Source organism: Cinclus cinclus, chromosome 1, assembly GCF_963662255.1.
Source record: "Cinclus cinclus chromosome 1, bCinCin1.1, whole genome shotgun sequence".
Classification (NCBI taxonomy): Eukaryota; Metazoa; Chordata; class Aves; order Passeriformes; family Cinclidae; genus Cinclus; species Cinclus cinclus.
In genome coordinates, this window is record NC_085046.1 from 93055928 (window position 1) to 93128016 (window position 72089).

Consider the following 72089-nt stretch of genomic DNA (forward strand, 5'->3'; position numbering starts at 1 on the left):
AATACAAAACAATAACAAAATAAAAACCTCTGAAGAAATCTACACCAAAATAAGCTTTCAGAATGCAGCAGGCACCTGCTTTTAGTGATTCAACCAAAGCAGATTTGCAAATGCAGTCACAGAGCTCTTAGAGGCAAAACCTTGTAATACAATTAACTTCACAAAAAAAACCTCATTAGAAACATTGAGGGCTAGGCATGACCAAGCACAGTAAACAGACACACAGAGCTACATAATGTTTTAGACACCTAGTCCAGCCTGCCTGCTCCTGCTTTAATGGAACAGAGTATCTCAGAGCTCCTAATGAGATGATAACACTTGCACAAATGAGATGTTCTGGCAGCATCTGTTTGATGTCTCTGTGGAAACTTTATTTGCCTTAGGTTGGTCACTCAAATTTGGGTGAACTGATGGTTCCTCTTGCTTACACAGTGCTAGAGCTCATGACCACTTCAACAGAATTTAAGGGCAGGTGCGAGAAATTGTGGCTATTGCCAATGATGCTACGTGTAAAAGTATACTTCTAACACAAAATAATTAAATTACACCTGTAAATGACTCGTTCTATAGAAATGTGATTTTGATTTTTAAAATAAATTATGATACACACAGGGAAAGAAAAGTAAGTACAAAATACAAAGTAAATATGAAGCAATACTAAGATAACACAGACAAAACAGGAAGACAAGAACATATATCCTCTACTTTCTGCAACTAGACCAAAAAGTCTGATTAATATGTGTTAGCTGGCACTCTAGGGGACTTTTTTATAATTCCTTAACTGAATTGCTTATGCTAACATCCAAGGGTGGGTTTTTTTCAGGAATCATTTTATCTGTTTTTTAAGATTCATTATTATTCTATATGCAGCGTATATTAAACAAGGATAGAGAATGATTATGAATCATCTAGATATTTCTGTATGGTTCCACAAAAAAGTGGCATATAATAAAAGAGATTTTTTTTTTTATTTTTCTTTTTGTAGCAGAAGGGGTTCCACAGAGTTTCCAGGGATGAACTGAAAGCCCTCAATTTTGTATTGCTGAAGAAATAACAAAGTCCCACCCTGACAGACACAGCAGCTTTCCTGACATAAAGGTCAGATTTAATGACATTAAAGGCCAGTCAGGAGATTTTATTCTTCCTTAGAGAATGCTTCATTTTCTGTCTTCACAAGACTGTAGCATGGAGAAAGACTGCAGAAACAGCAATATGAGAATTATTTTGTAGTGGGAGAAAGTAATATCTGATTTCCACCAAAATAATTAGATAGACTCCCTAACTTCCTGGGAAGTTAAATCAGATTAAAAAATAAAAGCAAAATAAATTATAGATCATAACAGAACTATAGCTAGTGAGAGGACTTACTGACCTGCTAAATATGTAGTGATCCATCCCCAAAAATTGCATGCTGGAGAACTTTCCAAATGCCCGGTGGCAGCTGGCATCCCCAATCTCCCAATTATTTCTTTCAAGATCTTTTACTGTTACATATTCATGGTTTTATCTTTTGCTTTGCTTCAGTGAAGTCCAGCTGAATAATTTAGCAGTCACTTTGATTTTGCTCAGGTGGAGTACATGGAGAGTTACAATACAAGGAGAATGATAATAGAATGAACTTTGGGCAATAAGAGCAGTTTTCATTGTTTCACCTAATGGATGCACAAGGGATGTACTTGATTTAATCATCTATATAAATATGGAGCAGTAATATATCAGTTTCACCCTTGCTTGCACTTCCCTGACTTATCCTTTTGCCTCTTAAAATAATGTGTAATACAGTTCTTGGCTTTAGAAATACAGTCTTTCAGATATTCTCCCTCTTCTTTGTCTCTCAAGCACTAATCGTCGGAAGGACAAAAGAAATTTAAAAGCAGTATATTTTTCAGTTACAGTGAGGGGGTTTTACAGATAAGAAATGCAGGACATGAGCAGGCATTCAGTGCCATGAGCTTTAATTTGATTAGTACACACACTTTTTTAGAAATTTGAGTCAACAAGCAGATACTATAATCTGTTTTCATCATTTTAGTTAGACAGCATGAAATAAACCAAATAACACTCATACATAAGAAAAGGATTCCAATTAAAAGGTCTAAGTCAAATTTTATAAGCAAATTAAAGTGCACAACATAGTTCCTTCTATAAGAATTTCTTTTTTATAAGTCATGAAGCAGCCATTTTATTAGCAAGTTCTTTAGCACTGATGGAAGAGACTTCAAATTACAAGAAAATGAGTATTCACCAATGAAAAGTAGAAAAAAAATCTAAAAACAATGTATTTAGGAGCAGGAAATACTACAAGATTCAGAGTAGAAGTATTCCATTTGTACTCAATTTCCATTTGTACTCAACTAAACCATTGATAATACTGCTATCTAATACACACAGGAAGAAACTCTTGCCCTTATAAATTAACTAAATCTACTGAAAAAAGTTAAATATAAGGTGCTAGTCAATTAACATTATAGAAAGCTTCTGGATGTGGCAAAATTAGCAAAGCACCAGAACTCCCACATTTTAATGAGGTGTCTGTGATTAAAAAGATCCTAAATGTTCACCTATTATTTAATCCAAAGCAAAATGATCATGAGCCCTTTTCCTGAACAGTATCTTAAGCCTTATTCATGGTGCAGTTCTGCATTACTTTTACACAAATAAATTTTTCCAGCATGGGATCATAATATAAGTATTCTTTGCAATTATGTTTCACACATGACTATCAGCTGTAACACTGCAGTGAAAATTAAGTCCACATTTGAACATCCTTGCTGTGTCTCATTTTACCCTGAGAACAATTTCAGCTGCCACTAGGTTATTTCTCTGGGTGTTTAGTAGTGATTTATACATAAATTGTGCCTTTTGGCCAGGTGTCCAAAGAACTGGAGGTAAAATAAACTCTTTTATTATCACAGGAGTTAAAAAAAAACATTTAAATCCTCATCCATATGAATGCAAGAAAATCTGAAAACACATCTCAGGATTACACTGTAGAACAACAAAGGGCAACATAATAGAAATATGATCCTATAAGGTTTATTACGGACATGCAAAGATACATACATGAAAAAAAAATTAAATTACTCAAGTCCAGAGGATTCTGTGTTCCTTATAGCAACACAGTGCCTACAAACTACTGAGCATTACCTAGGTAGAGTTTGAAAGTTGGGACCACAAATAATTCCATTCACACACACGACTGTCTTCAACATTTACTCCCTCTCCTCCTACCCTTCCTTCTCCTCCTCTGATGTTAATAATTAGATACCAGTTTTCAATTAGTGCATCAGGCCATACTATCAAGATACCCTTAAGTCCATAGCAATTAATTTTGTCTGCACAGATATAGAACTGTGGAGAAGGAAGCAAAGGTGTTTCCTGTGGCCACTGTGATATTGCACAATCACATATTTCAGGGTTGAAAGTATAGAAGAGGTTTTCTTTCCATTCATGATCCAATTAGGCTTACTTATGAAGGCCAAACAAGCCTCTCTGCTCCTCATTTGTAGCACTGAGGGTAGGAGAACAAAAATCCCCTCAAAATACACCACAGAATAAACTCTGCTCTGTGTAGATTTTAGTAAGGAGAAAACAGAAATCTTGGAAAGAGTCAGGCCCACATTCCCATCAGCCTTCCCACCTACAGCTCTGTTGGAAGCCTTGCATGGCAAGTAGGCAAGCTGGGAAGCAGCTAGAAATGGGATGAGGTGCTGGTCTCACCATGAAGCATCCTCAACAAAAGTTGACTGACTGCTGACAAGACCCCTCCAAAGGGACAGAATGCCATGATCAGAGTGTTGTACAACTATTGCAAGTGGGCAGAATTCATGACAGGAGCAATTCTGTAACTATAAACTCACATAGAACACCCATAATTAGACAGGTTTATCCGTCACGCAACCTGTACAAATCTGCCCAAAATGTTGACTGCTCTATCAGAAACACCATGGCAGAATATGATTGTGCAATAAAGTATTTGCTTTTATAAAGTTTCATATAAGCAAGGGTGAGTGAATTGAAAACTTTGCTGTCAGAGGCTTTAGTTTGTAAAGATTTCCAATATTTTCACAAGAGATTGGTAAAATTGACACCAATTTATGGAGGGAAATGCAGGTGTTTGTAATGGGCTAGCAATCATCAGCTCATAGTTCCCATGGAAACAATGCATTACTATGCATGAGTAATGGAGAGTGATTACATTTAGAGCAATTATGGCAAAAAGTAATTAAGCAAGTTGAGAAGAACATACAGCATCATTTGCCTTCTACCTCTACCATTGGCAATCCACATGTCAGTTTTCAATCAGATTTCTTAACTATCATAAGACCTTTCCAGGCTGTAGCCCACTTGTGGAGTCATTCTTTATACATCTTTAGATGATCGCTAATTGACTGAATAATAGTTGAGTTTTGTAATCTTTTTGCTTTCACATCAGCATAGCTCTAACACTATTAATTACAAAAATATGAGTGCAAACTGACTAAGGCCAAAGGCCACTGTGATCAACAGGTCTACACTCTGTTACATAAGCTCACAGCAGTGCTATCACCTAGTCCATATTTTGAGATTTAAATGCATAAATTCTTTCAAGAAATAGCCAGATGTGATTAGAAGCAACATGAATATCTTACGCTGCTCATTAAGCATTGTAAGGTCATTTGTACCCATGGCTTAGTGTTAACGTTTCCTCTTAGTTAAGATTCAACCATTATAACCTAATTTCACTGTATGTGACCATGTGAACTTATCCACTAGTTTCAGAGATGCAGAGCATCAGGTATTTCTCTGTCTCTATACAGAGCAAGGTGGGCACTTCTTAACAAGAGCCCTCTGCACTGAGTTTACGTTGCTTGGCTTGGTAGAGGGGGGGATACAGGTGTGGCTGCAGGGAGAAGGTGCCAGAAGCTGTGTGACACAGCCAGTGCCAGCCAGCTCCATGGTGCTCCCACTGTTGGCCAAGGCTGAGCACAATAGTGATGGTGGTATTGCCTATGGCACAACACAGCTGAGGGGGCATGGGGTATGGAAACTGTCGTGGGAGAAAGAAGTGAGGACATGTGAGAGAAACAGCCCTGAACACATCACGGTCAGGGGAGAAGGAGGGGCAGGAGGTGGTGCAGGTGCTGGAGCAGAGATTCCCCTGCAGCCCATGGTGTAGACCATGGAAAGGCAGCAGTGCCCCTGCAGTCCATGGTGGAGAGGAGATCTACCTGCAGCCCTGGAGGACCCCAAGCTGCAGCAGCTGGGTGCCTGAAGGAGGATGGGAACCCATGAGAAGCCCGTGCTGGAGCAGGGTCCTGTCAGGGTCTGTGGCCCTGTTGGGAGAGGACCCCACACTGGAGCAGGTTTGCCGGCAGGATTTGTGACCCATGGGAGCACCCGTGCTGGAGCAGCCTGTTCCTGAGGGACTGCACCCCATGGGAGTGACTCACACTGAAGCAGTTTGTGAAGAACTGCAGCCCAGGGGAAGGACTCATATTGGAGAGGTTCATGGAGGACTGTCATTGGTGGGAGAGACTCCACACTGGAATAAGGGAAGAGTGTGAGGAGTCTTCCTGCTGAAGAGGAAGGAGTGGCAGAGACAGAGTGCAGTGAAGTGACTGCAGCCCCCATTCCCTGTGCCCCTGTGCTGGTCAAGGTGCAGAGGTAAAGAAAATAGGAGTTAAGCTGAGCCCAGGAAGAAGGGAAAGGGTGAGGAGAGGGTATTTTTGAAATGTGGGGTTATTTCGCATTATCCTATTCTGATTTGATTGCTAATGAACTAAACTAATTTCCCCAAGCTGATTGTATTTTGCCCATGACAGGAACTGGTGATTGATGTCTCCCTGTCCTTGTCTTGATCAATGAGCCTTTCCTTGTATTTTCTCTACTGTGTCTAGTTAGGACAGTGTGCTGGACTGCTAACGGAGTTCAGCTGGGATATTTTGGTTTTTTAAGAAGTTATATGAAATGTCTTTGTGAAAGCCCCTCCTTTTCAGTGGTGTTTTCTGTGGCTCAACTCCATTACCAATATCCTCCAAATTCAGGATTCCAGGGTCTATGCAGGCCATTTCAGTTACACAGAGTTGAAGGTAATGTTTAGTTCACTAGCAGTTTCAGACTCATCATTTTCCAGTACAATAATGAATTGTTATAGTTTGCTTCACATTCTTCATTCCTAAATTTACAACTTTACATTTTGCTATATTAAAACTACCCATTTTCTTGTGCTAAATTTTGAAATTCAATGTAAAGGAATTGTCACACCATCACCCCTATTGTAAATGTCATAAGTGCAAGGCATTACTGGCCATTTTGTATTTTCTTTCAAAATCTTAATATTAAAAATAATTAAAATTAAAATTTAAAATTTTAAAATTAAAAATATTAAACTTCAACAAGGTGATAAGTTCTTGACAGGTTTTGCTATAAACATCTGTGTAGCTCAGATGATATATTGCTGGAGGAGAGGTTTCATTTTTCTCAGCAAGTTTTAGATGTAGTTAGGTGTTTAGGAATGGAATGACCATGCAATGGAAATTGTATAAAGTTTTCCAAGAAAAGAATGCTTCCATTAGGGAAATACTTCTATAAAATGAGAACTCAGGCTTCATCCAGTAAATGTGTCTGGCCAAGGTGCATCAGCATTTCTACAAATGTCACACTCAAAGGATTTTTGAGTACTGCACAGTAAAATTGATAAAGTGCACATAATTTAAAATCCATGCTGTAGCTATTAATTTTGGTTTAAAAGGTTTTCATTAGGTGTAAAACTGATTATACTTTGGTTTTGTGCTCAACCAGCTATTTTTACTGTATTGAAATAGCTGTTGATCAATGTTAAAACAAATATACACACAAATATGCACCAAGTTGATTGCCTTTTTTCCAAAAGTGGAGCCACATACAGGCTTTCATAAAATAGGTTTGGACTTCACATCACTGAAGGACTCATAGTTTTTTTCTCATATTCAAATATATGAATTTTGCTCTATTTGTCCATCTCTTAAACTATACAAAAATTATAGAGATTTAAACTACACTTGAATAAGGAATATCAATGAATTCCATAAATTTCAATAGACTTCTTACCAACCTGAATGGAGGATCATGCCTCCTGCATGTAGTTACTTGAAAATCAAAATATTTGTTGTATCAATAAAATTTTCTACAGCTAGTGACATCTAGCCAACAAATTCTATTCAATTTTACCTTTACACTATTTCTTCCAGAAGTTTTCCCAAATATGCTCTTTGTTTTTAACAATTATGTAAACATTTTGTAAGGAAAGCAGTTTGTATCTCATATGACAGAGCCAAGAAGAGATGGTTCAGACCTATTGAACTATCCCTTGTAAAATCTTGCAAAGTACAATATATGTCAGAACAACTACACACTATTTTACATGCACTATACATTGAAACAAACACAAATTTTTAATTTTTTTGGTCTTTGACATTTGCCTATGTACTGAATACAGAAAACTAGCATAAGCTCTATAAGGTACAAGCTGTTCTTTTCTCTGCTGTCTTCTTTTCTCAAAATACCACAAATATCATTAGGTTCAATGTGTTACCTCATGCTGTGAAGCAATCATGAAGATAACAATGTCTAAAATAATGTATTCACAAAATTATTTTATGAAGTGATCCCTGTCCTTCCCTAAAATGTGTGATTTAAAGCAAAATTTATCTACCATAACATTAAATATATAAAGGTTAATGTTTATCTCTTGGAGATAGTGACATAATTTTTTGAAAATGGAGATCTAATAAATTACTGAAATAATAAAGTTAAGGTTTGAGGGAAGAGATGCATACACACAAAGTAAAAGGCAATACAAAGCTCAAAGGATTATAACTTATAAATTGTCATTTAAATTCCCTATCTTGCCAAAGATTAAATGTTTTTTTTAAATATATATTTTTTCAATGTTTAAATTTAGAAAAAATATTTCTGGATAATTTTAAAATACTCACAGATCCAGCTAATTTCATCATACAAAATACTGAAAGAATATTAGGATTGCAGATGGAAACACTCAACTACAAAATTTAAGTTTGCTCCTTATACAGTCCCAATGTTTTTACATGTAATTTCAGCCAGTTTGGGCAAATTTTGTTACCAACCTTAGACATATGAAAATTTTGAAGAAATTCTACATTTTTTGATACAAGAATTTTAGGCAATTATGAATGATTACATTACTACATCTGTTTAGTAAAAACTTGTGACTGAGAACAGTGCAGTTAAATGACTCAGAAGCAGCAATTAAGTGTCAGCTCCACTTGCAACTATTAAGATTCCTTTCTTAAAATTAGTTGGGTGGGCAACACAATTACCCATGAAGCAGCAAGGCTAAGCATGAAGTTATACAGGTTCCTTCATTTTTCTGCATGATTGCACACATTCAACAGTATGTTGGCCAAGTGCCATTTAATTGGGGTTTTTTGGCTATGAATCCTAAGTCTGATTTATATACAGCGGTGCACAGTGCACATCTGGGTCCACACATATCTTGGAATTGTATTTTAGTCTATTAGAGGAAGAGGAGCACTGCTGTAATCTTTTGTATTATACCTCAAACAACCTACTCACAATCAGGCAGAGCAAACATGGCACAAAGAACCCTGGTGGAATAATTTTTTATCTCTTTTAATGAGATTTCTGTATCTTTTCTTTATCTTTTTTTCTGTATTTTTTTGTAATGAGATTTTCTGTATCTTTTTTCAAAGCAAAAGTGGTGCAAATAAGAAAATGTTAAGTATAAAATGCAAACTTTGTTAGAAACCTGCTGCAGTGTCTTAGTTAGAGAGGAGTCTGAGTAAACGTTCCTCTTATTTATTTTGTTTTGTACAGCATAACATTTGCAAATGCACATAACAGGATGGAATTCAGTGGGATTATTTCTTCAGGCCTAGCCAGAGAAACACCTGCTTTTTTCTCTTGCCTTTATTTCATGTACACTGAAATCAACTTTTCTGGTTAAAAAATGACATAAAAAAGCATTTTAAGACAGTCAATGAGGTGAAACCTCTGCTTTGCTTTCCACCAGAAACCACAATCCTGGCCAACAAGCTCAGAAGCTGGAAGCAAATACTCAGTTGTAGGGGATCTTAGCACCCATTCCCTGATTTTCTACCCAAATCAGCCATTTCTGTGGCAGGACACCTTCCTGACCAAGTGTGCAGCTGCTCAAGGGCTGGGCACAGTTCACAGCACACATTCTTCTGCTTCTATATTCATAACCTTCGTGTCACAGCTGAGTATGACAAAGTCACACTAGAGGCACAGACCAACAAAGGCATGTTTCAGGCAGGAAACTGAGCCTTAGTGTCAGCTGCTTCTTAAGGTTTCCCTGAAAATTCAGGTGGAAATTTTACTGATATTCACCAGGAACAAGATGGGACCTTTCTAACTAGTTATTGCAGAAGTCCCTACCCTCCCACTCCCTTATCCTAAAACTTTCAGACAGATGCAGCTCCATTACTATCAAGCACCTTGGTTTAAAATTATGTACAATTAAGGAAATTAAACTTCTCTAGATGAGACAATATACTTAGCTTGTTATTAAAATTGTTTTTACGATTATATGATTACATTGCAATTTTTATTCAAAGTCATAAAATAGCAATTTTTATAATAAAAATTGCAACTTTCAAAATCATAGAATTTCCTAAAATGTTGTAAATTCAGCTCAAGTTTGATAATGCTTTAATAATTTGAGTTTTTGAGGTGATTAGTATCTCAAAACTCAAAGGAACTTCTTTCTAGGCTGTTTCTTAACGTAAATCTCAACCCAGGAAATAGTTTCCTGCATAGACAAATCCTTAATTTCCAGTTGTGAGTTTTTAAAAATATATATTTGTAAATATTAATATTTTTTGTTCCTAGAAATATCATCAAACAGTCTCTCCATATGAAAGAATGGACACAAACACCATGCATACCACAGCATGTCTTTGACACTATTTTACTGATTCCAAGAAGACAATACTGACACATAAACATAGATATCTGTATGTGAGCTAGCTCTCAATAGTTGACATTCCACCACTCTGATTTATTTTTTTTTTTTCTAAAGCAAATCTGTGGAGAAAGAGGATCTGGCCAACACCACTTAGCATCTTCAAAGACCAGGAGAGGGCTGCAGGACTCTCTCAGCAATTTTATACACAGTACCAAGTCTGGGGGAGTGGTGGATATTCTTGAGAGCAGGTATGCCTTTCAAAGGGCCCTTGGTAAACTGGAAACATGGAAGTAACAGCTATCAAATGCATGAAGATCAAGAATTCCAAAAGCCAAGTCCTGACACTTGGACTGGGACTCAATGAAAATCTGTAGAAAAGGACTCGAGGGCTTGTAAAGTAGAAATTAGATATAAGTCAGCAGCGTACACTTGCAGCCATAAATTATGATAATATTGGGCTGTATTAGCAAGAACCAGCCAATGGGTCAAGAGAAGCAATTACTCTGGTCAGTGCTTGTGAGGCCACATCTGGAACACACTCCTCAGTTTTGAACCCTTCATTTCATGAGAGCGATGGATTTGCTGGAGGAAGGGCAGTGGAAGGCCACTGACCCAGGCAGGGACCTGAGGAGAGGATGAGAGCAGCACACGGTTTCAGAAGGGAAGGCTGAGGGGAAATTCAATGGCCATCTTAAATTTACAGATTATTCAGTTAGAGAGAAGACTTCAGCACACAGTGAAAAGGCAGAAAGCAATGGTCACAAGATACATTGAGGGAAATCCCAGCTGTGGATAAGGAAAAAATATTTTAGTGAGGGTGATTAGGCACTAGCATAGGTTGCTCCAAAAATATTGTTGAATTGTCTTCCTTAGAAATTTTCAGATTTTTCAATAATATCTTAGACAAAAAAGTCATACAGCTCTGAGGGCATCCCTGCCTTGAGAGGATGTCAGAGGTTCCTTTATTTGCTCTATGACTCTATGGGTCATTAATAAAAAAAGGTAAAATAATGTCTTACTCCAGCTAAAAGAAAGTTTTTAAAGGAGTAACTGTTTTCCCATTATTTCTTTAGTGGTTTACCATCTGAAGACATTTTAAATAAATGTATAAAATTGTGGAAACTACTAATGTTATTTAAGAATTTGAGGAATTGTGCCATTTACCTTATGTACTTTGCATCAATTTAAATGTAACCTTCTTTATATTTCCAGTTTAAAACTACATGATATCAAGCTCCACCCACAGCTTTTAAGGGAGTGCTACTTTTAAATCCTTATGCATTGTCCAGAGCTTATTTATGAAACATAATATTTTAAAACGTGTATACATTGCACGTTTGAAACTGTATCTCCATCTCCAAGCATATGAAATTAAGAAAACATACATACACATGCACATGCAGCACATGAAGAAAAGCTTCCTGCAGTTAGACACAAATCCTCATTTTGGTACAACTACATACAGGCCATAAAAACCCCCCCTATAGACTGCACACAAAAGTTCAGTTTGTACAGCAATGCAGCCATATGAAGTGGAAAACCAATCCATCCTTGAGCAGTAAGACCTATTATAACCAGCTAAACAGACAGAAATAGCATTTCTTCTCTAAAGTAATTCCCTCAAGGTGTACACAATTTATTCCAACTCCAAATCAGAGCCCAAGTTTCCTTTAAAAAGAAAAAAAAAAGAATTGTTAAAATAATCCAAAGAGAGAACAAAAACTTTCCATTTTGAAATCACATTAGTCCAGTATTTATTACCTATAGGACATGACATTTATCCATTTTTCGCTTTCATGGAGTAAGATGTCAGAAAGTTACCTGTCCACATCAACATCTTGTATCTTTGTATGCTTAGTGAGTAAGAACACAGACATATCATCTCAACATTTTTTTTTTTTTCACAAATATCTATGGAAGTCCAAGAGCTTTATTTGACAAAGCTATCTAAGATGCAAAGGGTCAGCCCAGGTTTCTTTCATATGAGTTTCACAAACTTTGGTTACAAGTGCAACTTCAGTACATTAAATACCAATTAGCTTTATCAAGATAAACCCAGGATAAAGCTCATTGTGCTTTTTTTCTTGGTGTTTAGTTTACATAAAGGAAGAGCCAACATACAGGGTTTCTCAACATTCACACGTGGGTACAATTGGTAGAGGGTGGTGTATCTATCCGACTTTTATTTTCCTTAGCATCATTCAGAAGTGTCTCATTACCAATCTGGCATTTGAAGACTTGTTTGTAGGCCTTCCTAAAATTTTCAGATAGAAATGCATATATGATTGGGTTCACAGAAGAATTGCTGTAAGCCAGGCAGTGTGCAGTTACCCTGAAGAGAAAGGAGGCTTGAGTCAACGGGAACACTCCGAATTCAGCCCAGAGATGGATCACATGATGAGGCAGCCAGGAGATGCCAAAAACCACTACCACCACCAACACAGTCTGTGCTGTCTGAGACAAGGAAAGGAAAACACATATGTCTGATGAGCACTCAAAGAATCAGCTTTAAACCTACTTCAAAACTACTGTTTGGGGAGAAAAAAAACCAACAAACCACCCACAACGAAAAGTATACTGAGAGGGAACACACTGCAGTATTTGTAATTTATTTCACCCCATTACCTATATGGCTTTATTTTCCTTAGAAAACTACTGCAAGGAGAACCCCAGCCTTGGAAAATGTCATAGTAAACAACAAATGCACAACTTTCCTCAAATATTAAGAATTATGTTGTTAACTCTCTACACAAAAGCTTAGCCTTTTCTGAAGTGGACCTAAGCCTGTTGTAAAATAATGACAGCAGGGGTCTTTGGGAAATCTCATCCAGATCTAATGATCTATATTTTAGTACAAGACAGAAGAATTTCTGATTAAGATTTCAAGAGGGATCTATTATGCACGAAGGCAGCTGGTGGAAAAGCCTAGAGCTTGCCCAAGTACTTACTAAAGTAAGCTTTTTGGAAGTGTCTCCTTTAAACACAGAATTTCCACAGAGAGAGTCATACAACGACATTCTGGAATACCATTAGTGAAAAAAAAAAAAAACAAGAAAAACAAACCAAAAGTAAGGGCTTGAAATTTCTGTTGATTGCACATTATCAAAACCAATCTGGAAATAAAAGTTCACCACCAAACACTAAAATGAAAAAATTAAACAAAAAATATTTTCAGTGCTGCATCCATACTCCACTTCCCCTATTTATGAGAGGAACATCAATTTCACTAGATCCATTCTAAGCTCCAGAGTCAGTTTGTAGGGACCCTTTAGGTGCTGAAGGTGTTTTGTCAGGGCACGGTGGAATTTGACTGTTAATATTTTCTTTAGCTTTCATCTACTTCAGAAACAGCAGTTAGTGCTTTGCATTGACCTAACCAATTAATGACTATTCCTCTACCAAGTACCTCTTTCAACTAAATAAGTCTCCAAATAAAAGTCTAATAATAATTCCAAAGCATATTATGTTATGAGCCTTATAATTTCTATATTAACACTTTATAACATAATTTTTCAGGTAACCTCTTCATATCCAAAACTAACCCAGTGGCCACAGAGTGATAAATGTTGCACCATAGAAAATATGTAGATTTTTTGCTAGTTTATTGAACTTCATTTATACTTCTTGAACTGATTAGTATTCAGTAACAAATAAACTGACCTCCCTAATCAGAACATGAATTAGATTAGAAAAACTTATGGGAAAAACGTTTTGATTTCTGTGGCTACAGGCCAAAATAACTTATGACAGATGCTGCTGTTGATCAGTATAATCCCACAACAGAAACCAAAGGACATTAAATCTGCAGTTAATATAATTTGTTTAGTCTAAAGAAATCATCTGTTTTCACAAGCCATTCCTCTACTTAGCCCTATGAAGTTTAGTTGCCACTAAAACAGCCACAGAGATATTTTCTTTTACAGGTTTTATCAGGAGAATGTGTTCTAACAAGACCGCATAAATCAAGAGCAGTTTATTCCCTGACAGATGTGTTCAGTGGGTTAATATTACCAGTGAAAACAAATTTTCAGGATACCACATGCAATATTACTTCAAAAGAGTCACATTACTTCAGTTTGTTTAAAATTCTAAGAAAAATTAACCAGGACAATCACTGACTTTCAATAGGCTATCGATGCACCTGAAAGCAGAGGTTGACAATGTGTCTCTTGTAACTTTTACTTAAGGTACTTCATATCTGCAGAAGAAGCAATTTTGTATTAGGAAACCTCACAACATCTGCTTTATCCCATTGTTCCTCCTAAGCCTAACTTTTAATTTTCTTTTCCAAAATCATCACTTTGTCTTGCAAGCAAGGTATCACTAAAGCTCTTTTTTACCTGCTGGGAGCTTGCTTAGGGCATCTTACTGGCAAATAAAACCTGCAGTGAGGTATGTATGTTAATATTGATGCTTTGTGAACAAAAAGCATGAAAGATAGAATTCAGGCAAATTATTATTTTTCATCATTTTTTTTTCCACACATGCAGCAAATTTATTTTATTAAGACAGTAGAAGGAAAAGAAGAAAGATATGGTAACCAGAGAGAGCACAAACACACTAATGAAGAGAGGGTTACTTTGAAAAACATGAGTTAGGCCTTAGGTTTAGAAACTCATTTTCTGAGGCTAAAAAAATTCTGGACTATTTTTTGGCTTTTTTCCTCTTTGCCTACTGAACCCTGATACATTCAAGCAGTCTCAATCATATATGTAATGCTTTATCCTGAAGCTATGAAAATTAATTCCTAGTCAGACCTACAATTTTTGGCTGGATGCAGTGCAGAGATATTTCCAGTTTGAGAATAATTTAGATGAGAGATGGCAATGTACAAAATGTCTTTGAAAACTACACCTTTGGCCTTGACAACATTAAATGTAAAAGTATATTTGTTAAGTATTTTACTGAGTCAGGGCCATAATGCTTTTAATTCTAGGAATTACAATCTGTTGATATTTGTCAAAAAAAAATAAAAAGAGAATGCATAATTGAGAGAGTACTCATTCCCTGTTGAGTCCAGAGACACAAATTTATCATAAATCTCATTTGCATTGCAGGCACTCTCCATGCCCATATGAAAATGCTGATCAGGTCAAATGAAGAGCTATAGCTTAAGGGTTTTTTTTCTCCACATCCATAAAATGAGAAGTTATTCAAATGATCACTGTGGTCAAATCTGCTCAAAAATCACAACCACATTATATTAACTGGCAAATTCTCTGTTTAAATGCATCTTTCAAATAGTGTTCTAAATCATGAAGCTTATATTCTTGTTTAAAGACCTCTCATGATTCTATTTGCATGCAGTATATAACTTATGTCTTGACTGTAGGAGAAGAAAACATTGAGTGGAAAATCAATAGAAGAACTGGAGAATCATTAAAAGTATCTTATTATACACCTACTGGGGATCATGAAACATTTCATTTTGAAGGTTCCTCATACAGCCTAGGAATAATTTGCTGAAACATTAAAAAATCAGCTAGTCAAAAAAAAAAAAAAAAAATCCCATGTTTACAAGTCAGGGAAAAGTACATGTACATGTGAGAAAGTACAAGTGAAAGTGAAAGTACAAGTACATGTGAGAAAAAAAGAAAGAAAAAGATTAACACAAAAGACAGGTTGTCCTCCTGTGCCTAAATTTCAGATGCTCTGAAGCTCCAAGTATGTGGGTCTCAAGTAATGGTTTGATGCAATGTGATGGAAAACTTGGATCAGAAAAGATTCCAATCTGCTAAGTTCGGAGGGACACTGAATATTTCACTAAATACTTAATTTTAATTTCTTCTGCCTGTTACATCTTTAGCAACAAGTACCAAATTAGTTAGCCATAAAACTAAAATACACACAAATGAGTATCAATAATGAATGCAATATACCTTTTTCTTGGATGCTTCTGACTTCTTTGACATGTTTCTCAACTTCTTATGCAGATGATTAAGAACCTGAAAAGATAAATTTACATCTCTTTATCATATTCCCCCATTTTTCTATTCAAACAAAATTCCAACCCATGTATCTTGGAGTACTCTTGTGCTCTCCAGTACTGCATGATTCACTAACAAACATCATTGAACCAGCTTACACATTTCAAACATGCACAGTAGGAAAACCAGTAGAATTACGTATGTGAGTCTGTGTGAACCAACAAATATGAAGCAGACCACAAATGAATTTTTATAAAATATTCAGATGTATTGCATAACAAATACCTATCACAAATTAACAAGAAAACCGTTGAAAACCTATCTTTTACATAGAATTAGCAATCTCTCTTCTTCCAGAAAATGTCAAAGACTGTTGGTCTAGAATGACCTTTAGTGTGTGTAACATAAGAAAAGTGTATATTTTGAGTCAGAGCTTTTCTGAGTCACCTGCATAATTTTCTTCCTTTGGATGGATGCTTGGTTAACATAATCAAGACGTTGGCACTATTTGATCTTTGAAAGAAGCTTAGGCTTTCAAACATAATTTATACTAAAGTGAGACATGACACACAAGGCATGACACCTGAGGCATGACATTTAACAGCAATGGGATGATACTCACTACGTGTCTTTCACGAGCAAATTTTAAAATACATCACAAAATGGCTCATTGTCCAAGAGCAGGGTCCAAATTTTAACATAATCATTAACACATAAGGTTTGGATACAGGATGCATAAAGATCTTGAGGTGGAGAAAAGGGTCCAAATTCAGATTTTTAATATTATTTGGGAACATTATCTCTGTATTCTTTGGGTTGCACGGCTAGCCACTATCAGGAAAGACATCAATCAAGATGATCTAGAGACTTGATCCCAGTCTGGCATTTGAGTTTTATAGACATACATATTGAATTAAAAGGAGTAAGATGGAATTTGTGAGTTTCCAGAGCTCATCAGAGACTTCATTTTATAGGTAACTATTCTTAGCTGCCAAAGAACCAACAACAATAAAAGTAAGAAATTGCTTATAACCACTGATTATTTTAAGTGCAGTTCATTTGTGCTTGTCTGTGTACTACCATGTGACTCAGCCTGCGTGCACTTCCTGTTTGGAAACATTATCCAGACCACTTCCAGGGGCTAACCCAAGCTAAGAAAAAACAGGAGAAAAATAAATGGGCTTTTCCCTGAGAGAGTCTCATTTTGACTTCATTGCTTCCTTCGTCAGTATGAAGCAGACCCAAAGGAAAGGACAGAACCCCAGCAGAAGAACAGGGAGATGACTGCATCTCAGACTTTTTGATCACCTCCCATCACCATATACAGACCAGCTGAATTGCTGAGTCCATCAGTGAAAAACATAAAACTAAAAAAAGGGCATAGGAGGAATGAAATTACGTTCATGTCCCATCACTGCTGCTTCATCTATCAAATCCCCTTCCCATAACTTACAGTGATGAGTTTTCTCTACTGGACCTTTGCAAACCCCATCACGTGCCACCCAGTGACTGCACTGTTCTGTGATTCTCCCTCACAGCCCAAAATTCAAGTCAGATAAACTCCTCCCAGAGATCAAAACTGCAAAATTTTTTTAAATTTACAAACATTTTTTTCTTCCATTCTGAAACTTTTAGCCCAAAGTTGTGCATGGTATCTCTTTCCAGTTCAAAGAAAGATGCAGGAGACAAAACAGGTAAGTTGGGTATTTGAGGGAGTTGGGAGGTGATGTCAATTTAGATTATAACCTTCAAATGAACCTTCTCAGCTTCCCTTCTTTTGGATTACAAACACATTTCATAAAGTACGTATTTGCAGTGAACACATATTGGCTCCTCATAGTATTGTACCAGATGGCATGAAAAGTAGCAGCAAGAGAAATAGGCAATATCGATAGCAGTGGAACAGCTCTCAAAGATCTACACGGAATGCCATGGAGTATTAAAAAGAGCCACGTTTATGCACAACCACTACAAGACAAATCGAAGACACTCTCCCCACTACCCTGTTCAAATTGCCACTTCTCTGGGCCAATTAATTGCTCCTTTAACAGTCTGAATGAACAATTGTTCTACAATGTGCCTCCTAATTTGTCTTGGGGTATTTCTTTTAAGAAATTATTTCAAAGTATCTACTAATACATTTGCATGTGCATTTTTAACCCATGGAATGAAATACTTGGCTTGCTGAAAAATAGGTCCCAACCTGGTCTCATAAGATGGAATGAATTCAACCCCAGCTTTCATGTACCTGCTGTTCACAGACCAGCTTCCCTCTTTTCTGGAGATAAGAGTGGGGTGCTGTGATAAGAAAATTATGTTGTTGTGTAAGAGACTGTAAGGAGACTTGTAGGATCTAGTCTGGTATGGAACACATGACCATGGCTACCACTCATGACCTTTGGTGGGCCCTTGGTTTTGCCTACAGATCTCTTCTCTTCTCTTCTCTTCTCTTCTCTTCTCTTCTCTTCTCTTCTCTTCTCTTCTCTTCTCTTCTCTTCTCTTCTCTTCTCTTCTCTTCTCTTCTCTTCTCTTCTCTTCCTCTCATTCTCTCTCTCTCTTTCTTTCTTTCTCTGTTACCCTTTTTAATTTTTTAAAAAATTATTCTTTTCCTCCACTTGTTTCAGAAACTATATTGAAGATAACTCGAGAGCCATGACTGAGAGAACTTTGACCAAATCAAGTTGAGAAAGAGATTTTTCCAATACAGGAGTGAAGAAAATAACTTCAACTATATATGCCTATTCACATAACTCTACCAAACATTCTGAACGTTTGAAGTCTACCCTGTTAAAAACCATGTTTGCTGTCTGGCATTTCACTGACCATATCCTCATTATCAGCCACTGAAAATCATGCAGAAGGAAAGCCTGCACAAGGTCACTGTCTAGTGAGAATGAACTGCTTGTTTTACGGATAATGCAAGCATTACGTCCTGAACCATCTTTGTAGTAGGGACCTGATTGAAATTCAAGTGCCATCGCCCGCAATCCATGTTTTAAAGTAATGATGCTACTCCTATTGTCACAAGAGATCCTTCACCCTCTTTCAATTAAGAGTGTGTGGCTAATGTGTCATACCTTTTATTTTTCTCTTTCAGTGCAGTTTAATGAAGTTTTCCCCTTGCTGCTCAGTAAAACTTAGGATATAATATCCAAAGCCAGATAAGCTTGTATTTTATGTTGAGGCTGTTACTTTTTATGGCTTAGTTTTAACCAAGTCTGTAAATCATACATGGCATGAATTCAGAATGTTCAGAATGAGAGATAAGAATGGAAACATACTTAAGGCAAGACATATTTGTTTTAAAGAAAGCTTTCAGCATAATACATCTAAAAAAGGAAGTGTTTGCTAATAATTATAGATGTCCAACCTAAAGGTTTCATTAAAAGAGGCCTGACTTTCAAGGAGTGAATCCTTGAAAAATGGAGGTACCCAAAATTAGTGGTAACATTGCACAACCCTGGCAGATGTCAACTGTGAGAAGCTGACTGGGAATCATTTATCACTTTACCCTTTAAGGATATGTTAGTGAACAAATGTTGTAGGACTGTTACAAAACACATACAAATAGTCAGTATTATAAAAATATAGCAAGCAAAATGATAAGCAATAAAAGAGTCAGAACTCAAGGTGTCTGTAATTACGTAGTGCTGAGACTCAGCTGATCACTACATAATCACTTCTCCTCCCTCTGATGTAGTAAGCTTCTTTCAGGAGTAGTTCTGGGAGGCAACAAAACCTGGTTTCCTATGATTTGGGACTTCTTTACTGTGTTCCCAAAAATATGTGTCTTCTCTGTAAGTTGATATCTTCCCTTACACCTTGTCTGGTGATTAACAGTTGAATGCAAACTGACTCTTTAAAAGAGAGAGGATAATGGAGACTCTGCACTTCTTCATTGTCTGCTAATTCTGATATTTTCACTCTATCAAAAATCTGCATTGAAACTGAACCAGTATTACTTGTGGAAGAGAGAAAAGAGGTAGCTGTACACACAAGACAGAGCATTATCTCATAAACCTCTGCCTGAAAAACATATATCACATGAGATATTTTGGGAGGACACTTCTTCCAAGTACGTGGCACTACTTCAGCACTTCTGTACATTGTAACAGCATTGTTAACCATGGGAGAAATGCAAATCTCCGCTAATACAATATAAATTTGAGTAAGAGAGAGAAAGAATTCGGCTCCCTATTAAAGTGCCTAAAAAAATGAGACTTTCAATGCTGAAAGTTCAACTGCAATTTGTTTATGAAAGAAACAGAACTGCCTTAAAGGAGTCTGGAAAAGGCAATATATTCAAATAGAGAAATGAGTCTCCTTTGTCTTAATTTACGGTAGCAGAAGATTGTGTTATCTTGCTGATCCACAGTTCATGAAAACCAGTGAAGTCCATAAGAAACTAATGCAGAGATTAATGTCTCATATGAAGACAGGCTGAGAGAGTTGGGGTTGCTCAGCCTGAGAAGAGAAGGCTCTCCCTGCCCCAAAATACTGCAGTTGGAGGTTTGTCAGTGACTCCTGAAGAGGGTATGAGTGAGTCTTTAGCTGCAGGGTACAAATACCTTTGATAGCTCTGTAAGAGTCAGGGCACTTTTCAGCTTGCATACTGATGGGAACACCAGCTATCTCCTAGTTACCTTCTAAAATCCACCCCTTCAGGTTAGCTCCTCCAGCCTGACAGCATGGCAAGCAGGACCACACATACAGGCTCAAAACACATCACAAAGCCAGGGTGAGACTCTAGCCTGGCAATAGTTTAAGGGCACAATTTCATTGTAGTTTCCAGTGGCCTTGATTTTACTAACTTGTTCTTGGGCATATTTTTCCCATAGGGTTGCTTTTGTTGGCATGGAGGGGTTTTTGTTGCTTTTTTCTTAACTATGTATTAATTCTAATATTAAGAGATTTATTTCTATAGAGGTGCTTTGTAATGACAGAGTGTGTTTTATTTACTATGCATATATTTTGGTTAAGCATTTTTGATTTTTTCATGCCTACACTACACAGGACTATGATAATTTCAAAAGTTTTCTTTTTAATTTTCTCTCATATAATTAGACTTCAAAGGCCAGTACTTCGTGCAGAAACTGAATATGCCTTGGCTTTGAAAAAGGGAAGAATTAGTAGCTGTAATCCCCCGTGCACTCGTTCCGTAATGTTCTCCCTGCAGTGTGTCATACTTTCTTCAAACTGACAATCACTACAGCTCAGTCATATCCACCACAGTAGATGAAATACCAGTGTATTCATTCAGGAAAAGCAGGATTTGGTTTATGTATCAAAACTTGGGTCTCTTCTTCATTTGCCAGGTCGGATTTGTTCCACTATGCACAGCCATTTAGAAATGCTGTTCTGCACGCCTTGGTTTCATTAAAATAGGGTGACATTATAACCTGAATTTGCACATCACAATTAAGTTGATGTAACATACATAAAACTGAGCAGAACATAAAATTACTTGTTCAAATTAAATACTTTAGGTCCATGTCAACATATCTTCAACTTGCCAGGCGAAGAACTGACTTAAGCAGTCTGTATTTGCAAGACCAGTCCTATACTCTCAAATGTCAATCACTGCCTAAGGAGAAATCCTGCAACTGAATCTTTCAGCTGGCACAGAAACAGGAGGATCTCTGCCTATCTCAGCAGGTAGCAACTGGTGCTCCAGATCCTGCTCTGCAGCAAGCAGAGGATCATAAGCAGCCTGCAATTATTACTGCAGAAAAATGTGACACTTTGCTTAAGCAGAAAAGTCATTAAATACCCATATTTAGGCACTTTTAATTGTTGCTTTTTTCCTACCTGTGTTCTCATGCCCTGCGCCTAGAACCACCTGGCTTTGCTGAAGTCAGAGGTAACTCTTTCATCAGCTTCAGCTGGGGGAAGACATGGCACCACAGGGACAAGGCATCATGAGGCACATTTTACTCTTAACACAAAACATATAATTTTTGTCACTTTCAAGTGCACCGCACATTTTAAAGAACCACAGTGTTTCATCTGAAGCCTGAACAACTTGTTGCTTTATTGAACTTTGAGTCAAACTCCTCACACGGCACTGCAAGAAATTAAAGGAGTCATGGTGACAGGGAAGGCAGCAGAGTACTGGGGCTTCTTAGCATTCTGCAACAAGGGAGTCTGACAGAGACACCCCAGTAATTGCCAGAACACCCCCACCACTCACCCCATGCACTCCCTGTTCTGACCCCTCTGTGACATTGAACATATGTTGTCCCCCCTCAGACATCCCTCAGCTATAAAACCTGCCCTCTCTCTTTGTGGCACAAACTCACCGGTGCTCCTTTTTCTCCCAGCAGTGCCAAATCCCTCCACATGCCCAGAAATGGCCCTATGGCTCATGGACACCTTCTCCACCACTGTATTTCCCCCCAACCTTTTACATTTGCCCCACCTTGGCATAGCAGAAGGAGATGAGCAGCAGTGGGAGCAGATATCCGAAGACAAATGTGCATATCACGTAGACCTTCTTGTGGCGTGGGTTGGGCCAGAACTCCCAGCAGAATGTCTGGTTGCTGGTTTCACGGTGGAAGATGCGCTGGTGGTGAGCCACAGGCGAGGCCATGGCAAAGGAGAGTGCCCAGATGAGCCCCACACCCAACATTGCGTTGCGGGGAACTCGCAAGGCTGAGGAGCGTCGGGAGTGCACGATGGCCACGTACCGGTCCACAGACATGGCCGAGAGTGTGAAGATGCTCACCAGCATGGAGATGGTGAAGAAGTAGTGGATGAACTTGCAGATGAAGGCTCCCAGCACCCAGGTGGGGAGCACGTAGACCGTGGACTGGAAGGGGATGCAGAAGAGCAGGTAGGCCAGGTCCGCGATGCTCAGGTTGAGGATGAAGATGTTGGTGGTGCTCCGGCGCTTGCCTGGCTTGCTCCTCGCCAGCACCGTGATCACCAGGGTGTTGCCCAGCACCCCCAGGGTGAAGATTAAACCGAAGACGATCAAGGTGATGAAGTTCTCGATGCCGATGCCGAAGAGGGGCTTCCCCTCGGCCTCCGGCAGCCCGGACAGGTTGAACTCCCCGCGGGGCGTCTCTGCCGCGGCTCGGGACAAGTTGAGGGGCGCCGCCGCGGGCTCTCCGGGCTCCATCCTTCCCCTTTGAGCGCCGGGCAAAGTTTCTGCGGGCGGAGCGCGGAGCCGCAGCTTCCTGGCACCGCGGACCGCGGCGATCCCGGGGGCAGCCGCTCCAGCAGCGCCGGGCGGCGGGGAGGGAAGGGCGGAGCTGCCGGGCGCAGTTTGCGCTGCCGGGAGCGGAGCCGGCGCGGCAGTCCCGCCGCCCCCACAGCAGCAGCAGCAGCACCAACAGCAGAAGCAGGAGCAGCAGCAGCGCTCCGCCCGCTCCGGCCGCGCCCGCCCCGCCCGCACAGCCGCGGAGTCTCCGCGCCCCCCGCGCTGCTTCGGGAGATTGGGCTCCCCGGGAACGTCTCCTCGGAGAAAGGGGAGGTGGGGCTTTCTTGCCCTCTTTCTTTCCCCCCGCCTTTTCTTCCCTCCCTTCGGCTTGCAGGTGCCCCCCTCCTCCCCGCCCTCCCCCCAGGGCGGCAATCCCTGTCGTCTCCCCAGAAAACTCCTCTTCGCTCGGTGAGCCCGCTCCGAGGGAGGCTCGGGAGCCGCGTCTCCCGGTAGGGCTACGCAGAGCTCGGCTGGTCCGGCCGGGCTTAGATGAACTCGCTTGGAAAGACAGAAATAAATGAAGCGCCTGCGTGAACCCACCTCAACAGGTAGCCGGCAGCGAGAGTTGCTCCGGACTAAGCGCCGCCTGCGCTCGCTCTTCTCACCGCCTTCACAGGTTTCCATTAATCACTCGGTACCTCTAAGGACAAAAGGCGGCAGACATTAAAAAAAAAAAAAAAAAAAAAACAAAAAAAAAAAACCAAACCAAAAAACACCAGACAAACAAGCAAACGAAACAAACAAAAAAACCAAAACAAACAAACAAACAAACAAAAAAACAACAAAGCAAAGCAAAAGAAATGGAGTGGGAAGTCTAGCCGCTTTTCATTGCCAAATCACGACGCTCGGGAGCTCCGCCGCGGCAGGAGCGACCCGTGCTCCTTGGGAAGGGGGATCCTTGGAGCCGGGCAGCGCCGGCAGCTCTACACGGGGCAAGAACGGGAGCTCCCTGCAAAGCCTGTCCTTTCAGAGCGGGGCGAAACACAGAACTTCCTCCGGAGCACGAACGCGAGCTCATGTGAATATTCTCACCGGCACACATACCTCGTGATTGAAACGGATTTGCCGGAGAGTTTTTATACATTTGTTTCCGAATTACCAGTGAGCTACAGCTGGCAGCAGCAGTGACCAGCAGAACTGCCCTGATGCGCTGCTGGAGGCAGCGAGCTTTTGTTTACATATTTTTCAGTCTGCAGTTTGACGGGGTCCTTTATACCTTTCATTTTGCTACTTATGTTGAGGCATCTCAGCAGCTGCACATCAGCTGACTGCAAAGCCATTGACTTTAATTAAAAGATATTAAAGATTCTAATTAAACTAATGTATGGTCTGCTCCATTACATCTGCTCCAACACATCATGGGAGAGCACAATTCAGTTTATATAGATCTAAGAAACTTTTATTTGGATGGAGCTGGTTTCTACATCCGTTGTAATTCATTTAAGAATTTATAAATATCTCAAGCAAAAATAAACTAGTAGGGATTCCTCAAAGACTTGGCTTTGGAATTTTTTGTAATGTGCATTCTTTATAGTTTTGTTGACATATTTGATTACTATGCAAATGTACTAGTCTCTACTTCTGCAAGAGATGTGAGAAAGAACACTGTTAAATATTCCTAGGCTATATCAGATAGCACACACTTTTTGGAAACTCTCTGAGTATATTGTGAAAATGAACAAAAGTCTATAGATTGTTCTGGTGTGGCTAATGTCTACATTTGCCTATGAATTCTTTCATGTGGTGAAGGAGATACAAGAAACATTTTGAATACGACTGTTGGTTTGCTTTTGAGTCATGTCATGTTGCCAGACAACACTCATTTCCCAGGATGTCTGGAGTGCAGCCCTGGCTTTGAGAAGCTAATGCAATCCCTCATCTGATATGCTCTGGTCCTGACCACTCACACTTCTGTTTTCTTGGAAAATAATATCTTTTATACAGAATAGCCCGAAAGGTTAAAACAAAGGATATTACACTAAACAGTAAAGTAAGCAGAAAAAGGGGGTATAGAAACAAAATCAATTTTAGCAGGAATAAATCTGAAAATCACATTAGTGATTTGGATGGGAGAGTTGACTATTGGTTTCCTTTGGATATTTAATTGACAATTTTGTGGTTAATGCTTTGCTTTTCTGCTAAATATGTATTGTATAGTGTCCAGTTCCTATAAGACCACCCTGAGCTTTAGGGGGAAAAAACTCAAGAATACAACTTTATCGTAGTTTTTCTCTCAGACCTTCACTCATCAGCTTTTGCATGAGTGAAGGAAAGTTCCCATGCTGACAATACTCATGACTGCTCTTAAGATTGTCAAAACCAAACAGGCATTGACATGTTAAACCATTGTTCTTTTTATCTAGACTGAGTAAAATTTTAATGCAAAAGAAAATTGAGATGGAAAAGCTGTTATGAATTCAGTGTAAATAAATATATAGTTAAATACATGAACTAGTTGAAAAACTACAAGAGAAAAAAAGCAGTAAAAGTATTGCATAGCACTTTAAGAAAGTAAATTTCATGTCTTTGAAGAAGAGATCTCTTAAGTATGTGCCTCACACATTTCTTTGAATCTAGTTTTATTGAATTTATTTTATTGCTTTCCTGAACACTTCTGACATGGAAAGATCTACTAAAACTAAAATAGTCCACGAACTTCAGAAAGAGCAAGAAACTGCATGCAGTGTTCTTCTGTCTGTGACTAGAATCAACAATCATCTTTATCAGATAACTCACCTCCAAAACTTTTGTTTGGCTCCAAAAATTTCCATAGCAGTCAGTGGAGAAAATAGTAGAAATGTCTAAAAGGGATAGGAACCTACATACCCTATTAAGTCTAGGCCTTCATATTTACTCCTCAGTGGGTTAATCCAGAAGATATTACTGTACAAACATACAACGATGTCCTTCTTGTTGCTCGCTCCAATGGTTGATTATGTTATTTTTATGTTGTTCCAATAATAAAAATATTTGACTTACACTGATACAATTTTATTTCAGGAATGAGAATTCCAGTACATTGATTTAAAATATTAATTACTACTAAGTTCTTTGTTCCTGTTTAATGCATGTGTATAGGTGTAATAAACATGTAGTCAATATAATGTCAGTAAAATACATTTATATTTTTAAATTAATATTTAATTAGCAGCTTAGAAACAATAAATGATGCAGTTTCAGCTACTGTCCCACTTTTGATTACACCGAATAACTGAGGCACAAAAATCAGCTTCTGATTATACAAATACATACATAATTGTCTTTATGCATTTTATCATTCCATGAGAATAAAATAATAAGATACACAACTTCTTCAGAGAGGAGTTTTAGTAAAATCCTGTATAAATTCTTTTGGGGCCTTTTGGAAGTGTTTCCAGGCTTTCTTCTGTTGTGAAGTTGAAGCTGGAATTGAGGTTCAAGGCTCTCAACTGCACCCCAGTGTCAATAAAGAGAAACCATTTAAAGTGTATTTATACTAAAGCATATGAATAACCCTAACCTCTAGAAATCCTTTGACAGCTCAGCCCTTAGCTGAATGACCACATTTCTTTGCTGCAAAAAACATTCCCTAGATTTGTTCATGTTTTGTTTATAAAACACAAGACAAGAAAACAGGTTTATTTTGAAGACTGACTCTTTTATTTGTGAAACAAGATCAGACGCAACAGTGGCATCAATCATTTTCCTTTGTGAGAAGTTCCTGGAGTAGAAATATGCATTTTAAAGGCAGATGTGAACTTTAAGCAAAATTTAAAAGCCAAATAAAAAGGTCGATGATTCATAAGCAACCTTTTATTCGCTTTCTACAAAGTTACTAGTATGTAAAAGTCAAGCATCTATAAGCATTAACTCCCCATCTATTTATAATCTTGGGAATAATGTAACCCTCAGGTCACAGTTGTCACTACATTCAGATTTCCATAGTGGAGAAGTGTCACCAATAAATTGAAGTTTATTGCTTCTTGATGACATTTAAAAAGAAGTAAACATCTGCCCATATACTTTTGAGAGCCATTGTTGTTCCATCCCTGAGTCGGTGCTGATTTTTATCTTTCCTCCTAGTTCTCTATTCCACTTCTTAAAAATAATTTCTAAAAAACACTTAAAATGCAGACAGTCAAAAGTAAATTTGAAGCTAAGTTTGCAAAATCCCATTCATACCTTGTATTACTACTTAGTGCTTTAAAGTAATATGTTTTAAGCTTAAAAATTGTACATAAAAACACATATCCATACTTCATTCAACACTCAGAAATTTTCTCTATAAACAATGACAAAAGCTAAACACCATGGTCTAACAACATGAACTTGCTTTATAGTTCTTCAAGAGAGTTGCTTTTCCTTGATTTGTGACAATTACCCCATGGGATGCTTTTTGATGTTGGCTGCAGAAGCAACTTGCTTATGCATAAAAACACAGCTGTGCTTTGTCTAAAACAGAATCAAGTTTATTTTGATGAGCACTTGTAGTACAATATAACACAATAGATCAGGTCTTACTAAACTCAGGAGAATGCAGCAGGTATCCAGGTCATGGGCACAGCAGCTACGGAAGTCTTTTAAATGGACAATTATTCTACCTTCAAACTGCTTTGTAAAATGTACAACTGACTGTAGTGAGGTCATAGGGCTTAAGAAAGGCTTAAGTTGTGTAAAATGAGTGTCGTGTTTCTATATAGGAAAAACAGAAACATGGGCTCAAGAACTTAGCTTAGCCATGGTGCTGGCAAACAACAAAATTATCTAGGCTGAAAGAAGTAGCAGTAGAAATAAGTAACTTGGAAAGCATGATTCCAGCTGAAGTAAATGTGTGCTGCTGGCAAAGCAGCCAGGAGTTTGCAGGTTGCTTTGCTTGGGGTCAGCTCCAGACACAGGCAGAGGCAGTAGGGAAAAGGCCAGGACATCACTGTCCAGCCCTGGAGACCTTGGTCACCAAGGAATTTCTTTGGGCAGAAGGAGAAAACGGGTGGGCAGCGGGCAGTGGATGGACACGATGGACACCTTCCCCAGCAGATATTGCTGCCTCTACACTCTCCTCCACCCTGGCAGTGGCAGTAGCAGCAACCTTGGCTCCTGCAGGCTCTCCACAGTGCCCAGAAAAGGCTTCTGTGTCAGCAGCACCTTGGACTTGGCTTGGCACCAGTCTTCCTCATTCAAGAGAAGCAAAATCTGATTTATGCACCTTGCCAAGGAGAGTGGAGATGGCTCCAAATACAGCTATGACAGAATAAATGTGAGTGGGTTACCGTTTTCCTGAAGGCATCATGTCCAAAAAAGTGTGTAAATCATAATTTTGATTTTTATTGGAATATTGACTTTTTTTAATATGGATACCTATGTAAGCAGAGATTTATAGTGTGTAGGAAAATGGTAAAAATATACCTCTATAGCTGTGCAAAGGCCTTGCAAAGATGTAGTAAAGAAAAACAGGATTTTCCTAGACAAAAACTGCTGGTTCACCAATTATTCTTTAGATTTTTTATGTCAGACTGTCATATAAATTGTGCATCAGGAAGCAAAAACACAGATTTAATAATCTTCATTAGAACTACTATAAGAATTACTATCAGATCCCATCTGTTTTACAAAATGTATCTTCTAGTTAAATAGCCTGACAATATTAATTCCAGTGACAAAGTTCTGGGGATGACTAGAACATTAGTTTCTTTTACAAGGTTGTATGCTGCGCATCACTTTACTGCTGTTAGGACTTTGGCTGCACCAGAATTCAAGGAGAGGGAATTAACATATAGAGATTGAAAACTACAAATTCAGCACAGCAGATTCATTCCATAGTTGGCGTAGGTCTCAACTTCAGGTCTTGCAGAGGCCAATTTTGGTGCTCCTGCCAGCTCTGGGTTTTAGTGAATCCTTTCCCTGGCACTCGCAATTATTTTTCTGACAGAATAGTGACCAGTTTTACTTTCAGGTAATTACCAAAATTTCATTGCAGTGGGTGGAGGTAGCTTAAGCTTGCTTCTGTTTGAGACAGACTTTTCTTCTTTATTGGTTTCAGTAAATGCCTGAATTGGGGTTTATGGATTCAGTCTCAGTTGTGCAGTATTTTAATTTGCTCTGGGAGAGGGCTTTGTTCAGAGTCCAGATCATTAAACTGATCCTATTTTTCATTTTTCTGACATTTCACAGGAGATGCTGTTACTCAGGGTTTATTTGAAGTTCACCAAAATTACAGATGTGGTTGTCTTCCCTTCCTTCATCTCTCAAGACTTGCTGGGCATATGCAGAGCTCCCTGGAAGAGGGCTCTGCTGCAGGAGTTCCATCTATCTGCCCCACATCTCCGAAGGCAAACAGAAATCGGAAAGAACAATTAATTATGTGTAACCAATCTCCATAAACAACTATTTATCCTAAAACAACAACACTGATGGAAACCCCACCACCTTTGTAGATACTCCTAGTGCTCAGCTATCCTTTACAACCAGAAATCTCTGTTATTGTTTACTTACATTCCTAGTGCAGCAATTTAAGCATGCTCCTCTCTTATCTAAGAGTATGGAGAACAGTGTATTCTCTCTGCTTTTCCAGATACTTTGCAATATTTGGGGACAAGCAGCCCTTGCTAGAGACAGCTCAGATTCACATGTGCCCCCCTGGTGGAGGAACTTGAGGTAAACATTTGATCCAATATACAAAGATCCCTTGGCTTTTCCTCCTGGAAGGAAAATTGCAACATGCCTGGGTGTACAATGATAATTTTTAGTGTATCCAGAGGATTATAAAAGCTATCCTGAAGAAGCATTGCAAGTAGACTCAATGGCAGAGCATCCACACTTCGTGCCTTTACATATCCCAGTTTTCCTGTAAGTCCAGTGTGCAGCCCAGTCCTTTCTGTCAAGCTCAGCATGAGGAGCTGTGCTTGCTTTTGGTCATAAAATGCTCTCCTGACACAATTTTTGAGGTGTTTCACCCCAAGGAATCCTGGAGTAATCTGTGTAAATCAACATGCAAATAGGGTAGTTTCATAATTTATATTGTGACAAACTGAGTCTCAGAAGAGGCATTATTCCTGTATTTCCTTTGATATTTTTAAGAAATTGATATTTAGTTTTAGTTTGGATTTGGTGTCAAAAAGAAGACACATTAACTAATTTTATCTTGATTGGATTCTTTATATATATATATTTTCTCCCCTCTTTTAAAATAACTCCAGAAACCACCCTTTGAAACTTCCTTTTTAATAAAAAGTAAATTTTTGAGCTCTAATTATGTTTGTCTTCCACTGATATCCCACAAGTAATTGTCCAGAAATAAATCAATCACAGCAGGAATTTAGTAGATTATAGAATTTGCTTAACTTAGTGAATCTGTTTCTATTTCTTTAAAAAATAAGGTTAGAATGAACTCTTAGGTTCACTGGGTTTGAAATCTATCACTGATGAAATTTTGTTTAGCAGAAACCTTGTCAGTTTGTGTCAATTTTCTATCGGGTTTTGATATCTTGTAAAAAGTTAGTTACCAAAGAAATCCTCAGCCTATATTCCCATAGTAATTTAAGAATTTAGTATGTTAACATAAATTAAAATGCAAGCTTTTTATTTTTGTAATGGTGGCCTGTGTTTGATTTAGTTTTTTTAAGGAAAAACCGAAGCACGAAGGGAAAAAGTATGGCCACAGAAACTATGGAGAAAAACCACTTTTCAACTACTTTAGTCATATTTCTCAGATTATTTTTGATACACTTCTATTAAAGGCTTTTAAAAAGAAAAATATTCAAAAGAGAGATCTGGAGTGAATTGAGAGCTCATTTTATCTATCTGAGAATTTTCAATAAACTGTTTCAATTAAGAAGGGATGACTTTATTCATTAATATGATCTTTTGCTAGTCTTACCCAAAAATATGTCATGACCACTATCTATCAGTTGTATCTACCAGTTGTTTCCAGGAGATAGAATTAGGTCCTCAGATTTTTTCAATATAGGAAAAATCATCAGTGGATGACACTTTTCTTCTGAGATGCAGAGAACCCAGAGTAGTGTTGCTAAATCCTCAGCAGAGCCTATCCAAATTGAATTTAATGAAATTGAAGTACTTCAGGGATTTTGTTTCATGAGCTTTCTGCCTTTCTTCCTATTATTTTATTCTGTGATCTTTTCTAAGAGCAAAATGTTTGCAATTACACGATTTCCTTGCAACACCATAGGAAAACATATGTGTCAAAGAGAGGGACAGTATTGCATAGTAATGATTGAAGAGAATGGGTTTGTGTTTAAATTGTCTTAGGACAATTCTGAGCTATACTCTTATAGTACAGATTTCCTTATAAAAATCCTGAAAGGATATTTCAATGCTTGAAATTTTTGTTACATTAACTTATAGAAAAGAAACCAGCAAATGTTCATTAAAACATTATGGAAAACCTAATGCAGGCAAACCTGAATCAACCAATACCTAACTAGCTCATGGCCACTTGCACGGGCATATAAATATCTTATTTTTGTACTTATTAGTCATCCCTGAAATTGAAAGCTTTCATATAAGAAATTGTGTGTTGAATTACATATTTCTTCAACAGTTTGGCTATATTTATGCAAAGAAGAGAACAATGTGGCTAGCCCTTAAAATCGGGCTGAAATTCTCTCAAGGCATTCTATATAGTCATTACATCAGATAAATTACACTCCTAAAGTTTCTCTTGGTAAAACCCATACACACAACCTTGACCATCATAAACTTCAGGAAGGGGGACTGTACACAAGCAGATCTTGCTAATGGAGGGGTGCTCCATTAGCAGTGATGTGATGAGCTCCCCAAAGCTGTTCCACAGGTTTGTTCTAAGAGTCAAAATTTAGCTGAGACCATTATTTTCTGGATACTTTGAAGAGCTGGTAACTCCTTAGTGTTGAAGACATGATCATAAAAATATGTACTTATCACTCAGTATGTTTCTCGTTATCTCTGTGCTTAGCTCTTTCTTGAAAATGATATACAGGTATTTAAACCTGTATAGGTATTTCTTTATTTATTATATTTAAATATAATAAATATATTTAAATAATAAATATAGGTATTTCTTACATGTATTTAAACCTGTAAGAAGTTCTGAAAAGGCAAAAAATTGTTGGAGTCTTGACTTCAGTGAAAAATTATTTAATCTTAATTCTGTTCACCTGCAAAAGTGATCTAGGTATAACAATCTTGTTGAGCATAGGGGTTAGCCCATGCAAACATTCCTGTGTTTCTCCCTATTTAAAAAAAATCTGGTTTAATACAAAGAATTACCATAGAAAATTATTAATATTGTTACTCTAATTAAAAAAAAAATTCAAGAACAACAAAACCCAGGTTCTTTATCTCATGCCTTTAGAGGAGACTTTCCATTATATTGATTATGGAAATACCTTTAGAAATCTATAGTAATGTTATAACTGGCTGGATATCTGCTCAAAAGAGGGCTGTATCTACCGGGATTTGATCTAGAATTGTCCCATGCTCGTTTGCAATATCCTGGGGATCCAGAGAAAATGCACATCCACACCTGAGTTAGGAGAAAACAATGCCAGCTAAGAGAAAATGCGATACATCCAGATTATTGGAGAATGTTGCCTGAGTAAGGAGAGATATTAAAAGCTGCTTGCCTGAAATTTTGTATTTAGGTGTTTTATTAGGATTATTATCATGGGTATTATGGGATATTAATCTACTGTTTAGTTGCATCTTCTATTTCTCACTTTTCAAACCCCGAGGTTGGGGGGGGGGGGGGGCGGGGGGGGAAGAAGAATTAGTGTATACTTTTCAAATATTTTTTAGCTCAGGAAGCATATGATGATCTAGATTACACTCGTAGTCTACACGAAGCTTTATACTTAAATAAAGTGATGGTTTCTTAATTGTTCTTGGAGGAAGAAGGGCTAATGGAATCAGTCTTGTAAGGGAGGCGATGCCTCCGGCCGGTTCCCAGCAGAGGGAGCCCGAGAAGCTGCGCTGAGAAACGGTGGGGAAAAGGGACAAGGCAGAAACAGCCCTGGAAAAAGAAAAAATTGACAAAGAAAAACTGATCCTGCCTTTCTGTTCCTATGCTCAAAGCTTTTACAAAAGCTGATGTTTCCATCTATTTCATTAATGAAAATCTGTATGGCTCGATGGCTTCCTGACTGAAACCCTGCAGGAGGACAACGAAGACTAAATGATGCATCTGTATTTCTTTAAACCACATCTAGAGATAATTATTTTAAATTAAGTAGTTAGTGGAGATTTGTGTGCGAAATAGCTGAAGTGCTTTTTTTTTTTTTTTTTTTTTTTAAAGAAAACCCAAAAAGATAAATTGCCCTAACTTCTCCTAAGGGCTGTCTTTAATTCAACAAACTAAGTAAAGTAAAGACATTAGATTTGAAGACTCAGAAACGTGTTTTCTTCTTTCAGTAGTGGTTATAACTCTCTGATATCACTGTGGCAACTGGAAAAACCGAGGTATTACAGATTTATAAATGAAATTAGAACATTTGTATTCTTTCTGAACATAGCTTTCAAGGTTAACAGTGGTTCAATGTCAAAACCAACTCAGGTATCAAATGGGTTAACTGCAAAAAGTTTTAGTTCAGACATGTCCTTCTCCGTAATTTTATTTGTTTCTTGAACTATGCAATAAAGACTATGCTCAAATAAATTTGCAGACCCTGTTGTTTTCAATACATTCAAGTACAAGCTTAGAAAGCAAAAAGATCTGAGAAAAACTGAACAACAATGCCATCCCCATTGTGGTTGAATAACATCTACTCTCACTCAAATGAGGAACAACAGGTGAGGCAGAGGTGCTGTAGAAAAAGATCTCAGGATCATAGTGGATTTTAGGTTGGACCCAGCCTGAACCACATGCTGTTACTACAAAAAAAAAAAAAAAAAAAAAAAAAAAGCAAATGCACACTGGAAAATAAAAATAAAATTGTCCTGAAATTTTTTGGCTCAAACAAAAAAGCATCTTATTTAATCTAACAATACACTTTGTGAACTACTGAAAATCTATTTAGTAGAAGAATTTAATTACTGGGAACCTACTAGTTGATTGATTAATGGGAAGCAGAAGCTGCTTTATACTGCTGGGGTCACATACATTTAAAATAAAGTTGGCTAAACGGTTTTAAGTGACTGCTAATAGTGAAATGTTTACCAGAAAAAGGAGAAAAATAATGTGGCTTTTGAAAGCACTTAAATAAAAAAAAACCTGTACTAAATTTGGAATCTGAAGTCTGAAGTTTTCCTCAGTGTATGTGGACATCTGCATTTTGAAAAGTTAGGATATGAATGTGCTTAATGGGATATACATTTCTAAATGTAAATGGCAGCGAACCACTATATTATCTTAGTCTTTTCTCATAGTAATAGATGAAATATGGCATTATAATTGGAATGAATATTCCTTGTAGGAGGTGATTTCTTAAGATGATGGTCTAAAGAATTCAGCAATATCATTGTCAGGTCCAGATTCTTCTGTGGAAGGGCATGGGTTCACTTTCCAGCAATATGTGTTTTAACACTACTTCATAAAATTAGTGCTGGCCCTTTCTATGCTTTTAAGCAGTATAAAGTGAATAAAATTTTTGAACTTCAAATATTTGTAAGGAAAGATGAGAATTCTTCAACTTTCTTACTGTGCTATCGTTAATTGTGGGAGTTGTACAAAAATATTTTTGTTTTTCTTGTTTCAATCATTTATGGTTGCATTGTGGACATGGTATTAAATAATATTTTAATTGCATGGTAACTCATGCAATAAAATCAGTATTCAAAACGATTGAAGAATTTGAATATAATGATGATTTAACATCAGATAAAGTACTATTTAATTGTAGGTGTAGCTGATTCAGTGAAAATACCCCACAAAAGCATCCAGTGATTAATGAATGGATGTGCTGGCCTTTTGATTGCTACTCATTAGCTGGACTTCATAATACTTAATGATATGGGAAATTGATCAGCAGAATCATACTTCCTCTCAGAGGTAAAAGTTGGTTTTCTTGTGATACCTGGTCCTCAGTCTCCAACATCTGATTGAATGTTCACACCTTATCCTCTGAAATGTACAGCAAAGGTACAATAAACAGTGAAAGCTGTATGGTACTTTCTCTCCAGCAATTTCCCTAAGTGATAGTGGGTATTGAATAATGAGTAACATGCTGAAAAATCCTCAAAAATTGTGAGCAGGAGCCCAGCTTCTGTTTGCTAAGCCTCCCACTCTCTGTGTTATGGTACAGACTCTGATGCACAAGTTGTTTCACAATGTGACAAGATCCAGCCATGAAGGATGGCAGATTGTCACAGGAGCAGAAGGGAATGAGTGTTTATCTGTGGCTGGTGTTTCTGCACTTCCACTAAAAAAGAAGAGGAAATGATAGAAGTTCTCTTTGTTTGAAGTTGCTGCTCCTGACTAGATTTTTAAACTTGACAGAAAAGAGAAAGGCAGCCGATGTTACCTGTTAGCACTATAGATTGATTCGTCAGCTTTGATTGTATTTGTGAACCCCAAAAAAGAAACCAGAAATCTCTGTGAAAAGCTTACAGATAGAAGACTGGGTCTGAGAGCTGTAGACTCAGTTCTTTCCATGGCTATTTTTAATGCTATATGCTGGGCAAGTAATCAGATTTAATTTCTTTTCCCCTTCCTTGTCATTATTAAATTCCCAGGGAGTTTTTCAATTGCTCAGATACGTTATCGGCCAGAGATGTACAAACTCCTAATTAAAAACCAGTCTCAAGAAAATTTTCCTGCCTGGACCTGATGGCCACAGGTGAAGTGTGTGTCCTTTAGCTTATGCTTGTGTCTTATCATTTCTCTAAGAAAAAAGCCCAGCGACAAGAATAATTTTCTTATCTGTTCCCAGAAAGTGAAAGTGAGTTAATTAGTGATAAGAATAGAAACCTTGTGCTCCAATTCAGCCATGCAGCTGTTTGATCTTCTTAAACAACAGCCTCTAAACAGCTATTTGGAAAATTCTTCTGGGTTTTATTTGTCCTAAACCAGCAAAAAAGCCTTCAACTTTTAATTAATATTAATATTCCTAACTTTTTGACAAGTGTCCATGAAAAAACAGTATCTAATTATTTAATATTTATATTGAAAGGAAATGCAAAAACTCAGTTGCTACTAAGACAACCATATGGAAAATACCTGTAAGTAGCTACATGGCTTCTACAGGTAGGAATATCATAGGATGCCTTACTGACTTTTTTTTTTTGGACTAGCAGAATAGCTAATCATGTGCTTAAGTGGTAGTACCACCAAAACCTTGAATGGCATTTTGTTAAAGCATTCCCAGATCTAAATCCAGATAACCAATTCTTTAGATCAAAAGGTCTTAATTCTCTTTTTCCTTCCCTTCCTAACAATTTACTATAAATAGGATGTAACTGCAACCATAAAAGACAAAAAACTTCCTTTCAATCAGTACACTTTTATCACTAATGATGGTTAAACCACTGGAACTGGATTTCTTGTCTGCTTGGGAAGATTTATAAAAGAGCACTAGCTATTTTCCATGATTGGAAAAGCAAGAGCATTACATCACATTTCACAGATGAAGATTGGGCTGAGGTCAAGTCCTACAGCAGAGAGCATTAGTTCCCTGAATTGCATATGACATTATGACCAGCCAGAGAAATGAAAAAAAAAAAAAAAAATAAAAAAGGGAAAAGCAGAGCATAGAAATGTGATTAGAAGTGGGAGAGACCTGGGAACAACTCCCTCATGATGGCTGTGCACCCACTGCCTGAAATCTTTCAGCCTAGGGAAAATGTAAGGTTGATTTACATATTTAGTACAATACAAAACCCTTTAATAAGGCTGTCTTGTGGCAGATCTTCAAACACAAACATGAAATGGCAATAAAATAAACTTGGTTAAAGTTTTAACTGAAGGACCATACAAACAATAGAAAAAAGGCTTGTAAGGAAAGAACTAGCATCTCAAAAGTAATTTTCAAGGAAATTGGACAAAACTTCATTAATGTGGTGTTCTCCAGTTTATCAATTATCTTGAACCTTTTTGTAAGGTTCAAGGGGATATGGGGGATATTGCCTGTATAAATTAGGCAATGTCACTGGAAAAAAAAAAAAAAAGTAATTTTGTAGTGTTGAAGTCAGAGGAAAAAATTACCATCAAGTAGTTTGGCAAAAGACTTAAATGCCAAACTTGGTCCATCATGGTTTCCACTTTTCCTGCAAATAAGCCTAAATGGTACTAGACAGGGATGACATTTGGTAGGAGTGGTGAAGCTGAAAGATTTTTGTTGGATCCCAGAAACCTTGGGTTTTTGAGCTTTCTGTGCTTTCAGGCACTGACCCCCTGGAGAACACTGTTTTTGACCTGAGGCCTTGGAACTGGCTTCTAAATATGAGTGGTGAAATTAAAATCACAAGTGTGTAGTTAAATAGAAGTGCGTGTTTTCACATGGTGATGGGTTTTAAATTTGAGGTTTGTATAGTATAGTAATAGGTATGGGACAGATTTGTAGCAAGTATTTTTTACACTTGAGCTACCAACTTTATGCTCAAACTCATGATATGTTTATCAAGAAAAACATAGTGTAATAAGATGTAGTTTCCTGAGAAAATTCTAATTTTAGGGTAATATTTCTGTAAATATCTGTTTCTTCAGGGATTTCCTTCACTGGTATAAATAAAATTGATATGCTGCTTTTCTGGGATAAAGTTTTTCTAATCACTTATTATTCAAAGGAGATTATGTTTATGTTGAAAAAGAAGCATCATCGATTATGATTTCAAAGGCAATATTAAATTGTAAAAGCAGCAAGAACTCCAACAAGACAAAATTGCTTAAAGTTATTTAGCTTATAATGATATTAAACACCTCATTGGTTTTAATTATTTGGTGTAATGCAGGGATGTATGGAGAGGTAGGAGTGAGGTCTGTGACAGCAGCAGATGAAATGAGGCAGTGAGCTGCAAGACAAGATTCATGAGAAGAAGAGTTTAGAGACGTTGAGCATCCTCAGTGACTACCCCCTCTTTGGATTCTTCACATTACTCAAACTCATGATCAGGATCAAAATCCCTGTGCTTTCAGGACAAGACCCTTTCCATTTGAAGAACCCATCTTCTTCCACATTGGTGCCTGGCTGAGGTACTGTACTGGTTCATAAAGACCTGAACTGTGCTTTGCCTGTGGGCTGTGTATGCAGCAGGTCACACCAAGGCCTCAGGAGCAGCCTTGTCCCATGGGTTATTCCATCAGACATCTGTTGTTTCAAGGGAAGCATCTCTATGCCTTGATGCCCCCTTTAATATTTTGTACCTCATCAAGGCTGGACACGAAATGCACAGAAATGCAAGACATCATGGAAAGTACCATCATACTACAGCTAATGCAAAAGTTTACAGTAACTGATTAGTTAGTTTAGATTATCTGATTAGTTTTAGGTAATGAGTTAGGTTCTACTTGCAGAGTAATGCTAACTTAACGAATTAAATGCCAAATTGGTCATTAAAACTTATGTTAGAAATATTCATTCTTATCTCAAACCAAGTGCTAAGAATAATTTTATTCATTTTTTATTCATAAAATTTATTAGATTTAACATTAAGAGTCTAAGAAATACCCCACAATTAACGTGTCTTGCTTCGGCTGTCTCCTGAGTTTGTGCATTTTCATTTAAGAACTAGATTCAGTTTTTGAATAAAGTTAAGTTAAATGCTACTGAACTCTGTCAGGTTCAGGTCAGTGCAGAAACAGTTGAAGGATAAGATTACCTTTCTTGGTTAATTATCTTTAATTGACATAGGGGAAGGTCTGTTATTTTTCACCACAAATAAAAAACAGATGCTCACTGAATGGCTTCTCCTTTTAAATGTATTTTTTAAAGCACTAAATATTCCCTACTTTTCATGCTGGTCATACTATAGAACAATATTTTGCTCTAGGACATCTGGATTCAAATTTGCTGTCTAGATTCAGATTTCAAATTTTTCTCACACACACACACCAAGAAAGAAATAGTCATTGACTTGAATATACTTAGAAGCACAGATCCATACAGAATTCTTAAATCCCTGCTAATAAACTGGGTTTGCATTTATTTTAAAGGCTGATATTCCCTTGAATAACAATGAGAAGTTTATCTGCTGAAAGCACAAAACAGCGAGTTTAAATATAAAAAGAAAATGGTTAAAGGATTATGGACAAAGAACAATCCCTATATTAGTGGAATGCAGTGTATCCAAACAGCTTTAGATAAAGTCACTTCCCCTGAAGTTACTGCTGCAGTTCAGCCACAGATTTAAGCCTGCATAAAGTAGGCTCTGGAGATTTATTCCCAATAAATCTTGCCTAAATTCTTCTCAAGGACAGAAGTGAAGGACATAGAAAACATATTAATTAAGGCTGAATGCAAGGAAACTCAGGCGTTCACTTGGGCTATATCTACATTAGCCTATTAATTTTGTTCAGGAGTGTGTTTTTGAAACAAAACCAGCTGACACTTGTTCCTGAAAATCAGTTCTTCCCACTCAAGCTGAGCCTGGAGGCTGCCTTACAGCTGAAGCTGAGCTGGGGATGTGATACACCTCAGAGTGCACATCATGTGCTGCAGCAGCAGGTGGATTTCCAGTGCCCCCAGCAGACTCAGTGGGGTTAAGGTAAAACTGCTGAAAATGTGTTTATTATGGAATTTGGGTCCCCAGAATTAACTGTGTGGTTTGACCAACCAGCTCCCCTCGTGCAGGGCTACTTGGTCCCATAACACAGCAAAAATGCAGCTCTTGTCTGTAGGCAGGATGAAAATCGTCTTTTTAGAGCAGTAATCACAGGTTAAAATAATTCACTGAATTTGGGCCAAAGTTAAATCTCCTACTGTAAATGTGGGGACATTTTACTCCAAGTAGAATTAATGGAAGGGGTTTTGCTGCTCTACTTGGTGTGAACAAGTATTAAGTCAGCCACTCAAGCAGCACTTGTTTACAGCTGACATTTAAGTGGCCTGAGTATCCCTTCTCAATGGGTTTGCTTGGGGTAATGAATGTTACACTTGGCAGTGGATCTGTCCTAGTACCTCCTGTACTGAGACCAATGACAAATAGTAAAAAGAAAATTGAAAAATAAAGAAGCATTTGCACAAATAATTTGTGACTTCCTTATTCAGTTGATGACGCTATTATTTGACATGTGAATAATAATAGATAACTACCACAGCTCATTCTAGTATTTCATAAAAAATGCAGTTGCATAACAGTAATCTTAGAGATTTGAAGTGGTGTTTAGAAGGGAATTCACAAGAACAACAGATTTGAACAGGTCTTGACTGACTCCTTTGATTAGTCATCCCTGAAATTTGCTTAAGAATTTGTGCTAAAGAAATACAGCTCAATGGCAAAAAAAAAGGTGTTTAACTTCATGCTTTGCTAGATTCCCTTTTACTCAAAAGTTGTTGCAAGTCAGAGCCTTTTATATTGAACTTAATTAATCATATAAAACATAGCATATTAACAAACCCAGACACTGATGTTGCCTGGTATAGAGTTCATTCTCTTCTTAGTCAGCGGTACAGTGCTGTGTCCTGGATCTAGTGTGATAATAATGTTGATAACACACTCATGTTTTGGTTGTTGCTATGTGGTGCTTACCCTGAGCCAAGGACTTTTCAGCATCCCACGCTCTGCCAGCGAGCAGGTGCACAAGAATCTGGGGGAGCACGGCCAGGACAGCTGATCCAAACTGGGCAAAGAACCTCAGAATGTTGCTTTCAGTCAATAATCTGGGGGATGTTGGTCAGGTCCTGCTAATTGCTGCTCAGGAATGGGCTGGGCATTGGTTGGTGGGTGGTGAGAAATTAAATTATGCATCATTTGTTTCTGTTGAGTTTTGTTACTTTATCTCTCTCATTTTGAATAAAAATAATATGACTGGTTATTATTTTAATTAGTATTCTTAGTATTATATTTGGGTTTGTTTCAGTCATTAAACTGTTCTTATCTCATCCCATGAGGTTTGCTTTTTCCCCCCAGTTCTTGTCCCCTTCAGGGGTGGGGGAGTACTTAGGTCCTGACTGGGGTTGAATCACAACAATATTACTTACTTCAAGCTCATAATAGCTCGCAATAGGTTTTGTTCTCTGAAAATTAATAATCAGCTGAAGCTGTTGGCTTGCTTGTTAAAAAATGCCCAATGTTTTCCCTCTTTCTTTCACATGAAACACACAAATGCTGTAAAGGTGTTTAGAAGTAACAAACAGAATTGAAAATTATTCAAATAATTTCTTTGTCACTTACATAAAGAAATCTAGGTCCAGAAAGGACCTTCTAGGTCAGTGTATTGTAGGCAATCACAGGAGAAAGATAAAGTACAGTCCCCTCAGTGTCATGGAGCAGCAGGAGTTTCATCATTATTGCTGAAGCACTGCTTCCTTGGAAACATCCAATTTTATTTGCCTTTTGGTAAGTCCATTGTCCTAAGAGAATAGTGATTAAAAAAAAAATCCAACACACTTTTAATCTTGGAGAGCACCTAGTGAATCTAAATAGGATGTGTTAAATCAGTTCTGTGGTTCTCTACCTAGACTTTGACATTTCTGGTTTGATATGGTTGTTTTCCTTACTGGTATTCTGTAGGTGCAGAGCTGTCCCTGTATATTTGTGTGTGTGGGCACATGCATGCCCTTATTCCTCAGCCCAGGAAAACAGAAAGGTTTCGAATCAAGTTTGGAAGTATGTCAAAAATATGCTCATAAGTTTCCAGAGAGTATAAAATCAAAATCATGTGAAAAAATCCTTTAAAAATAAATCTGACTAACCAATAACAACAGAGCTCTGACTGGATTTCCAAGATTCTTATCTAGAACTTAATCCCCAAGTGAAAAGTTTACTGAGTACTTAACCTTATTTGGCAGCTGCTCACCAGGCTACACATCACCTGTGTAATTTCCCTATTAATCAATAAAGAAATTCTATATTTTTATGACTTTAGTTTTAAAAGTATGAGATTAGAGAATCAAATTTTGATCAGTTCAGGCTCCCAATCTGCTAATTGCAAGGTTCTCTTTTATATGATTCTTTCAAATTCTCACATTATTGACTTTCCTTCCCAAGGATTTTAAATACTGACCCATGATGAGCATTCTTTGGATCTGCACAAAGGGCACAAATCAGCAGCAAAGGATGCCATTCTTTACATACCACCTCATTACTCATATGAGTCAACCTAACAGGTAAAATGAGTGAAAAAAAAACAAACACTTTCAAGACATTTAAAAGAGCTTTCCAGTAATTTGTATGAATGTACTTTTCCAGTAATTTGTACTCTTAAAGTATACTCACTTGTACAGTGCTATGTTCTGCTGCTCATCCTATGTATTTTATAGGAATCAGTCATTAAAAACAAGGTCACTAGATAAAGCTACTTTAAAGCTCTTCCTCACTTGTTCACCTTGGCAGAAAAGGAATAACAGCAAATTCTGATCAATCTCTGCACTTACTTATGAGATCAATATACGCTATTGAAATTTTAATGATGAGGCATTTTTTTAATGCTCAGAAGTGACCTGATTTATGTACCTTCTGTCAGGAATCCAAGCTCCATAAGTAAACAACAGTGATGAATTTAAGTGCCTTAAAATGGCCTCCAGAGGTCAACCCTCCCTGCTGACTACCAAGGAAAACTAAACTACTCACCCATGTCAGAGCTCTACAGCACCTGACCGTGTGCTGCTGTCCTGAGAGGTAAAAACATAAATAGAAATACGACCTGCTCAAGATCCCATAGGTTAAAACCCCTGATGAACCCAATTGCTCTCCCATATGTCAAAAGTTGGTGACAGCTTCTTTGTAAACACACAGCCTGCTGGAAAGATGACACACAAGTTATAATTAAAGAGTGTTTACACGGGTGGATTCCAGACCACTCACCTACTCCATGTGCTTACCTCCTGTAATGTGATGTCTGAAAATTTATGGAGCTATCTTTCAGATTAGTCTTTTCAGGTTATCTATCAGCAAAATATATTTCTGGAGGACAACTCCAGAATGATTAATTTTTATAACAGTGAGAACTCCATTTTCCTGTCAGTGTATTTACAAAAGGAATTGTCTTTACATTTTTCAGTCTGCCTTAGCAGAGCTATGCTGAAGTGTGCATATTTTTTATTTCAGAAAACCTCCAGTGAAGTGTTCAGAGCACTAAAATAAAACTTCCTCCAAGAAAATTCATGATTAGCTCATATTTTTCTTTTTCATTTTTTTTTTGTTTTTCCCCTTAATTATGCATTTTCTCTTATATTCAAGCAAAACATTTGTGTGTGTAAACATTGCTGCATGCACATCTAATTCCAGTGTTTGCTTGGGGTGCCAACTTACCAACTGAAGCCCTTTGAGCAGGTGTGTGATGGCTACTGGTGAGTTCAGTGGTTTCAGTAGACACTGGACTTATTTCTTCTTCATATTAGTGCTGCCTTCTGGCACCACTGGTTTAGCTGGCCTTCACCTACCCAACTGAAAACAAAATTGGACCAAAGGTGGTATTTTAATGATGTTCTTCCTCATCGCATCATCTTCTCAAGTTATAAAGGGTTACATTTTTAAGGACTCATACCTTGTTTTCCTCTGCAGCTTTCCAGTTCCTGCTGCAACACACCAATTCCAGCTTGATCTCATCTGGATAATTATTTTACTCACCCTGTCTTGCTTGTTGGAATATAATAATTGCATTACTATTATGATGATGTTGATCCTTTGTGCTGCTTAATAAAAGCCAAAGTATTCCCCTCAGACTGGAAAGGACAGATTTCTTATCTGAAATTCAAATGCAATGATCATGCTACCAGACCTAGTGGTTTAGGTGCACTTCAGAAGACTGTGGCACCAGGGACGTAATTTCTCAAAGAAGCTGCATAAGCAGGAGTAGTTGTCCTCCTAAAACAGAATACTTCTCAAAGTTTTGTCTCCATTTGTTAAATAATAACTCAACTGAGACAAAGATCATTGTTGGATTTTAGATTTTTTTGTTTTGGAGTTTTTTTTGAGTAAGATTTTTCTCCGGGCATAAAAGAGCTCATGGGGTGTGCAGGCATTGCTCAGCATAAAAAAATCCCAGCAGTATAGCATAGGATTGCAGATTTTGGAACCTAATAATAAATGTTAATACCAATGGTAAATTCAAAAGAAGTTGAAAATACAACAGATCTATGATGCCTGAAATTTTGTGAATCTGTTCTAATCAAAGCACTTGTGGCAGCCTTCTTCCTAGAAGTGGTCTGTCATGATCTGTCAAGACAGCTCTTGATATGTTTGCATGGTAGGAGTGATTTGAGAACCAGGCAATTGGAAAGGATATTTTTTTAAGATGTACTTGACTCTCTTTTATAATCTTTGAAGAGGGCACTTAAGACAAATACATAACCATTGAGGAAATACTAATTACACCTAGGAATGTCTATGTACTTTAGAAATTTGGTTCCTTTTAAATTCTGCTGACCTCCAAATAAGTGCTCCCAGAGAGCTGCTTACACAGAGCCACTTGTTTTAGCAAGCAAGGTGCTACTGGCAATATGTTCCAACTGGGACTACTTGAATTTTCTAGAAGTCTTTTGCCCTGAGAGTTTCTTAATCTCTTAATTTGACTTCTCTGATGAACTGCATGGGGGAGTGTGGGAGGTATCCTTGAAACAATTTTACTGAGCCTGTTGTAAAAAGGCTCTTTATGGAGCAGGGGGAGAAGGGGGAAGGGGAATGGGGAAGAGGAAGGCTGGAGAGAGAGCTTGTAAGGATCAGTTCACTGCATTTAAAGTTGGTCACTATGAGCCCTCTCTTCAATCTCACTCCCTGTGGAAAGGATATGATTTGATTTATCTGGAAAATATGTAACTACCTATTAAGCTAATATTATTTAAGAAATTCTCATTATACGAGTTATTTCTGCTTTGGGTCATAGATACCAGAAATGTCCTTTCTGCCTATGCTTTTCAAAGTGTGATGCTTTCTACAGTGATTCACTTAATTCAATTTCTTTGCATATATAAAGAAGGAAGTTGAAAAGATGGAGCATATCTATCATGTCACCAGACATTTTTAGAGTTCTGCACATTTTAATTATCTGCTAGAGACATGAAAAAGGCATGGTAGCATTTTTTGTTATTTACTTAGCTGAATGTTCTTGCATATCTGGCATGATCAAAAATTGTGCAGCACTTTTGAAGAAGTTTTGCACAATTATTCGTAGGAGATAAGGTCATTATCTTCAAAGACACCTGAAAAAAAGTGATAATGCATTCCTTCTTTATTAATTATCCATTTTTCTAAAATCTCCATGATGGTAAAAAACAATTTTGTATGATTTAGTTTAAAAAAATCTAATACTGAGCAAATCTCACCCTCTGGTCTGACTGAAAAATGTGTTTGATATTCCATATTGATTCAATTTATTTTGCAAAATATCTGGTCTAATAATGCAATAACTCCCAGTGAAGTTCCATTGTTACCCAGGGGAGCAGAACAAAGATTTTTCTGGTATTTGGCAGCCCAACATTTGGTCTCCCTGGGGCTTGGGTGAGGGAAAGGAGAGGCTAAACCATAAAGCTAGCAAAACTATTTTCCCCCAAGCTTGAATATTGGGCTCCATATAAACTGGGACCATAAATGTGCCCCCCTTGGCTAGGTGTGAGAAAGAGGGGGATTCAGAAAGAGAAAAGAGGGGTAGGCAGATAGAGAGGTAGAAGTAGCCTAGCTTCTAGAGACAGAGGAGCAACCACTAGTGATTTTCCTTGTGAGGCTTTCTAAGATCTACTTCAGGACCAGAAGAAGCAATCCTAGCGAGTAGGAGAGGGAGAGGGAGGTCCTTGCAGGAACTGTAGCAAGGACTATAGTTAAAGAATGACAGTGAAATGGATTAAATGGACGGACAGTGAATTTCAGGGGTTTTTTTTTGGTCGGATTTCTTTCTAGAAATTCAGGAAAATAATCCTTTATTGATACTGTTTAATTGGCAGAACTATTCCAAAGGAGTTTATTTTTAACCAAGTCCAGCTCCCTTGTTTACACATTCACACAAATGCTGTGCTTTTGTCCACACTGAACCATTCCCTGAGCCTTTGCAACAAATAATGAAGCACACCATTATATATGCCATGGGGCTTTTTAATCCTTATTTACTGACAGCAGCAATTATTTGTCAGAATCAAATAATCTGAAAAAGGCCCCCCAAAACAATTTGATATCAGGGTGTTCTTCACCTCTTAATTTCAGATGTATCTTGTTTTTACAATATGATGAAGGAATGCTGTTATGGATGTGGTTCTCTACAGCTTGATCACTTTGGAATGAATTCTGCTTTCCATCTCAGAATTCCTAGGGCCACAGGCCTGCTTTATTTTCTCTTGAAGTCAGAGCTAGCTCAAGTGTTAACTACAGAACAATAAGCTATGTGAACAGTTGCAGGTCTGATAGATAGATAGATAGATAGATAGATAGATAGATAGATAGATAGATAGATAGATGAATGAATATCTAACATATAGTCTAATAAAGTATCCTGTGTCTTCAAAAGGCATAGAGACAGAAGGCTGTACTTCCTCCTGCTGTTTTGTCTTTCTCACTTTGCAACCTGACTTATTTTTATCTGAGATTCTTCAAACATTCTTTATGTATATATATGCATTATGTGAGTCAAGACAACTACTGTCAATGCTCAGAGATAAAGAATTCCTTTCTGGAAATGTATTCCTGCTATATTTTAACAGTGAACATTGTTCTATCACCTTCAAAGACAGATGGGATCTTGACTGCTTGCTTTCTACCAAGCAGCAAATATAAATGAAGACTAGATGGTAATGATACAGAAATGTGGCAAGTACATGGAGGAATTGTGTTGCAGGAAAATCCATCTTAGGATCTATATACATATATGTGTATATATATACATATATACATATATACATGTGTGTGTGTATAAGAAATCCATATCTATTGAATTTATCCATGGGCACCAAAGGAGGATTTTATCCTTTTTGCTGCTTAGTGTGAGTTCACCTGATATTGAATTCTTTTTCCTTTCTCTTTATATTTGTTGCAATGAAAACATGGCTGAAAAGTAAGTCCTAAGTCAGATCCCTGATAAAGTTTTCATTATTTCTCTTGGTGGGTTCTGCCCACTGCAGATCAAATCAGCAAGGAAAGTAGTCCTACCATGTCCTATTTAAGTATAAAATATTAAGTAATATTTAATTTAATATTTATATTAATAATTATATTAATATTTTAATAATTTAAGTATTAAATATTAAGTATTAAATATTAAGTATTAAATAACATAGTGGCTGTTTCTCTGGCAGCATTGGCTGAGTCTTGTCTTCAACAGTGGCAATTTTTGTATAAAAAGAGTACTTTGAAAAAAATCTTTATGCTATGTGACCAATTAATATGCAGTTGCTTAATTGCAGCACTGTGATAGTTGAAGTGCAGGGATAATGCTGTATTCTACAGAGGTTCATGGAAAGAAGTTGGCTTTTGTAGAGGAACTTGTTTTATAAGGACCAGCAGGATTCTAATTCAAAATTGAACTAATCTCATATGGTTTACAACTTTTAATTTAGTCTTGTTTATAACTTGAAATACCTGCAGCAACCTGCTTTGTCCCCACAGAGCTTTAAATCTTCAGGGTTTTAAACCTCTGTTCATTGAAGAGGACATTTTGGAAACAGACAGAGGGTTTATCAAACTTCCAAGTGCATTAGAAGACTACACACTCATTCAAAGTGCTTATAATAAAAACATTTCCTCTGAAGTCTTGATGGGAATTGCAGTAAAAGAAACCTTTTTTCATTAGTTTCAGAGCTATTATAAGGAAATCAATGATATATGATGGGGGACATTAAAAAGAAATATTAAAAAACTGGGATAATGGAAACCATTCTTCATGCTGACACAATTAAAAAAAATGATCCACCAGAAATAATAATTTTCATACAAACTAGCAGTCTATGAATGTCTTTTGTGTACATATACAAATGTGGACTTTTCTCTTTAGGAAAAAAAAACCCCTTCTCTAAGAATAATACTTGATGCTAGATGTAAACTCTTACAGTTAAAGCAAGCATCAGTTCGTGATATTGTTTTAAATTTGAGAATCACCAACATCTTATATCAATGTGTAATCTGAGATCTTCATTTTCCTGAGCTATTTACACCAAATTTCTTCTTTTTTGGGGTGAAATCAGAGAGATTTCTCCTGCTTGTTTGATAAAAAACAGTTTCTGATGTTTTAGTTTCCCTTGCTTTCAAATCAGGGTAATAATTTTAACAAAATATTGTAAGTCTTAATTTGGATTTTCTAAGCAATTATTCATGAATACTCTGTTTTTAAGGAGCATTTGTTATCAGTTAAAACATTGACTTTTTATGTCATTAATTTATATCACATCATCAATTTTATTTTGTAAATGAAAGCAAAGCCAATTTTTAAAACCTCTTTCTCACAGAAAGGATAAAATACTTTCATGTAATAGTTAATTTAAAAAAAAAAAATAAAGAAGGAAGCATTTTGCTTTCGATGTACTTTTTTATTATAATATTTCATACCATATTATAGTACAGGCAAAGTGCCTGGTGCAGCACAGCAGGTACAGAGCGTGACAGAGCCCTGCATGCCTGCTGACAGCAGGGCTCTTTCCCCTCTTGTTTTGTCAAGTACACAGCAAATGCTATAATTTATGGTGCCAAACTCTTTGGTTGATTTTTCTTATGTGTCTTTTGCTACACTGTATTTCTATTTGTTTAGCATGTTGGCACCATGGTGCAGTGTCAAGTAAAGGTTGTTCTTGCAATTTAGCCTTTTTCCAAGCAAAGACACCAAGCTTTATTCACATATTGAGCTTTGTTTGAAAGAAGTCAAGTGAATTCACACATTCTCTCAGCACAAAGCACAGCATCCATCTTCGGAGTACATCATCACAGAGAACAGCATGTTCTCTGTTCAATGTGAATCTACTGCTTGTACTAAAACATAAAACACTAAGAATTTATTTGGAGGGGAAGCTCTTTTAAAAGTATCCTGAAGATAGCTCACATAATTTTATTCATGTACTTGATGCCTAACAGAAATCACTTAAGCTCTGCTGTGATGAAGACTGTTTTTACATTGTTTAAAATAGCCTATACCAGTTGCAAATGATTGTCTTATCCAGCTCCATGGCTGTCACAGAGGGTGGATCAAGCCCTGTATCACATAAGAGGGAAAACATCAAAGAGGTGGGATAAACACTCAGCATGTGACATGACACATGCATGCAGGTTTATTTTGCACAGTAGTCACAAGCATGTACTGGAGATAAAGACAAATGGTGATGAATAATTTCTCTTCCAACAGAAAATAATTTTCCAGTGATTTTCCTAGAATATTCACAAGACAGTTAATTCACAGCATCTGCTTCATAGATCTATTTTACTCCCATACAGGACTTCATCTAAGGAAAGCAAATCTCCTCTGGCTATGCTGAAGGTTCATCCAGTGAGTATTCCTGGGCACTCTCCAGCCACAGCTAACAACCCTGACATGACCCACAGATGGGGGCTTCCTAAGCAGAACTCTTTTATCAGAAAAAATTTGGCCTGCTCTTAATACAAGGGCAATTTCTTCCTGCCACCCTCTAAAATTATTCTCATTCACCGGGTGATATCATCAGTGACTCTTGGTATGTCTCCGTCAATACCTGTAAATAAAAGTATTGGTACAACAAGAACTTCCCATTATTGCTCCTACTGCTGCCACAGTCCCTGCACTGCTTCTCAAATAAACCCCATATGCACTACAACTGCACTAATTCTGATTGAGAAATCCAATATCCCATGAATATGTGGAGGATGATACTGGTATCAGACAATGGAGAGGTTTCTAATACTCCAGGGTTTTCTAAGCAAAAATCCCTCCCTCCCATCCCATTCTTTAAAGACAATGTTTTACAGGGGTGTTTGAGATAAAGTCAAAAAGAACATGCATCAAAGTGTGAATTTTACACTTAAACTGATGGAGTCACAACTAGTTTTGATTCAAATACTAACCCTGTGCCAAATCATTGTGAGTGTTTATGCGTGGATATGCACAAACATATACTAGCTCTACATTTTGGTGACTTTTTCTTTATGGCAATCATAAAGGCATGCTCAGGCCAGGAAGGAACAAGAGCATGTTCGTGAATCATTGATCAGTCTCAGTGCAGACCCAGAACTTGCTTTTGCTAGTATGCCCAGATGGGCTATTACTGTTACAGGGAAGTGATGCAGAAAAGGAGAATGGTGCTGGACCAGACAAAGAGAACAGGAATGGCTCTTGCCTTGGGAATAGTGGGGTCCATCCCATCAAAACCTCATATTTCTTACTAAATGCCTTTTTTACCATTTTATCTTAATGGTAACATGTGCATAGCACAATACAAGTTGTAAGTAGGAGGCAATATGCCACAATGAATGCAAGATGTCAGATGTTACAGCATGTCCAACATGCACTTTCCGTATATATATGTATTATTTTTTTTTTACTGGTATTTTAATGCATAAAGTTCACATGCATTTATCACCTGCACAACATCTCTATTCCAGAATTTTTCTGGCTATTCTCAAGCTTTCAGAGCTGAGCCTGAAGCAATTCAATCAGTGCAAAAATGTAGCAGAAAGAAAATTACAAGGCTTTTTGCAAGGTTACTGCTCTTTTCTCTGGTTTCTGAAATAGAAAAGCTTAACTCTGAAGTTTGTTTTGTCTTCTCATAGTATTACTGTTAGGAATAGCACACACTGTTCTTTGTGCTCTGCTGCTCACTGAAATATCAGTTGTGTTACACTTGCACAGATTTGCAGTTGTGCACAAATCAACTCTCGTGTTTTCTGCTGAGAGCTTCACCAGTCAAAATGTTTTAGAGTTGCCACTGAGGATGCTTAATTCTAACTAGCTTCTAGTGAAACACCATTCTTTTCTTCTGTTGAGGTGGCTGATAGGGGGTTTTACAGCTTTAGGGAAAGACTGTTCTAATTCTCCATGTCTGCTAGTCACACCTAATAAGGAAACAAAATGAGAGTGACAACTTCAGGGCTGGTTACTGCATCCAGTTCCCTCCTGTGGTGTGCTCAGCAATTACACACATCCTTTCATTGCCATCATGTGTGGTATGTGAGAGCAAGGGCAGGAAGCATTCTTTTGGCAGTGATATAATGAAGAACCCAAATATAATGGATATTGTCCAGTTTCAACACTTCAGTGGTGCAGATCAACTAATGCACCTACAGTGAAACTACAAGGGACAATGAAAACATCAGAAACCCAGAGGAAAGGGGATAGAACCAGGAGCATCTCACCTGGCAAGTGGTACTTTGTGTGTTTTCAGTGGTCACTATCCTCAGAGGCATTAAGGAGTGATTTAGACAAGCTTATACGGTGCCCTGTCAAAGGGAGACTGCATTTCAGCAGTTTCTGTCTCTGGAAAGGGAAACAACTGCAGCTGTACAGTCATAGTACAGCTGTCTTGAATTGCACAATTCTCCAATCAAAGACAGAAGTCCCATCTGTGAATTGGTCTATAAAAACCACTAAGATTCTCCTTGATTTCTGTGAAATTAGGGAGCAGTTTTTGGCAGAATCAGCAGTATCATAAATAAGCAGATTGTTCAGTAAGCAGCAGAGAGGGAGTGTTGCTGTACTCCTTTCCTAATTTAGTATGATAAGTAGGGTTTTTTTCTGTACTTATACATAGATCTGGAAGAAATATGCTCAGTCTCTTGATTTATATTCCTACTATGTAGAATTATTTTGTGCAGTTGCTCTCTAAAACTCAGCATAACTCCTTTAAAACTGGGCTAAGAATGTTAATGTCATGTTAATGTTAGATTCCTCTTGCCTACAAAAGGGAAGCCACAGGGCAGCTCTTCACTAGTATCAGCCCTAACAATGTACAAATCCAAAGGGCTCAAAAATCATTCGGCTAATGCAGTTAGAAAATAAAACAATTAAGGAAGTTTTAAAGATCTTATATGCCTAATTATTTGAAAGCATATCCTGTTTGTAGACTGATATTAGAGGAAGTTAAATAAAGTTAATTAGCAGGTATTTTGGCATTCTGCTCAGTTTAATTCTATGGCTACATCCTGCAAGGTCAGAGTATGCAAAGGTTAGTAATGAAAAAGATTCATAAAATTCTGTCCTGTCTGAGTGGCTGTCATGGGCAATTTTTCTTACACCATTGCTGTACATATTATTTTACAAGTTATTTGATCAGACTTTACTGTCAGATATGTAAGTGGTTACTCAGCCACACTGCTAAGGTGGGGAAATAGGAGGAACATTTTTTTTTCATTATCCAATTACTCAGAGAAAACAACAATAAAGCCACAGCCTTCAAGGGATATTCTGTTACCTGACTCACCTCAGCCTCTTAAACTGAGAAGGAAGGGGTTATTGCAGTGACAAAATACCCATCAAGAGACGGTCAGGATGATCTGTGCTCCCAGCTAGAATAATGGTGCAGAAATACTGGCTTATCAAGCCTAGGGGGTGATTTCTCAGGGAAATTGGAGTACATATACAGCCCCTGAAGTAGATAGTATGTCTGATAAAAAGAGGTAGGACTTCTGTAGATCCAAAGGAACATCCTTTTTGAAGATGAAATCTCTCTTTTGGCTACTCCCTAGAAGCCTGGTTCTAGACTCCTGAATGAGTTCAGAGCAGTCTAAGCAAGCATGCTCACATGTTAAAAAGCCTGAAGCACCAGATATGTTTGGTGCACGTTTCAGTTTTCCATGTTTCAGCTTTGCAGAAACACCAGAAGAAAATGGTGTAGAGTTGTGCTTCCACCAAGCATCTAAATTTATGCAGTGGGACAATTCTGCTACAGAGCATGTCCCCACAGCCATGTGAGTCTTACCAGATCCCTCTCTAACTTCTCATTGCAGCAGGCCAGAGAGCAGGATTCAGTCATTCTGTTCCAGCTGCATGCAGCAGTTTCTGGACAAGCCCTTCACTCACATGTTCTGTGTAAAGCCATGTTACGATTCCTTAAGCTCCTTCTATAACTTGCTCAATGAAGAGCTGTGCTCTTTACTGGGGATAGGTGGACAGGAACATGATTTTATATCTCAGCCAAAAGAAAAATCCAATTTGCTTTGGCTGGTAGGACAATCTCTCCCACAGGATCAGCTACTCGAAGGACAGTAGTCTTCCCCTCACTCAGCGGTTATTCCTTCTCCTAATGCAACTTGCTTCCATCTTTCACTTGCCCAAAAACTCACAGGATGCACAGTGACAGCCAAAATATCCTGTAGGACAAACAAATGGAAAAATCCTGGGCTGGCAATGCAATTTCATTCCCTGAAAACATTGCACAAAATTCCAAATCTGGGGTCCACCAGAACAAATAATTTTTGCAGGGTGAATCACCCAACACAGGAAATATTACACCAGCTCCAGCCTCCAACTCCATCAGCCTGACTTCTTCACTGATACCACATTTCATGGTTGACCATGCATCTGACAACTTCATGGGCTCCAGTGGAGCTGCATTTCTTGTTCCAAGGTAATACCCTTTCCTCTTTACATTCTTTTATTTTGTTGTGTGTTGGAAAAGCCTCCTGCACTGGAGGAAGTGGATTCTGTTCCAACCAGAGCTTCAGAAATCTCACTAAAAACTTTATTTGTCATTCTGTGTTAATAAATGTAGACATGCAATGGAGGCAATGTGTGACTCTGGAGATAACTGGTAATATTTGATTTCTTATGTTTGTGTGTATAAATGTATATATATATGCATGTATATATCTTTTTCTAATGTTTTTATGTGTCATAGACTTCTCACGCATTTGAACCCCTATGTAGGAGCTTTCACTGAGGATTTTTCTGACTATCCCCAAGCTGGTAGAAAACAGGCCTGTGGAAATTAAGACTGATGAGGAAAAGGGGCTTGAGAAAATCACAAGGTGATCTTTTACCTGTGTTATTTCTCCTGTGTTTCAAAACATAGTAACTAAATATTTTAATCTGGTTAATACTGTGTTGGTAGTGAGTGACCCATATTGGTCTTATTTTCTATAATGGTATGCTCACAACCCTCCACTATTTTCAAACATATGCATGAATCTATGCAGAATTTTATAAGATCTGGTAAAAAGCACTAGCACCACTACCACAGAAAATGAAATCTTGGTTGTCAGGGGGTTCACATTTAAGCTTTTCTTTAGCAAGTAGAACTACTGATAGATCTCACATTCATTTCTGGATGTTAATTCGTGTACTACCTGCCTTTTGAGTGATGTACTGTACTTTTGAGTATAAGCATATCTTGGGGGCTGTAGTATGTTTTTTTAAAGTAAGTATTACACAGTACAGTCATTGGATCTGCATAATGTTACCAGAAACATCTGCAGATCTTCAATTCCCTCTAATCATATTATTTTCCTGACAGCTATAAACTGATGCTTCAAAATATAACATTTACTATGGGCAAAAATGTTTCTTCTCACCAAACAGAATTCCTCTACCAGAGAAATAGTCCAGTGACAACAGCAATAGGATAGGGTTTGTGGTGCTGCTGTGCTCGAGAGGAAGTAGAAATAATTTATGATTCTTGTTAATGTTCCAAAGTCTCAGTCCTCTACTGTGACCTTTCAGATACTAGTGGGGTTTTTCCCTGAAAGTCATCAATGGTTGGTGTCACTTGATTTCAACCTCACAGAGTCATTATTTACTTTGCAGCTGATTCAGAAGTCAGAATGCAGGGAAAAGTCATCCACTATTGTAACCATTTTAAAATCAATTTCATGGGTTTAGGTGTTAGACTGGCAGCATTTGTTCTGGTTAGAATATTTGGGCTTGCAATATTCTTACCACTAGAAAGCAGCTGCAGTTGCTGTGGGATAGCCTCTAATCAGGGTAGGCTTGTATGTTCACACGTGGTCTGGAATGGCTCTTAATGACTTCAGCCAGTTGTAAGAGCTGGCAATTCTATAATGAGAAATAACAACTTGGATGAATACTACTCACTGGAGAGACTAAGTTTGTGTATTTATTCAGCATAGACAATCTAAAATTCTCATACTTTCTGCTATGTAGTTATCTAACATGACTTGTGTTGTGTTTGTGTTTTCTGAAAATCCCTCTTTCTTGCCTGCCTTTGATCAGAAGTGACATTTAGCTTCTGACATGATGCAGTGAGATGAGAAGTAACTGCCTTATAAAGCTGCTGCTGGCACACAGAGAATTTGAAGGAGGTTGCACTGCTTTGTGGCCAGTCTGCACTTTGCAACGTTCCTATCTGGTCCCAGAGCAAGAAGTTTTAAAGCATTGCATGCCAAGCACAAGACTGCTGAACAGCCAGGTTGTTTCAGTCTAGTGAAAATATATGCGTCATGCTTATGGTACCAGTGGAAGAATGAAGTTTGTGTGTGGGTCTGTTACTTTCCTGAATATGCTAATTCACTGCACTTAAATAAAATGAGTTACACGTACAAATCCAAGTCTTCTTGTTTTGCCAGCATCTCTGGTTACTATTTCAGTCTTACACTGTTCATCCAGATTCCCATTTTTCAGTACACAGGCATTGTCTTCTGAGTGATTTAACAGTGGCTGTTAAGCTGAACCTTCTGCAACTTATATCACTTTCAGAAATTTGAATGAGAATAGACTTCATTTCTAGCCTTATTAATTCAGTTGAGTTAACCATTACAATATTTTTTAATTCAAGGTTGGTTTAATTGAAATTATGGAGAAATATTGTCATTGTATTAAAATTTTATCCATTGAAGTCAAGATTCTAGAAAGATGCATAGAGAAGGTTTAACTTGTTTTAAGTGCTGGAACTAATTCTTGAGGCTGAATCATATGCAGTAATTAAAGAAAATATTGTTATGATAGTTTCTTTCAGTCAGTCTCGAAAATTAATCTTTCGTACATAGTGAGGCAGATGCAGTTATATGAGAAGTTCTGTCAAAGTGAGGCAAGAAATTAACTGAACTGGAAAGTTCATCGATGAACATTTAAAAATAATGCAGTTTTGGCATTCAGCAGATCAATAGAAAATTGAAGTATGGTAAAACTGCTGAGTTTTAAAAACCAGTTTCACAGTAAGTAGTTCAAGTTCCCTGTAAGCAATACAAATGTTCTGAAATCTGGGAGCACAGCTGCAATCATCCTCTGTAATATAAAGAAATGTACTTTCTTTGCCCCTAAAAGGGTTATCATTAAATCCTCTAAACAAACCTGTAAGAGCAAAACGGGTGCAGACCCGGCCATGGATCAGCAAAGTTATAGGGAAAGAAGCATTTTCCTCAGGTAAAAGAAGGAAAATTTCAGAGATTTGTGTTTTAAAAGTGAGAGAATTTTTTCTGCACTCAATTGGAAGTTGAATAATACATATGGGAAGTCAAAATTTTTTCTTCTTATTTTTTTACTAGCTTTTTGACCTATTTATCAGAAACTATATTAATCAGGCATAATAGCTAGAACTTGAAAACGTGAGAAGCAGATACAGTACACCAGTAAAGAAATTTCACCATGCTTCAGTTCCTGATTTAAATTATATTTGAATGCCATGCTAGCAGCATAAAAAGATTAGTGGAAGACCATGTTGGTTGAGGCAAAGTTATAGAATATACCAGGCCTGGCTGTTTGATTAGGTTCGATTTACAAGTCCTATTTTCCATATTTGCATCAATTTTTCAAGTGTAGACAGGTCTTCCCCCTAAACTTAGAGGCTTCCAGCTGCAGATGGTAAACATGAAAGAGTGCAGTACTTGTTACAAAATGTGTATGCAACTACTTTGAGGCAACATCATTTGAACTGCTTGTGTTAGACTTCTCTGAATTTTGACACAAGTACAAATTCATCTGGTGAACAGAAAGGTCTCTGCTACTTCTCTTGTCTAAGAAAGTGACTGCATTCATTTGGTTTTGTATTGTGTTATATTTAAAGTCCCAAAAATGTTCCAAATTTTGCATTGCAGTGTGATTGAATCTTGTCAGCAGCTCCTTTCGTCACAAGATAAGATCTATATAAGCACCAATTCCAAAGAATAAGTTGCTATGAGGGCAGAATCAAATATCTGACTGTCTTGCAGAACTGTTTATTTAAATTTAAAGTGCTATACAAGAGAGCTGATTAAATCTTAATGCAGTAAAACCAAATATGAAAATATTGGAATACAAATTGTATGTTTGTATCTTGAAACTTAGTGAGTTTATGTGAGAAAAATGCGAAGGACAATTCTAAGTCCGTTCTCCTTTGTGCTGTCTCAGCACATATGCATGCTAATAATCTAATGGCAGTGGAAGTTTCCAAAATGCAAATGGAAAAGGCCTGCAACTTGTCCTTTTAGGCTTGTCTACAATGTTTTTCTGTAATTCTTTCTCACTTTCAGAAAAGCAAGGCATTCAGGCTAGAAATTTCCATTCCTTGTTTTTATAACAGTTTCTTTTTAATTGGGCCTTGAGTAAGATCAGTTGTGTAGAGATGGAAAAATGAAAATGTGGAACTTTCTTATTAATGTTAACAAATAAAGCCAGAAAACAACAACAAAAAAAAGCTCTGTGAGGATAATCTCCAATTATATCTGCCCTGAAGCAGAACACGATGAAGGCACTTCACTTTACTCTGTGGGTTGAGTGGCAGGAAAAGCAGTAGCAACCTCAGAGTCTTTGCAGGAAGCTAATACCTGTGGCCATGAAAAGCCCTTGTAGCTGTCACTGTCATTCTTGCAATTTTGGTAAAAGATTGTACCAATCTTGACTGCTTTTCTTGTGGGCACAGAGTGTGCTAGTTACGTAGTATGATAGATTATATAATCACACTGTGTTTGTTCACTGAAGTGTAGTTCCACTAAGTGAGACCATTAAATGCTATGGGCTAAATTGAATTCACTTAGGCTGTTCTACAGGCACAAGCTAAGCCAGAGAGACCTTGGCTCTTTTGCATTCAAAATGTGACATTCCAGCATTTATTAGATACTTGGAAAACAAGCTATAGAAAATTCAGGCTGGTTACATAAATGAACAAAACATCTGTCTTTAGCTTCTGACTCTGTTGTCCTCCTCACGTATCAAGTAAGCTGTGAAACATCCTAGCACTGTGTTTACAAGCAGCATAAAAGATCATGAGAAAAGAAAACATTCTGTCTTTAGAATAGTATTCCTGTAGTTCAGTGTAAATGTGGTAAATAAGGCTGAATAGTGCATTACCTGGTCATTGTGAGGAAAAACATCGCCCAAATACTGAATTACTGTCTGCCTGCAGAGCACTACAGAGCTGTGTGCTGAAGGAGGCAGGGGGACCCCTGGAAAGCATCCTTCAGTTATTTGCTTGGACAGTGATGGTCCTCATGTTCGCATTTCTCAACTTTAGAAATCTTGACTTAATTACGCGTTCGGTCTGTGGTAGGTTTCTTTTGCAAGTATTATGTATCCAAGGAGTATCAAAGTTTTTGTAATGTGGTTAACAACAATTGAAAGAGTTTGTATTTCCTTAACTAGCAGTCATAAAATAATGACAGAAAAGATGGAGAAGGCCTCATAAATGCCACAGAAAAATTTAGTAACTTTGCAGTTTTATATCATTATGTCCACTTTTTAAAATCTTTTTCTTGTTTCTGTCTGCATTTCTTCAGACTCTGCTTCTCTATCCTGTGCTGTCACCTGCATTTCAGTGCAGCAACTGCTGAAAATATGGATGAGAACAACTATTTCCAAATCCCTTTTACATTTAGATATTGGAACAGAAATACAATTAGCTTTCAGCAAATTTTTTGCAACATCAGAACTCTGGTTTTCACTATATAAAATGTACTGAAAAGTGACAAAACTTCACAAATAACAAAAATAAAACAATGAAAATTAAAAGACTGTTAAAAAAATTATACTGTACTAACATTTGCTAGCATTTTAGGATTTAGATGTCTTTCATTCTAAAAGTTCCTTTTCCTGTCCCCCTGCCCCCCCTTCAAATTCTGTGCTAAAATATTGCATAAATTCCTGGCCAGATAATTGAGTGTCTGCAACAAAATGGATGAAATTGTAAATCAAATGCAGTATGAACTGCTAGGTTAAAGGTTACTACCTTTAGACATGAGAAAATGTATACAAAATAAACTGTTATCTGTAGTGACAAGATTCTAAATTTTTCTTTTCTCTTCAAATTCAGAAATGGCTGTGAGTATTGGTCTCAGGATTGAATTGCTAGCTGAATTCTTTATGCAAATCAAATCTATGTAAAACTACTTTGTAAGATTTTTTAGTTCCTAAAAAATGCAGTATTTTCCCCCTAATTTATACTTGGTTTCAAGCCATTTATCACTTATATTTTAATTCTATACTTTATTGTTCAGATGCAACAGCAATAACTTTTCTGAGCCCCACATAGATGAAAACCAAAAATCTTTGACAGCCAACCTGACAACGTCATAAATGCAAGACATGTGATGGTAGGCAAAATTCCTCTTATTTCTATGGTGTCCTAGTTACTATAAATTAAGTAGACTCATTCAATGCAAAGATAAATGACAAAGTGTAGAACTGCATAAATATTTAATTAGTTGAAATTGTTTAAAGCTAACAAATAATTGCTAGCTTTAGACAAATGTATGCTGTATCTTCAAAAGATCATAATTTAACATGCATTTAAATTATTCTGCAGGTCTAATGCAATTAAGTGCATGAGCATCAGTGCAAGATGCAGAATTTAGGAGGAAGAGAGTTTAATAATACCTGTAGAGGCTGCCAATTTCCTTTCTTTTATTCAAAAAGGACTGTATCTACATCAGCATTATGTTTAGGTGCCCCTTTCAGGAAACTAAGAGCATAATAGTATTTAAATGTTTTGCAGAACTGATGTCTCATTTGTCATCATGTGCCACCAAATACCACAGAACTGTTTAAACTGGTGGAGAAAAGGTTCAGTGGGTGTCACATGGATAGCCATGTCCAGAAAAGGCACTAGGTGGCACAGAGATGATTATTTAGGGCAGTGCAGAGAGTGGTAGGAGACCTCAGAGCTTAATAAACCAGCAGTGTTTAGTAGCAATGCAAACTAAATTTTTTATGCAATTTGCCATTGCAGACATTTAAAATCTCAGTTCTGCTGAAGGAGAAAATTATTGCCCATCACTTTTAATATTGAAAGGGATAGAATTACAAGAAATAAATGTACTGCCTTGACAGACCACAGGGACTTGTGAATTTCCACTTGTATTTCTCTTTCTTTCTGCTCAGACTTTGTTTTCTTAATCTTTACAGGAATTACCTGAAGCTTTTGGAGTTACACCTGCTAATGGAGCCCAGATACCTCAGAGAAAACCTACAGTCTCCCTAAGGTGTAACTCTGACACAAAACAGTTGCTAAAGTTTATTGTAGCAAAATGGTATTGTCATCATAATTTATTCCTATATCAGCTGTTGGGGAAAAGATCAGCATGTCTCCATGCTCTTCTCTCCAGAAGTTCCTCATTTTTGCTATGGCTTTCTTAGTTTCCTGCTCTGGGAAAAGGACTGACATTAAGGATTATGGATGTGCTGACTCACACTTCTGTTAACGATTATGTCATATTAAAGATTCTCCTTTTATGTGGGCAGAGGAAGCTGGGCCTCATTAAGAGTTCAGAAGGAAAGATTAACATACTAATTAATGCACAGCCAAGAATGAGAATGACAGCCAAGATCTCTGGATCTGATCTCAGGCTATGTTCTAGCTGCAATATCTCATGACACTTCTAGATTTAGCCAGAATTTGTTCCATTAGAAGATTGTTCATACTCACAGATTTCAGTAGGATTTCCCACTGTTAAATATCAACACTAATAGTTTCTATTCCTTCTGAGGGACAGAACTTATCTGTCTCCACCACTGTGTATCGTCACAGCTTTAGTTAACTCAGTGCAAAATTGAAGAAAGTGAAGCCCAGACAGACTCATCCCCTGTATTCTTGTAGTACTGTAGACAAAATAGTGAAAAATCTGTGTATTCAATTTATAGTTACTAGCTTGGTTCAGGAAAGACTCATACAGGTTTTTTGTGCTCCTGCTATCCGTAAGTAAATAGAAAAGGTAATTTTATAACTCTGTTGCTAGACAAAAGCTATTTTTTATTGCTTATTTTCAAAACTTTAAAATCTTGCATGAAAAAAGAAGCTGCTTTTTGAACTGTGAAACTTCCTCAGAGATGATAAATATTGGGTGTATGGAAGATCTGGTTTGTCTTTTGTTCTTTCCTTACATAGGCAACAAGGACAAAAAGTCATGTGGCTATTGAAAACCACTGTATTTAGAGCCTGGTGCACCTAAACTTCTATGTCAGTGTCTCAGCAAGACTTCTAATGAGCTATCCCTTCTATTTGTAAAGATACGTGTTGTATTTCAAAAATGTTTGCATCTCCCATTAAAATACTTGGAGATGGGTAATAGAAAATAGAATAAAATAGTAGGGTAATTGATTCAGCACATTCTGAAATCCTAAGCTTATTTACTAGTATTTTTTGTACATTGTACCCCTTTGAGGGTGTTGAATTAAAGCTGAAAGCTAAAGGAACTAGCAAGGGAATTAGAAGCTGGCTAGAGACTTCATGGTATTCAGACATTCATTCATTCATTCATTCAACTTTTGTTAAGTGCCACTGACTGCTCACTCTTGCCCAAGCTTTCTATTTCCATTTTTCTATAATTGTTGAATAATATTTTAATGCATAGGGTTTACCTTTTTGGCTTGATAATGAATGATTGGAGTCCACAGAAAGCATTATATTTTTCCAAACATTCACTTCATTCATCTTCCCTAGGTACACTTTAGAATAATAGAATTAAGGACCTACAGGATCAAGGAGGTCTAACCTTTGAGCACCACCATTTCACACTGCAAAGTGACATAATTTTAATGTATCTTAAAATTTAAATGTATTTTAATTACTAATCACAAGACAAGAATTTTTATCATTTTCGTCTGTAGACTTTGCTTGTTTGAAAAATACACAGCTGAACATTTTTTAAGACTTTTTCTCCATACATTTTTTTTCACCTCAGAGAATAACTCCTCAAATTGCTGCTTATGCTTTGAAACCATGGACAGCCTGCTGTGTCTGTTTCTAAAATTCAGTCTCATTTTTAATGATTCTCATTGGAAAATAACTAATTGCTTAGAACCATTAATTTTAAATGTACTTTGGCAAGAGTTGCTTATGACATAGTTATTCCTATTCTCTTCTCATATTGTTAATCTCTGAGTGACTGCAAATCCCAGCAAAAATTCTGGGACAAAAGTAATTAATGAGAACACTTGGTTAATGATTAAACATTAGAGAAAGAATGAAATGTCTTCTGGTGAGTATCACTCTTTTATCCAAGGAAAGGATAGATGACAGACTAGTGTTCCCTTTAACACTATTTAATTCCTTGCATTTGGAAGGGATTTTACTCTTTTTTTTTGTTTGGGGCAGGAAGGGCAGTGTAATATTTTGTACTCTGGTGGTTATTTACAGGGTCCTCTCTTCACCTACTGTCCATTACAGTCAGTAATTTCTCTCCACCCTTCCCATTCAACATTTCAGAGTATCACAAGCAAGTAAGGTCCTTGGTGTAGAAAATGGACACAAATAAATTCAAAGTCTAAATTGCTGTGGATATATTTCAGATGGGACACATTGGGTTTCACACTGACCCATTTTCTGTGTCTGAGCTGGACCAAGAGCCTCAGAAAACACATGTCCATCCCTCTGCCCAGCAAGACCAGCTTGTTCTCTCATTCTATTTTTCCTGGGCCAGACAGGAATGGCCAAGGCCGTGGTGTGTCATGGCGTTGACCCATGACACTGATGTTAAAACAGATATATTGTTCCAGCTGGTTCTGCACCAGGAGGAAAATGCCGTGGGTGTACATAAGACCAAGAAATTTCTTGCATTGCTGGAGATGTCCAACTACAGGTAACCTCAGTGATGAGATGTGAGAGCACACTGTCATCTGCCAGTTGCAGAGCACAGAGAGGCGAGACCTGTGGTGGAATAGTATTCTCTCTTTTAACATTGCAGAAGGACCTGTTTCTGGCAGAGCCCTCCGTTAGAGTGAAAGGAATTTGTTAAAACATAGGTGAATTTCCACAGGAAGAAGAGATTTTGCCAACACTTAATTTTGTTTGTCCCCACTTGCTTGTGTAGCAGTCCCACTGTGTTACAGGCAACAGCACTGAAGTGCAAATAATTCAGACAAAGCAAGCATTACTTCACTGCCAATTCTGTGCTTATTATATGCATATCTTACACTGATTCTAGGTTGATTAATGATGTAACTTTTTGTAATTCCAACATACCACTATTAACCAAGATGTGTTCTTGTGTTTCACCCAAGAGTGGTGAAAGCTGAACTTGTTACCACCCATCTAAGAGGAATTCCAAAATTACCAAAGTGGACAGTAACTCTCAGTGTTGTCATCACTTGCTTCAAAACAACACATTGAAAAACCTTCCTAAAGTGAAAGTCTCAGAGTCACAGTTTTTTCCCAGATCTTGTCAGATTTGTTTGGCTAGATTTCTTTGACTAGAAGTTTTGTAACCTGACACACTTAGATGCCACCAGATGCATCAATAGTAGTGTGTTAACTTCAGAAAGAAAAAAAATTAGATTATGCATATCCACCTAGCAGAAAGAAAAAAATCAACTTGTTTTCCTGTTGATCTGCTTTAAAGACTAAAACCAGATATTGTATGCCAGACAGTAAAGAGTGTACAATTTCTGTGGGGTGATTGTTTTTTCCTAAATGAAAACCTGTGACAAATCTTGTCTTTATTTAATTTCTTTACCTTTCCTCCCACTTTTCTAACAGTAATATTGGAGTTTTAAAAAAGAAATTGCCCTACATTTCCCAATTAACACCCTCCAAAAAGACACTAGAGTTTCTTAAAAAATAAGTAGGCAGGAGTTCCTTATACTGTATTTTCCAGTTCATAAAGTGTAAGAAATGGAGTGAGCTATTCCATGTTGGTGACAGGCCCAAGCCTTTTACTCCTTCATCTTTATAGATCTACAAGCCACATACCAAGACAAATATGCTAAATTTTGACTGCTTCTTGGTGAAATGCATCTTGGCCCTATCCCTATTGCACAGCACTCAAAATTAAGTGGGGAAACAATTTTTTTGAAACCTTGCTGAATTTAATGATCTGCTTTGCTCGTAAGATAGAACACTGTGTAGCGATTTTGGCCTCAGGATCTGGTGTTTCAGATGCTATATCTTCAGAAAATACAGGATAGATCCAGGAATTGTCTCGGTTAATTTTTCAATATTTATAAAGAATGTCTTACGTTCCCTCCCCTACAGACTTATTCAAGTTTCTTAGTACATTTTATCCAGAGTCTGCTACAGTGCCTTACTCATGACTCAAGGCATCAACTAACACTTAGGGGTTATGTAACATATGATGCTTTCTCTTCTACCACAGACTATGTCCCTCAGGGACAATCTCCTTATGGAGAGTCATCTGATTCACAGATGATTTTGTCTGTAAACTCATTTCTGTACAGAATATTACGGAATTCAAGATCAGGGGACTGATACCACTAGGCTGTAGGTAACTAGTGAGGAACGAAGAAGCAGTTTAATAAAACAAATAAAACAGATGAATGTGGGCTGTCTCATGTTTTAGTTTTTCCCCAGATAATGTTTGTGTGGGACTTTGATTTCTGAAATTTGGGTGAGATTAACTGCAGATTTCAGATTTGTGGCCAAACTTTTTCAAAACTTTATAGGTGGTTTGGTCTGATATTTTTTCAAGAAGACCCACATTTTCTGCAGCCACTGTCACAGGTAAACTGTGTATTTAAGCAAGCAATTTAATCTGTCTTTACTCCCCAGTTACTCCATAATTTGGCCAGTTTGTCTTCTGCATGATGGCCCTTAGCATGTTTTTCAGCTCTGCTGTTATAATGGGCAAATACAATCTTGGCAGCGTCTTGCAAGAAGTATTGTAATAATAATTAAAAATTAATAAACAATATATTAGTTTGTTTTTAGAAATGATTGCAGTACAGAGAAGTATTAAACAACAAGCCTTTTCTTTGCCTTGCTGGGCACTGGAGATCTACACTAAAGCCTACACTTTCAGGGAGGTACAGAAATAAAGGCAGAGTATTGAAAGAGCAATTCCAGGTTTTGGACTCACATATTACAGATACATGTGAAGGCTAAATGTCAGTTAAACACATTGATTTTCCCATTGTGGTTTTGAATGAAACATCTTCTCTCTTCCTTTTATATAATCTCCTGCTTTTGAAATTCATGTCATTTCACTGTTCAAAAAAGAGAAAACCCCTGGGGGATTTAAGGGCAATGATTGCAAAGCTTTTGGAAAGAGCTTGCTGCATTGGAAGATCACATTGTAGTTTTACTGTTTCATTAAATATGTACTCCTCATCTTCTATATAGTTTTCATTCCAAAGTTGTAGAGCAGCTTGTAGGGCATGTGGCTTGTTCTATTTCCTAAAAGATTTTTTCAGCCTTTAATGCAGTGGAAACCAATAATGACATTGACATTTTCCCTGCAAGCCTCACATTTAACCATGACTTTCTCCTGATGTCTGGGGTGCAAACTCTCCATCTGACTGATGTTACTGAAATGTCGTCTGTTCTGTCACTGTCTGAGTATAGGAATACGAATTAAGGAGGCAGGAGTTTATTGAGGTAACCCAGTACATGGATTTTCTTAGGTTACCAATATCATGCAGTTCCAGTTAAATTAAATCCGATTCAGCCTCAGTTACAGTAGAATGCAAATAAATACAAGTATTCATTCACAACATCCCAAAGCAGCACAGCTAGAAATCATTACCAAAAAAAGAGATACACATGCAGAAGTGAAAGAAAACCTTGCTAGTGTACCTTAGGCAAGGTTATGTAGGAAAAATCTTTCACCCTTATTAATGCCAATACTATGTCTGTTTTTCATTTGTGGCTTGGCTCTTTCCCTCTTGACTCATATTCACCTGCTCAGTAACCTCCACCTAAAACCTTGCCCATCACTAAGTTGTTGTTTGCTTCCTATGGGGAAGCACCTTCACAGTGCATCTTCAGCTATGCTGAGATCTCTGCTTGTCCCCCTCTTATCTTTTGTTGGAATACTAGCTCTCCTTACCTTCAGTCCTTCAAGGACATCCACATGAACCTATTCTTTTGCTCCAAAACTCATGTTAATCCACACTTATACAGGAAATAATCAGCACATTCTTCTTAAAGAAAACCAGGATTTTCCCCTTATTCAATACACATATATTGCTTGCAGCAACCCTGTGGCCAAAGCCTATATATAACCAGATAGCAGAGTAAACTTTCCTTTGGTGAGTAAAAGTCTTTTGTTCCCCTCTTTAATGACTGCTTCCCATGTTTCAGTGTGGGATGTAGCTTTCATTGCACTTCTATTCTATACCAATCTGTACATTGAAACCATAACTGAGATAATTATACTTAGGTGCTTGTCTGCCTCTCATTGTTGGCTGAGTACTGCCTGGGCTGACAATGAATTTTGGTGACTGATCTCCAGCCTCCTACTCCAAAGCATTCAATTTGACATATTGATGGTCTAAGGACAATAAAGCTGTAGATGTAATTTTTTTTTTCTTTTTAATATTTGAAAAGGCATTTTTCTACCTGGTCAGTAGCATCTCAAAATTGAAGCTTTTGGTTAAACTAGAACTAGTCACTGTGTGGTCACTGAGTATATGTGCTTATTGACCTTGATTGAAAACATCACTAATATCCAGCTTAAAACATATGCTGCAAGCATGTGCTTGAGTGTCTTTTATGAGTAAAGATGGGCAGAAATCTTGTAGATCTGCATTCCAGACCTTGTGCCTTTTTTCCATCCTCCAAACATTAAAATCCCTATGGCTGATTCAGTCCTGAAAGAGTTCCAGAAGATTCTGTCTTGTAGATAATACTTGCTTGTCTGGGAATGTAAGTCCTCTACCTGAAGCATAAATCCTAGAAGAATTAAACTCTTGACAGTGGCTGAATGAAAATTTTGATTTTATCCTCTGACTGCTGAGCAATTCACTGTATATGCATGATCCTTTCCAGTAATGCAGAGGGAGGTGTGACCAGTGGCTGGGTTTGTTAACTGAACTCTGTGCCAGGGCTATGACAAGGATTAAAGGATTGTGAAAGGTCTCCATCTAATAAATATGCTACCTCAAAAGTGAGTAGTTTCACTTCAGGCTTCTTGGCTCCTTGGGATACTTTTCCCAAACACTTGGTGGGAAGCTTCAACCAATAATTTCTTCATTTTCATGGTAGAGAAATAGGGAAAAGTTAATATTTTGGGGGGGGTTTAGCTTGATTGAATGAATTTAGAAAGCATCAGCAGTATTTACACAAGTCTAGGGCTATCTTTTCATCTTATTCTGCACAGAGAACAAATGTAGTGAGACAGTTTCATAATAGATAAAACTGATCTTTTGCATCAATATAGCTACTGGGATCACCAGGTGCTGATGATTAGTTGTCATAGAATCAGTTGTCATGATTTTTACATTCTCCTTTTCCAAATAATTTGCACTTATTATTACAACCTTTTCCTCTTTGATTAATAGTAGGGAAAATGAAGGAAAATTGCTGGGTTTTTTTCTCAATAAGACAAATTTTTCAAGAGCAAAAAGCAAATTACATATTTTGTCAAATAAATAAAAAGGCCAGAATAAACAGATCATCTCCAATTCCTTCCCAACCCAAACCATTCTATGATCTTAGGATAAATCAAAGTCTGTTTGCCCCGGAGAATTTTAACATCCACTATTTTTATCTCTTTTCACTGTAGTTCAGTCTGGAACCTTGTATGACAACTGAAAAGTTAATTATCAGTGTAAGCAGAAGCTACACTGAATTGGGTCACAACAGCTGGGAACATAACTCTCAGCCTTAAAATGGAATGGCTGTGACAGTTTCTTTGGAAAAAAGACAGGTGGCAGCACATCTATATTAGATATTTTCTTATTCGTGCCTACAGACCATGACACTTTCACAGACCTCGCAGCACAGCACCTCCCTTGAGCAGTACATCCACATGTTAAAGGCTCCTGATAAAACAGGTCGCTGTACAAAAGGCAAATTCACACACTCTGACACTTCGTTTAGTAAAAAACTTTGCAACTAATGTCAGTGCTTTTTTTAAAAGTAGCCCTTGTAGATTAAAAAATGTACTTCACACTACATTAAGAATTTGCAAGACTTAACCTTAAAGTGAGTTTTTTTTTCTCAATACAGCTATGTATGTAATAATGGTGCACTGTGTCACTATTCTCAATATTACTGGATAAAGCAGAAATATTTATTTACTTTCTGATGTACTGTTCAAGACACGGATACACAGAGAGAGAGAAATTGACAACACAGAAATAGTTTTCGTCTAAATACATTCCTTAGCACAGGAAATAACAGAACGTGAAATTGAAAAGTAACAACCTATTATTGAAAAAACAGAGAGAAATTGACAACACAGAAATAATTTTCTTCCAAATACATTCCTTTGCACAGGAAACAACATCGAATATAAACTTGAAAAGTAACAACCTATTATTGAAGAAGCAGACTTAACTCATATGCAGTGCTGAGTGACAGGCTTGTGGAGTATCCATAAATACCAGTTGATGCTTGAGATATTTTATTTTAACCTGAATATTCCACTTAAACTCTGGCCTTATGACAGAATTTATAATTAAAATACTCTCTTCTCTACTTAATAAAATGAATTCTGGGGGGTGGTGGTGTTACCTTCTATCACCCTGAATTAAATCTCTGACAGCAAGCTAGATTCCACATATCACAGGAAATTCAATTCCTCTCCCTGAAGAGCTTAGGGTCTGATTAAGCTGACATTAAAGTCGATGTAGATCTGGCCATTAAGTTCAGGGAAAGGGACTGATTGCATTGGCCCAGATTTGGAGTTAAGGATAGCAGACACATTCTGCTTTGAATAGGCAGCCTCAGTGATTGTAAGTGCAAGATGACATTCAGCAAGCTGTTCTTTGCAAGCGGAACACCCATTGAAAGCAATTCTTTCTCCCCACTCAAAAGATTCTTTCCACTGAAAAAATGGGATCATTTTCAGTGCCACTCCCAGCACTCAGCACAAGCAGAACAAAACACAAAATTTTGTGAGGCAGAAGAGACTGTGCTCAGCTTGTTTGGTCTTCAGGATCAGCAAGAGGTCTGATGCTGAAAGGGACCATTTAATTTTTGCAGTTTAGTTTCAACAAAGCAATCTTAATTCTAGTAATGTAATTCTCCTTACACATATTGACATTTTTTGAAGATGTACATAAGATTTGAAAACAGTGATTCAAGTAATTCCTTTCCCATTTGATGAGAGAACCAAGTGCTAATTAATAGCCATGAACTAAATGTCTGGTCATTGTAAATACACGTATTATTCCCCATCTGTCTGCAAATTAGATTGTATTGGGGCCCTTAGTTTGTGCCAAACCAGCAGGAGGTAGGAATTTTCATTAAAAGATAGGTTGTACAGATTAGTCAAAGATTGTCATAAACTGCAACCACACAGCATGAAAATCTGATGTAGCCAAATGGAAAAAAAAACAAAACAAACAAACAGAAAAAAAAAAACAGCCCCACACTATAATAAGAGTATTCTAGCAGAAATTATGTTTATTAATGTAATGGTGAACCTGAGGCCTCTCCATGCTAAATGCTTCTTCCAGTGAGGAAGAAAAGATGGTGACTATTATAAGGACCTTGAATAATGGGCAAGGCAGCAGATGGACACAGGCAGATGGGAAGCAGTATACCAAGGAAATACTATCGGTCTTCTTGCTTGGCACTTGCCTCTGTCCCCTGAAAGCTTAACCACAGCCATGCTGCAGGTGGCTGTTTTCATTTGGTAATTGGGTGGGTGCATTTTTCTTGCTCTGGTTTTTTTTAACATAGGCATTATTGCAATTGAAGGTATTAGAGCAAGTGGAGGGAGGATAAAGACAGAGCTCTGCAGATGCTGACGGGGAAAATTGAGGGCACAGATAATCTGACAATGTCATTTCTACCTTCCCCTGTAAAGATGTGCACCACTCTTAGTGGGTTATGTATACTCAGTAACAGAATAACTCTCTTCAGATCTTTTCGCCTCACATGTTCAGTCTACCTGTATTTTGGTGAATTCAACTCTCGGAGAATTTTATTGCATGAGATTTTGGTAATGGGGGTGAAATGTATGTTACCTGTAAAACCAAATGTTATGTAAAAAGAGGTATTCAGTCTAAGATTCTTGTAGTATTAAATATGTACCTGATTTAACAATGATTGATGGGCACTTACTGACATGAAAATCACATTTTCTCTTAGTAGTCTTTCTAGAGTCAAACTAATATTCTTCCCTCTGTCACGTCCTCTTTGAATACATTGTTTTCTCATGCTATGAGATGCTGACACTTGATGGAAAAATTATGCAGCGGCTACATTATTAATAAAAAACCACAAGTGTCTTCTGCTATTTTGTACATGCACACACACCAGCATATGCTCCAGCACTGGCTAATTTACAGAAATACTTTCACAAAACTTATCTTTGAACAAAATTAATGTAAATTTCTGAGTAGAGTGAATAAAATATTTTTCTTATAATCTTGAAATTGCTGTTTAAAAAATATTTTAGGTGTTTATTTTTAAATTTATTGATTGGAAAACTGTTTAAAAAGTATCTAGAAAAACACTGTTTTATTAACTTCTAAGGACTTTTTGAATTTTTTTCAGGTTTGCAATGGGCTTGATGGAAAACTGCGGAAGAGAAACTTGGCCAGGGCCTACAATTACTCTTGCAACAAGCACTAAGTTCAATGAAAGAGATGCAATGTTTTATGACACGTGAAGGAAAGCTTATGCAAGGGTGAAAACAACATATGCACAGTTCACATAATAAGTATGCCTAAAACAGAGCTATTTTCAGAGAAAGACTTCCCTGGGCTAAAGCTGAACCACAGATAAGCCCAGTCTACAAAAAACTCCTCATACTGGCATTTTTACTGGGATAGTTTCAGCCACTGGCAGCTGTTCAGCTCTGATAATATTTTCCAATAATTTACACCTATCGCTATATAATTATAACTTATAACCATAAACGTTTGCCTTCACAGGTTTATTAATTTACAAAGACTTTTCCAAACAGTTACACATGACTTAATGTTCTTGGCTGAAACTTTATAACTTTATTATTTTACTATTATTAACAAATTATTAAAATATACTAAAATTTATTAATATACTCACTTTAATTCCAAATTCATTTACTCACTGAATTTGGGTGTTTCCCAATGAAGGTGCTGACAGTAAGTTTAAAAAGAATTCGAAAAAACATCTGTTGGGCTTTCTTTTGTTTTATTTCTTCTTGGAAATTCAACTTCATCCAGACAATTAACAAGTTGGGTTTTTTCTCCTCTTTTCCATTTTATGTATTTTTTTCCCTTGAAATGTCATGTTTCCAGTTTACATCATTTCTCTTCATGATACATCAAATTCCAATCTCTCCACAGCTGTATAAGCTGTACAATAATGGAATATAATTCACACTTTCTCTAGAAAAAGGGCATCCTTCTAAAGCATGTTTCATCCCACTAACCAAAAATCACACAAAGTCAGTTATTTATATAATTTTTAAGAAGTTACCTCTTGTTGTTACCTCTCTGCTTAGTGGCATCATTAACATGCACAAACAAACATTCTTGTTTCACCTGAAGCATAAATAGCATAACTATACACAATATTTTGATTACCAGTTTTACTAATGCTAATTAATTAAAAAAAATTGTTCTACTCAGGAAAAAAAAAGACAGAAAAAAGATACAGAATCTGACAAATAGCTCTTTCAGCTACCTTCACTGAGTCCCTACACTGGACTTGCACAAGAAATTGAACACAAAAATTTCTCCCCAATATTAAATCTTATGGAAAAAATTGCCAGTTATTTGGGCCACTTGATGTTGCCTCCACTAAACTACCACAGGTGTGAGTAACATCAGGTGTGGTCCAGCACCGTGGTGGCATTCCTTAACACAGTGAGTACCAGC

The 72089-nt window shown here is 37.3% G+C and overlaps 1 protein-coding gene across 1 annotated transcript; it reads right to left on the minus strand.

Annotated features, from left to right (window-relative positions):
- Positions 1–12085: 12085 nt before the first annotated feature.
- On the minus strand, positions 12086–23330 carry GALR1 (galanin receptor 1). The gene is made up of 3 exons (XM_062500659.1): positions 22295–23330; positions 15829–15894; positions 12086–12403 (listed from the first exon to the last, which is right to left on the minus strand). Exons 1-3 carry the CDS (start codon positions 22994–22996, stop codon positions 12086–12088), a joined length of 1086 nt encoding a protein of 361 aa, XP_062356643.1. The 5' UTR covers positions 22997–23330.
- Between the last annotated feature and the right edge of the window lie 48759 nt (positions 23331–72089).

Excerpts from the sequence above, each read along its gene's own strand:
- GALR1 (XM_062500659.1), bottom strand. The coding sequence starts at position 22,996 with ATGGAGCCCGGAGAGCCCGCGGCGGCGCCCCTCAACTTGTCCCGAGCC. Across the intron at positions 15,895-22,294 it reads TCTCCTTCTGCTATGCCAAG|GTTCTTAATCATCTGCATAA; the intron begins GTGGGGCAAATG and ends TTATCTTTTCAG. Across the intron at positions 12,404-15,828 it reads CAGAAGCATCCAAGAAAAAG|ACAGCACAGACTGTGTTGGT; the intron begins GTATATTGCATT and ends TCCTTGTCTCAG.